This window comes from Jaculus jaculus, chromosome 1, assembly GCF_020740685.1.
Source record: "Jaculus jaculus isolate mJacJac1 chromosome 1, mJacJac1.mat.Y.cur, whole genome shotgun sequence".
NCBI classification, from domain to species: Eukaryota; Metazoa; Chordata; class Mammalia; order Rodentia; family Dipodidae; genus Jaculus; species Jaculus jaculus.
In genome coordinates, this window is record NC_059102.1 from 213,073,198 (window position 1) to 213,145,286 (window position 72,089).

General features: G+C 37.4%; 1 pseudogene; it reads left to right on the forward strand.

Annotated features, from left to right (window-relative positions):
- Window positions 1-27,652: 27,652 nt before the first annotated feature.
- LOC101598215 lies at window positions 27,653-28,553 on the forward strand (annotated as a pseudogene).
- The last annotated feature ends 43,536 nt before the right edge of the window (window positions 28,554-72,089 follow it).

Genomic DNA, 72,089 nt, shown 5'->3' on the forward strand with positions numbered 1-72,089 from the left:
TGCTGATATGTGAATCCTAGTTAAAAATTATTGGACTTCCCAGTTTTTATATGCTTGCATGTGAGATACATAAAGGACCCTAAAGACTCTACTAGCAAGCCGTTAGAGCTGATCAAAACCTACAGCAATGTAGCGGGATACAAAATAAATACACAGAAATCAGTAACCTTCATATATGCTAACAACAAACACACAGAGAATGAAATCAGAGAATCATTCCCATTCACAATTGCATCAAAAAAAAAAAAATACCTTGGAATAAACCTAACCAAGGAAGTAAAGAATCTATACAATGAGAACTTTAAAACACTCAAGTGAGAAATTGCAGAAGACACTAGAAATTGGAGAAACATCCCTTGTTCCTGGATTGGAAGAATCAATATCGTGAAAATGGCAATATTACCTAAAGCAATCTACACACTTAATGCAATACCTATCAAAATTCCAAAGGCTTTCTTCATGGAAATAGAAAAAACAATCCAAAAATTCATTTGGAATCACAAAAAACCTGGAATATCTAAAATAATACTGAGCAACAAAAAAGAGGCTGGTGGTATCACCATACCTGATTTTAACCTATACTACAGAGCCATAGTAACAAAAACAGCATGGTACTGGCACAAAAACAGACTTGTAGATCAGTGGAACAGAATAGAGGACCCAGATGTAAGCCCAAGTAGCTATAGCCACCTGATATTCAATAAAAATGCCAAAAATACTCATTGGAGAAGAGACAGCCTCTTCAGCAAATGGTGTTTTGAAAACTGGATAAATATCTGCAGAAGGATGAAAATAGATTTTTCTCTCTCGCCATGCACAAGAATTAAGTACAAATGGATTAAAGACCTTAACATCAGACCAGAAACTTTGAAACTGCTAGAGGAAAAAGTAGGGGAAACCCTTCAACATATTGGTCTTGGCAAAGACTTTCTGAATACAACCCCAATTGCTCTGGCAATAAAACCACAGATTAACCACTGGGACCTAATGAAATTACAAAGATTTTGCACTGCAAAGGACACAGTGAAAAAAGCAAAGAGGCAACCTACAGAATGGGAAAAAATCTTCGCCAGCTATATATCTGATAGAGGATTAATATCTAGGATATACAAAGAACTCAAAAAGTTAAATAATAAGGAATCAAAGAAGCCAATCAAAAAATGGGCTATGGAACTAAATAGAGAGTTCTCAAAGGAAGAAATATGAATGGCATATAAGCATCTAAAAAAATGTTCTACGTCACTAGTCATCAGGGAAATGCAGATTAAAACTACATTGAGATTCCATCTCACTCCTGTCAGATTGGCCACCATCATGAAAACAAATGATCATAAATGTTGGCGGGGATGTGGAAAAAAAGGAACCCTTCTGCACTGCTGGTGGGAATGCAATCTGGTCCAGCCATTGTGGAAAACAGTGTGGAGGTTCCTAAAGCAGCTAGAGATTGATCTACCATATGACCCAGCTATAGCGCTCCTAGGCATATATCCAAAGGACTCATCTCATTTCCTTAGAAGTACATGCTCAACCATGTTTATTGCTGCTCAATTTATAATAGCTGGGAAATGGAACCAGCCTAGATGTCCCTCAACAGATGAGTGGATAATGAAGATGTACATTTATACAATGGAGTTCTACTCAGCGGTAAAGAAAAATGAAGTTATGAAATTTGCAGAAAAATGGATGGACCTGGAAAGGATTATACTAAGTGAGGTAACCCAGGCCCAGAAAGCCAAGCGCCACATGTTCCCTCTCATATGTGGATCCTAGCTACAGATGACTGGGCTTCTGCATGAGAATGAAAATACTTAGTAGCAGAGGCCAGTAAGTTGAAAAGGAGACATAAAGGGTGGAGAAAGGAAGGGAGGAGGCTACTTAATAAGTTGATATTGTATATATGTAATTACAATGATTGTAATGGGGAGGTAATATGATGGAGAATGGAATTTTAAATGGGAAAGTGTGGGGGTGGGGAGGGAGGGAATTACCATGGGATATCTTTTATAATCATGGAAAATGTTAATAAAAATTAAAAAAAAAAGTTTTACAGAAACTGGGAATAGAAGGAACATATATCAACATAATAACAGCTATTTATGACCAACCTAAAACCAACTTAATACTAAGCAGAGAAAAACTTGAAGGTTTTCTACTAAATTCAGGAACAGAACAAGGGTTTTCACTGTCCCCACTTTTATTTAATGTAGCACTGGAAGTCTTAGCTATAGCAATAAGGCTAGAGACACTCATAAAAGGGATACAAATTAGAAAGGAAGAGATCAAATTACCACTATTTGCAGATGATATGATTCTATACATAAAAGACCCTAAAAAATCTACCTTAGCATAAACCTAACCAAGGAAGAAAATGATCTTTACAATGAGAACTTCAAAACACTCAAGCAAGAAGTTGCAGAAGAAACAAGGAAATGGAAAGACATCCCATGTTCTTGGATTGGAAGAAGCAATATTGTGAAAATATCAACTTTACCAAATGGAATCTACATATTTAATTCAATCTCATATGTGGATCCTAGCTACAGATGACTGGGCTTCTGTGTGAGAATGAAAATACTTAGTAGCAGAGGCCAGTAAGTTGAAAAGGAGACATAAAGGGTGGAGAAAGGAAGGGAGGAGGCTACTTAATAAGTTGATATTGTATATATGTAATTACAATGATTGTATTGGGGAGGTAATATGATGGAAAATGGAATTTCAAATGGGAAAGTGTGGGGGTGGAGAGGGAGGGAATTACCATAGGATATATTTTATAATCATGGAAAATGTTAATAAAAATTAAAAAAAAATTATTGGACTTCTATGTGAGTTGAAATAAAATCAGTAGCAGAGGCCAGTAAGCTAGAAAGTGGATATAAAGGAAATTGAAAGGGAGGGAGGGGAGACTTAATAGGATGGTATTGTATATATGTAAGTAGAAGAACAGATTAATGGGGGTGGAAAGGCCTAAGTGAGGTCAGGGGAACTGATTGAGTAAAGGAAATGTGGAGGTACAGCTAATAAAAATCTAAGAGGATATAATGGACTGGAGAGATGGCTTAGCGGTTAAGCGCTTGCCTGTGAAGCCTAAGGACCCCAGTTCGAGGCTCGGTTCCCCAGGTCCCACGTTAGCCAGATGCACAAGGGGGCGCACGCATCTGGAGTTCGTTTGCAGAGGCTGGAAGCCCTGGCACGCCCATTCTCTCTCTCTCCCTTTATCTGTCTTTCTCTCTGTGTCTGTCACTCTCAAATAAATAAATAAAAATTAAAAAAAAATCTAAGAGGATATAAATAAGTCATATGGAAACCTATTTTTTTGAACAATGGAACACCCAGAAGCCATAGATTGTTACCAGCAAATTTTCAGTGTCATGGCTGGGATACCTTCTAGAGAGTTGTTGTCCAGGAAGGTCCCTGATGCCCCCAAAATATTACAGGGCATTGCTAAGACTCTTAGTGTCCCACCAGGAATAGGTGGTAAGACCCTATTGGTGAAGACTTCACATAATTGGGGTACAAGGTTACAAAAAAAAAAATTATGCTGGAGCTGAGCTGAAAACCTCCTCCATGTAGACCAGTTAATAGAATGCTGGAAAAAGCTATGCTGTGTGAGGTTTAATGAGAGAACGAGAAATCACCAGCGGAGATATCCAACAGTAGAAAATGCAAACCTTATATTTGTCCAACCAGGAATAAAGAGACAATGGCATGTCTTTTATGGGGGAAACCAACCACTCTCTAATTGGACTGGAGGCCTGCTCCATGGGAGGGAATACATGCCAGATACTGAAAATCTATGACAGGGGTAGTCATGAGCCTTAGGGTTGTAATATCTTCTGGCATTTGTTTAAATGTATATACTATGATCACCATATTGGCCTGTAAGCCCTTCTCTTACCCATATATTAATGCTTCTCTCACTTTTCATTAGAGGTTTTTTTTCTTCTTTTCAGAACGTCACGACCTTGGGATGGCTCAAAAGTACTCAGCACCTACATATCTCTATTGCACCATCCAAGAATCAGGATCCATTTTGGAAAAGGCGGAAAAAAAAAAATGTAAGAGCCAAAGTAAAGGTAGGGCTCCTTACAGTGTGCTCTTCTACACAGAAAATGGTCTGGATATCCATGACCTTGTACTGTCTGATACTACCTACACAAGACCATCATAACAGGAGGAAATGATGATAACATCAAAATAAAAGAGAGAGTGATTGAGAGGGGGAAAGGGTATGATGGATAGTGGAGTTTCAAGGGGAAAGTGTGGGGAAGAGAGGTAGGGAATTACCATGGGTTATTGTCTATAATTATGGAAGTTGTCAATAAAAAGTAAATTACAAAATACAAAAAAAAACAGCAATAAAAAATCAATTCTAAAAATAGGCAGAAAACTTAAAAAGGAATTATCAATAAGAGAATGTTCTACATCCTTAAACATGAGGAAAATGCAAATTAAAGTAACTATGACATTCTATCTTACTTCTGTCAGGTTGTCAATCATTTAAAAAACCACAGAGTGAAATGGAATGTCCAGAGGCATTTCTCCCCCCCCCCCACACACCCTGACATTTACTTGCTGATGCTCTTACATCTCATAAGGAACAACTCCATGGTGAATCCCAGCAATTCTACTGATGAGGGCCCTCAGCAGAATTAGGGCAGGGAGGAGGGAAGTGATGGTACTAGGAGATGATGTGTTAATACAAAGTTTCTACTTAAAAAAAAAAAAAAAAAAAATATATATATATATATATATATATATATATATATATATATATATATATATATCAAAAAAGAGAAAAGGATAACTCACTTTTCCTAAATACTTCTATTGAAAAGTAGTATTAGCTAAGCCTAATTCTTCTTGTCAGTTTAGTCAGATTTCAACTCTTATTGTGTAGAGTGGGATTGTCTAAAAATACCAATGGGACAATCCATTTACTTCTATAATTAGCAAAAGCCATAAATATTGCTGCTGAAAAGTGGGTACCCACAGGAATTCACATAATTCTGTGGCATGCAATTGACTTTAAATGGCCTCAAACACTTTCTTAAAAGGCTCTGATGTAAACTATATTTGTGGTAACCTTGTACTCAAGTGTTGGTATGGAGAGAAATATAAATATATATTTCATGGCAACCGCCTATCTGTGCTGCAAATACCGGGGAAAGAAAGGCAAGAAGTTAAGGGTTATCAGGGTCTCTTGCTAGTAGGAGGGCACAAAGTGGGGAAAAGCAGGATATCACAGATCCCCTCTCGGGTGGATAGTCTACCCACCCATACAGCTGGCGCGCCCCAAGCGGCTGTGCTCCGATCACATGCCTCCCAGCCCAACAAGTACCTGCCAGCCTGCTGCACTGACAATGTGGAGACCTCCGCCATTGTGCTTGGTTCACACACCCACAGGGGCCACATCCACTGTGATTAGGCAGCTGCCAGACCCACAGCTGCTGTGCTCCGATCGCACACCCGCCAGCCAGCCTCTGCTGTGTCCTGATCCCGTGCCCACATCAGAGCCTCTGCACTACAATTGCACGTACAGAGGGCCCAGTCCTACAGCAAGGGCCACACAAGCCCACACTGAGACACTAGCTCCAGCTCAGGTGCCATCCCTTACCTGTCCATCACCGCCCAACCCCACTCTACTGAGGCAGGAGAGTGCAGACTGTTTGCAGGCCCCAGTGTTCCCAGCCAGAGTTTGGGCAGCTTCAGGGCTTGCTACCTCAGTCCCCTTTCAAGCTTGAAGGCAGGAAACTTTGGTGCATTACTGGGTGAGAATTGAGGCAACAATGGTACCAAACTGCCTGTATTTGCTGAAAAGAAAACTAATAAATTAAATTTTAAAAATGTTATAATTGTATTATGATTCTCAATTAAAAGAGTAAATATAAGCCAGCAAGAATGTTACTCGAAAAACATTGTCATCAAGTTGGTATTAGTTTCCAAAAGATGTAATTCATATTGGATTTTTAGAGATCCTTGTTTATTTTTAACTCTACAACAATAGTTCCCTCCATCTAGTTCTCAGAATTAAACATTCATAAGTGCAATATATTTATATCCCATGGTAATTCCCTCATCCCCCCCCACTTTCCCCTTTGAAATTCCATTGTTTCCTTCTATTTTAAGGGCTTAAAACTTATATGCTGTTATTTTAATTAGAAAAACACTTGAAAGGACACTCTGGGAAAGTTATTCCCATACCTCAAAAGAATGAACAAAAATATTTACTTCAAAATCAGCTAAGCTGTGATTTCTTTAAGTCATTTCAATTATGTCTGCTTATGTAATAACATTCACCCATAACACCTCCAAGAAATTGCCATAAAGATAATTTCAGTCTTTTATAATATATCAGATAGGTTGGTACTACCTTCTAAAGGCAAAGATATTCTTCAATCTTCAAAACTAATTAGGAAAATGCACATTTTCTGGTTTAATACATTCATAAAATAAACATTTACTTACTCAAAAAAAAACAAGGTAGAATAAAAATACTGTGAATATTCAATTAAATTATGTTTTCATAATTAAACATATTGGCCACATTATAAGCACTTTCATTTAATGGAAATTACCATAATTTTTAAAACTATGTATACATTTATCATTTAATAATGTCGAATCATCTTACTTACTGACTGATTTTGTATATTTTAGTTACGTTATGTTATGTTATGACAACTGGAAATGTTACTATGCCCCTTGAAGGAAGTGAGTAACTATAATACATACTTTACTATTTTCATGGGATGCAGTCATCTAAGGAAGATACTCATTTCAAAGACTTTTGAATGCCTACCATACATGAATACTACTTAAATCCTGATAACTTGTATGAAGAGCAATGTTGTATTGAACATCACTCATCTAGAGTATACTTTGACTAAGAATTAATAAAGTATAATTAAAACCTAGGATTATTCAAACATTTCATATTAGTTCAGTTATTATACACAATATAGTTTCACAAGATCTTTGAATAAATCTGAAGGGAAATGAAGAATTCCTTTATATGGACTAACTTACTACTGTATATTAATTTTTAGTAGTTGTATAGAGATATGGTTCACATACCATACAATTGCCCCACATGGAGTTCATAATTATAATTTACCTACCATACAGTTGTCTTGCATGAAAAGCATAATTTCTTCACATGTAGTATATTCAGAGTTATCCAACAACAACAAAAAAATCACAGTTGATTTCTGAATGCTTTTATTACCCTTAAAGAAAACCATTATTCATCCCTTCTTAACTTCTACCTCACCAATTCATATGCAGCCATTTATTAAGTTCCTTTTCTTATATGTTTTGCCACTCTGAACACTTTGGATAAGTGAAATCATATACCACATAGTCTCTGTGACTGCCTCATTTTCCTAAGAAGAATCTCAGAGTTTTATTTTTTAATATTTTATCATTTATTAAAATTTCATTTCCTTTTCTTGCTGAGTGAACTTCCATTATATTCATCACTTCATTGACTTGTCCACTTGTCAGATAGACATTGGTGTCATTGGTGCATTTGGCTATCAGTCTCAATGCTCTTGTGGATATTTGTTTCCATTTGCCTTGGGCATGTACTGATGAGTGACAGTGTTTGTCCCTACATCCGCCTTTTCATGGTATAAAGGAATGCTCCACTTATTTCCACTTTAGATACCATGAGTAGGGTTTGAGGTAGACACTTGTCAAAAATTACTGTCAGGATGGAGAGATGGCTTAGTGGTTAAGTGCTTGCCTGTGAAGCCTAAGGTCCCCAGTTCAAGGCTCAATTCCTCAGGACCCACATAAAGCAGATGCACAAGGGGATACATGCATCTGGAATTTGTTTGCAGTGGCTGTAGGTCCTGGCATGCCCATTCTCTCTCTCTCTCTCTCTCTCTCTCTCTCTCTCTCTCTCTCTCTCCCTCTTTCTCTCTCTGTTGCTCTTAAATAAATAAATAAAAATAAGCAAAAATAAATTTACAAAACATTGCTGTCTACTTCCGGTTAAGATGGCAGTGTAAAAACAATGTCAAAGCAGCCTAAGGGAGAAAAAGCAAAGGCACAAATAAACAAATAAAATGAAATATACAAGAAATTATTAACTTCTACAGAGAAGTAGGAGATATCCAGAGCATCTAGAGCCTGCAGAAGCAGGCAAAAGTGGCTCCACCAGCAGAGGAACCAGGGCTACATGACTGCAGCTGCAAGGCCTATCCTGAGCAACAGGAAAAGCCAGGCCAGGTGATTTTCCACTCAAACAGGCCTTCTTGAAAACTCATGAAATGTTAATAGAGGACTGCAGGGACCATCAGAATGGTTCATGAGGAAGAGGATTATAAGGACTAGCAAGAGAACTTCAGCCACCATCCACAGCCTCTCCTACCCCCACTGCCAGCTCAAGAACCAGCAAATAGCAGAGACCTGGGAAAGGGAGTTCACCTACACAGCACCCAGAACAGGAGATCAGAGCAGAGACCATGGAACTTTCTATAAAATAGATCATATACTGGGTCATAAAGCCTGCCTGCATATATTTAGGTAGATTAACATAAATTCCTGCATAATATCAGATCACATTGCTGTATTCTTAGAAACTAACAACAAAAGATGCACCAAGAACACAACCAACTCATGAAAAGCGAAAAACACACTCTTAAACAATAAGTGGGTAGTGGAAGAAATGAAAAATGAAAACTGTGGATGGTTAAGTGCTTGCCTGTGAAGCCTAAGGACACAGGTTTGAGGCTTGATTCCCCAGGACCCACATTAGCCAGATGCACAAGGGGGCACATGTGTCTGGAGTTCATTTGCAGTGGCTGGAAGCCCTGACATGCCCATTCTTTCCCTATCTACCTCTTTCTCTCTCTGTTTGTTGCTCTCAAATAAATAAAAAAAAGTGAAATTGAAAAATTTATAGAAATAAATGTCAATGAGAACACAACATACTGAATCTTATGGGAAACAATGAAGCTGGTCCTGAGGGGAAAATTTATTGTGCTAAATGCAAAGACAGAGATCCCTAATCAATAACCTAAGCATCCACCTAAAGGCATTGGAAAAACAAGAAGTATCCAACCCAGAAAGCTTCAGACAAAACAAATAATTAAGAACAGAGGAGAAACTAATGAATTAGAAGCTAAGAAAACAAGAAAATTGATATAACTAAGAGCTGATTCATTGAAAAAATAAACAAGTTTCATAAACCCCTGGCCAACTTAATCAAACAAATAACAAAAAAAGAAGAAATGCTTCAAATTAACAAAATTAGAAATGAAGAGGGAGAAATAACAACAAACATAAATGAAATTGGGAGAATCATCAGAACTTTCTTCAAAAACCTCTACTCCACCAAAATTGGATAATATGGAGGAAATCAATTAATTCCTGGACACATACCACCTACCAAAGATAAACACAGAGCAGATTAATCTCCCAAACAAAACTATCACAAACACTGAGGTTAAAAAGGTAATCAGTAACCTCACTAAAAAGAAGAGTCCAGAACCAGATGGCTTCTCAGTTGAATTCTATCAAACCTTAATGGAAAAGCAGAAACCAAATTTTCTTAAATTGTACCATAAAATCAGAGAACAGGAAAAACTCCCCAATTCTAGTATTACCCTAATTAAAAAAAAAAAAAAAAAGCAGGCAGAGGGGCTGGAGAGATGGCTTAGTGGTTAAGCACATGCCTGTGAAGCCTAAGGACCTTGGTTTGAGGCTTGATTCCCCAGGACTCACATTAGCCAGATGCACAAGGGGCACATGCATCTGGAGTTCGTTTGCAGTGGCTGGAGGCCTTGGCTTGCCCTTTCTCATTCTCTCTCTCTCTCTCTCTCTCTCTCTCTCTATCTCTCTCCCTCTCCGTCACTCCCAAATAAAAAATAAAAATAAAAATATTTTTAAAAAATAAAAAAAAACAAAACAAGTAGAGATGCAACAAGAAAAGAAAACTACAGGCCTATTTCACTGATGAACTAAGATGCAAAGATCCTGAACAAAATCCTTGCAAGCTGAATTCAATAGAACCTCAAAAGCATTATCCACCTGGATCTAGTAGGCTTTATCCCAGGAATGCAGGGATGGTTCAACACACCAAAATATGTCAATGTAATACACCACATAAGTAAGCTTAAACATAAAAACCACATTATCATCTCAATAGATGCAGAAAGGCCTTAACAAAATACAACATCACTTCATGTTGAAAACAATTGTGAGAATCAGCATGGATACTGTATAACTCAACATAATAAAGGGCGTATATAAAGATCCTAAAGCCCAAATAATATTTAATGGGGAGAGACTGAAGGATTTCCCATTGAGATCAGGAGCAAGACAGGGGTGTACACTGACACCTCTGCTCTTCAGCATAGTACTGGAAGTACTAACTCAAGTGATAAGACAGGAGAAAGAAATAAAAGAGATACAAATTGGAAAGGAAGAAGTTAAGTTAGTGCTGTTTGAAAATGACATTATTCTTTACATAAGTGACCCAATAACCTCCATTTCAAAACATTTGAAAAAGAATAACTCCTTCAGTAAAGTAGTAGGATACAAAATCAATGCACAGAAATCAGTAGCCTTTCTATATGCAAAAGACAAAGATACAGAGAAAGAGATAATTGACAGTGCCCATTTTAAATAGCACCAAAAATATAAAATAAAATAAAATACTTTGGAATAACATTAACCAAGGAGGTGAAAGACCTTTACAATGAAAACATAAAAACAATTTGAGGAGGACTTAAGAAAATGAAAAGACTTCCCATGCTCCTGGATAGGCATAATTAACATTGTGAAAATGGCAACCTTACCAAAAGCAATATATAGATTTAATGAAATGCCAATAAAAATCCCAGCATCTTTTTTCACAGATATAGAAAAATGATCTCAAAATTCATATGGAATGACAGAAGGCCTTGGATATTCAAGCATATCCTCAGCAAAAGAAACATCTCTGGATGAATCACCATACCTGATCTAAAGCTATGCCACAAAGCCATAGTAATAAAAACAACATGGTACTGGCATATAAACAGGAATATAGACCAATTGAACAGAATTGAGGACCTGGACTTTGGGTCAAGTAACTACAGCTACTTGATATTTAACAAATACTCTAACAATGTAGACTGGACAAAAAGACAGCATCTTCAACAAATGGTGCTAGACATACTGGATAACCATATGTAGAAAAATGAAACTCCATCCACAAAAATCAAGTCCAAATGGATCAAAGACCTCAATATAAGACTGAAAACTCTGCTACTACTGGACAAAAAAAAAAAAAAAAAAAGGAAGAACTTTCCATGGTACAGGAGTGGGAAAAGACTTCCTGAACAAAACCCCAGTAGCTCAGGAACTTCACTCAACCATCAAACAACCATTCAACCATTGGGATTTCAGGATCCTGAAAAGCTTTTTCACAGACAAACATACAATAAGCAGAGCCAATAGATTACCCACAGAAAAGGAGAAAATTTTTGCGAGACACATATCGGATACATGCTCAATTCATAATAGCTAAGAGTTGGAATCAACCCAGATGTCCATAATTATATGAATGGATAACTAAGATGTGGTGTATCTACATGATGGAATTCTACACAGCAGTAAGGAAAAATGACATAATGAAATTTGAAGATAATGGCAAAATTTGGAACACGTCATTGTCAGCAAACTCACCCAATCACAGAAAGATAATCATTGCATAGTCTCACTCATCCATGGCTCCTACCCTGAATCTGCCCATTATGCTGACATCTAAAGGACTGGAAAATAGAGATGGTGGGGCAGGAGAGGGGAGACAAAAAACTTGACCCAAATGGACATGGTACCTCAAATCCTACATCCTCAAAGACATACAAAAAGTTCAAACCTTCATCAGATGCTTAGAGAGAATACCTGATTCACAGGGGCCTGGATAAAGACAATACTCAATCTTCTCCTGTTTCTCTCTTTTCTCTCTTTCTTTTTTGTATTACTTATATTTTTCTTTCTTCCTCTTCCTTGGTGCTGACCTATAACTCCCAGTACTAGCATGTGGGTAACATCCACAATGAGCTATTGATTAGAAAGAACTACAAGGTTTCGTAAAAGAACACAGAAATCTGTCAGAGTACTTGATTACCCACCAAAGGTTAATGGTAAGACCCTACTGCCAAAGACATATGCTGTTGGCATGGAAAATATAGCAATCTGGCTATAAACTGGAAGAGAGTCAATCACCAGACAGTTAGCTTGTCTAGTGACAGAAGGTATTACATGAGTGGCTGGGGGAAAATTACCAACATCTGTCTAAGCTACTGTGGTCTAAGCTACATAGCAGCAATTAACCTGTTGTGATGCTCACACAAGTGCAATAGTGGCACACATCCATGATGTGTTACCAACCGATCTTGATTTGGCTAATGGATCCTCTAAGTGGAACGGAACCCATACTCCGAATGGGGAAACAAGTCAGATCCACATCCAAAAATGAGCCCACTCTCCAATATTAAGCTCCCACCAATATTGGGCCACAAATGGGCCTACACCTGTTAAATTATCTTTAAAATGATACTGAGCAACCATGTATCTTACACTTACCTCACTCTCCATTGGAGAATTTGCTTCTCTTTTTCAGATTGATGCAGAATCTGAGGAAAGAATCAGCCCATTGCACCACACCAGGTCACCAGCTAAAACCATAGAGTATGTGGGATAATGTACAAGAGTGCTGCTTTCTTGGTGAACTTGGTATCAACTTGGGTGAAGGAGGTAAACACAGAGAACACTCAACTCCTACAAAACCAGATATCCAGAGACACAGAAACTCCCAAGATCTTATCATTGAAGTATACCTAAAATGAACCCAATATGGCTCATGGGAATTCATGGAAGAGAGGGCAGAAAGACTGTTAGAGAAATAAGTTGGGTCATTATGCACAGAGACATTTCCTCCCCCCCATAACTGATGGCCACCACTGCAATGCAACACCCACAATCCTCATGTGGCAACAACACAGAGAAGGTTAACAATGGTGCAATCATGGCTGTATATACACTGTATACTTAACTAACTTAAAAAATGTCAGGACAACTATAAATCATAAAACAATTACAAATATAATAGCAGTAATAACTCTACTTACTAAAATGATTTGATGAGGACATTGAAAAATCTTTTCTTGTAAGGATTTGATGTTATAAAATATGGTACTATGAACTACCTTTACCCTTTGAGTGACAAAAGACCAAGACAGCTGTGTCCTTGTGTCTAGTAACCAATCTCACCTCCAAACCTTTCTCACCCTTACTCTCTCCAGCCATCAGTAAACCATGGTTCTATTCCCAAAAAATGATAAATGTTTGAGATAATGGCTTATCTAAATCTACCAAGTTGATCAATATTTAGTGTATACAGATACCTAAACTGTGTTCATAGGTATGATAATTACTATCTTTCAAGTAAAAATAAAAGATAAATGCTATTAAAAAAAAACATGTTTCAAGATAGTACTGGGCTGCATATATAGTGATTAAAGCAATTGTCTGCAAAGCCTGATTCTCCAGCATGCTCATAAAGACAGATGCATAAAGTGACACATGTACCTAGAGTTTGTTTGCAGTGGCTAGAGGCTCTGATGTTCTCTTTCTCTCTCTCTCTTTTTCTACCATTACAAATAAGTAGAAAGCTTTATTCAGAGAAAAATACATGGGTTTTAGTTTAGGGAAGCAAGCACAAACCCAAACCCAAAAAGGATGAGGAAAAACTAATACCAGAAATAACTTAAAATTCACAAAGCATATCTTTGCTTAATTCCATAAAATACACTTTGAAAGGTTGGAGGAAATGAGAATTTCCTACGAAAATACGGTTTGTCAAAACCGACCCTAGATAAAGCAGAAAATTTATCAGAGAAAGAAAAGAGAGATCACTATAAAAGAAACTATAAGGTCTGTGAAGGATTACTCAGCCTTCAGAAAACAGTGATTAGTTGTTTAGCTAGCTTAAAGCTGGCAATTCCACAGCTATGTAGCATAAACTGATGAAAAAAAAAATAAATGTTTGGGTTAGGGAGATTGGTTGTGGTTAAAGATACTTGCTTTCAAATCCTTCTGGCCCGAATGCACAAAGAGGCACATGTTTCTTGAGTTTCTCTTGAGTTTCTTTCAAGTGGCAAAAGTCCCTGGTACACCCAGGTTATATTTCTCTCTTAACTTAAAAACAAATTTTAAAAATAAATAAATAGGACTGTAATTTAGTTGATAGATGCTTAGCTCTGGGTTCAGTCCCCAGGACCACATGCACATAGACTTGGTTTGATCTTCAGCACCCCCATAAAACTGGACACAATTCCAGTGCTCAGGATATGGAGGGAGAAGAATCAGAAATTCAAGGTCATCATCAGCTACATGTCTAGTTTAAAGACAGATTGAAAAAAAAAAGGCTATCTTCTGGCAGTGACCACTGGAATCACCCAAAAGGTAACATAGTGATGAGATGTGATGGAGGAGTTCTCAGCACTGAAGCATCTCTATCACACCCTCCAAGGCTTAGGGCCCATTGAGGAAGAGGTGGTCAAAAGATTGTAAGAGCCAAAGGAAGGGTTTCACACTTTACAATGCAACTGCCCAGACAGAAATTGGTCTTGATATCCATGACTTCACCACGCCTAGCAATGCTTTCACAAGATCCGTGTAATAGGAGAAAAAGATGATGACATCAAAATAAGAGAGAGAATAGTGGAGAGAAGGATGGGATATGCTAGTAGATAGTGGAGTTGTGAAGGGGAAACTAGGTAGGGGAGGGAAATATCAGTTTATTTCCTGTAAGTATAGAAGTTCTCAATAAAAAAATTAAAAAGAAAAATTAAAGACAGGCAAACAAATAAACAAACAAACAATTGTTTCTTTCAAAATATGTTGAAGAAACAACCATGATACTGATACTCAAATGTGAAAAGGTTTGTGTGGTATACATTTTAAATCACAGGCTCATTTTACACATAGATGCTAGTTCAAAAACAAAGTAAGTGATAGTCAACAGACCAAGAGTCTTTCAGAAAGCACATATTTGGGGTGACTTCAGGAGTGCAGCAATTCAATGTTAGCAAAAAGAAACGTTATGTTACAAGCAAATTTCCACTCTTATTAAAATATATATATATATATATATATATGTATATATATATATATATATATATATATATATATATATATATCTCCAGGGTATAGTAGAAGGAAAAATAATTTCATTCCAAAGGAATAGTAGATTTTTTGTCAACAAAATCATAAAAGAAAACTTCCCCCAAATTGGAAAAGAGATGCCAATGCAGATACAAGAAACCTTTAGAACACCAAACAGACAAAATCTGGAAAGAGTCTCTACTTGTCATATTATAATTAAACTACCAAACACACAAACCAAAGAAAATGTATTAAAAGCAATTATAAAGAAAAATCAAGTCACATACAAAAGCAAGCCCATCAGAATCACAGCAGATTACTCAACACAGACTTTAAAAAGCCAGAAGGCCTTGGAATGATGCATTCTAACTTCTGAAAGATAACAACTGTCAACCAAGGTTACTTTATCCTGCAAATCTGTCCATTCAAATAGATGGAGAAATAAGGACATTCCACAACAAAAGCAGGATAAAGGAGTATTTGAAGACAAAACCAGCACTACAGAAAAATAATTAAAAGGATACACCATGCTGAAGAGAAAGAAAAGCACATATATAATAAATCTGGAAAAAAAAAAAAAAAAAAACAATACTAAGATACTAATTAATACAAGAGAGAAAAGGTAAAACTGGAAGAACTACAAAATAAGAAAAATGGCAAAAATAAAAACACACCTTTCAATAATAGCTCTTAATATCAATAGCCTCAATGCCTCAACCAATAGACACAGGTTTGCAGACTGGGTTAAAAAGCAAGATCTGAGCTGGAAGGATAGTATGACAGTTGTTGTTTTCTTGCAAAGCCAAGCCATCTAGGTTCGATTCCCCAAGACCCATGTTAGCCAAATTAACAAGGGGCACAAGCATCTGGAGTTAATTTTCAGTGGCTGAGGCCCTGGTACACCCATTCTTTCTCTCCCCCTCTCCCTCTCTCTCTCTTTATCAAATAAACAAATAAATAAAAATTTCAAAAGCAACATCCTTCAGTTTGTTGCCTCTAAGAAACTCACCTTTCTACAACAGATGGACATGATCTAAGGATGAAAGGTTGGACAATAGTGTTTCAAGAAAATGGGCCTAGAAAACAAACAGTGGGCAATATTCTAATATCTGACAGGGTAGAATTCAGACCAACATAAGCTTGGAAAGATAAGGAAGGTCACTATATATTGAATAAAAGAACACTCCAACAGGATGACATTACAATTGTAAACATCTATGCACCTAGCACAGAGGCTCCAAATTTAATCAAATTCTATTAAAACTAAGGTCACAGAAAACACCAAACACAGTTGTCGTGTGTGAATTCAATACCCCATTCTTATCAAGTGACATGTCATCTTGGAAATAAATAAAGATGAATCTGGATTAAATGAGGTCATATAACAAATGGACCTGACAGATACATACAGGACATTTTATCCAAATGCTTCTGAATACAAATTCTTTTTGGCAGCACATGGAAATTTCTCTAAAACAGACAATATATTTGGACACAAAGAAAATCTCAACAAATACAGGAAAATCAAAATAGTTCCCTGCATTCTATCTGATCAAAATGAGATCAAACTACAAATCAATAGGAAGAAAAGCTATTGAGTATATACAAAATCATGGAAACTAAACAACACACTACTAAATGATGAATGGATTAATGAAGAAAAACAGAAGGAAATTAAAAAAAAAAATGATAGAATTAACTGATAATGAGAACACATTGTACCAAAACCTTTGGGTCAGAAGGAAGGTAGTCCTAAGAGGAAAATTTATAGCTTTATGGGCATATCTTAAGAAATTAGAAAGGTCATAGTAAACAAATTAATGCTTCATTTTATGGCCTTGAATAAAGAAGAACAAAGCAAAATGAATATCAGTAGATAGGAAGAAATAATAAAGATTAGGGAAGAAATAAATGAAAAAATGAATAAAAAAATTCAAAGAATCAATGAAACAAGGAGTTGGTACTTTGAAAGGATAAACAGTATTGATAAACCTTTAGCAAATCTGACCAAAAGAAAAAGAGAAGAGACACAAAGTAAAATTATAGATGTAAAAGTCAACATCACAACAGATACCAGAGAAATGCAAAAAATTATATTGACATACTATAAGAACATATACTCCACTAAGCTTGAAAATCTGAAAGAAATAGTTGATTTCCTTGATTCATATGTCCTACCTAAATTAAATCAAGATAAGATTAAACACTTAAATAGACCTACAACAAGTATGGAGATCTAAGTAGTTGTTTTTTAAAAAAAAATGTTCTCTCGACTAAAAATTGATCAGGCCTGGATGGATTCACTGGTGAATTTTATAAGACCTTCATGGACAAACTCACACCAACGCTTCTCAAACTTTCCCATAAAATAGAAAAGGAAGGAATGCTACCAAACTCCTACTATGAAGGCAGCATAACCCTGATACCAAAACCAGACAAAGAGAGCAAAAAAAGAAAATTATAGACCAATCTCCCTCATGAACATAGATGCAAAAATTCTCAGCAAAATATTGGCAAACAGAATACATGAATATATCAAAAAGTTCATTCACTGAGACCAAGTAAGTTTTATCCAAGAGATGCACGGATGGTTCAACATGTGCAAATCAATATATGTTATACATTATATAAATGGATTGAAGGACAAAAATCAAATTATCATCTCATTAATGCCAAAATGCATTTGACAAAGTCCAACATCCCTTCATGATAAAAGTCTTACAGAGACTGGGAATACAAGGAACATATCTCAACGTAATAAAGGTTATTCATGACAAACTTATAGCTAACATAGTACTAAATGGAGAAAATCTAGAAGCTCTTTCACTAAAATCAGGAACAAGACAACTGTGTCCATTGTTCCCACTTTTATTTCATACAATACTATAAATCTTAGCCACAGCCACCAGGCAAGAGACACACAAAGAAAAGATAACTATTAGAAAGGAAGAGATCAAGTTATCATTATATGCAGATGATATACTTATGTATATATAAAGGACCCTAAAAACTATCAGCAAATGGTTAGAGCTGATAAACACCTATATCTATGTATCAGGATACAAAATAAACACACAGAAATCAGTAGCCTTCTTATATGCTAACAACAAACACACAGAGAATGAAATCAGAGAATCACTGCATTCACAATTGCATCAAAAATCAAAAAAAAAAAAAAAAAAGTACCTTGGAATATACCTAACCAAGGAAGTGAAGGATATCTTCAAAGAAAACTTTAAAATTCTCAAGTGAGAAATTGCAGAAGACACAGGAAATGGGAAGACATCCCTTGTTGTTAGATTGGAAGAATCGATATAGTGAAAATTGCAATCTTACCAAAAGCAATCTGTACAGTTAATGCAATTTCCATAAAAAGTCCAGGGCATTCTTCATGGAAATAGGAAAAAAAAAAAGTCCAAAAATTCATTTTGAAGCACAAAACACCTCGAATATATAAAAGAATTTTGAGCAACAAAAATAATGCTGGTTATATCACCATGCCTGATTTTAACCTATATTACAGAGCTATAATTACAAAAACAGCAAACAGCATTGCACTGGCATAAAAACAATATCAGACCTGAAACTCTAAAACTGCTGGAGGAAAATGTATGGAAAATCCTTCAACATATTGTTCTTGGCAAAGACTTGCTGAATATAATTCCAGTTGCTCAGGAGATAAAATCATAGACCAAGTGCTGGGACCTCATGAAATTACAAACCTTTTGTACAGCAAAGGGCACTGCGAATAGAGCAAAGAGGCAACCTAAAGAAAGGGAGAAAATCTTTGCCAGCTATACATCTGACAGAGGATTAATATGTAGAATATACCAAGAACTCAAAAACTAAATAATAAGAAATCTAACAACTGAGTTGAAAAATGGGTTGTGGAACTAAATAGAGAGCTTTCAAAAAAAGAAATATAGATAGTGAATAAGCATCTAAAAAAAATGTTGTACATCCTTAGCCATCAGGGAAATGAAGATTAAAACTACTTTATGATTTCATCTCATTCCTGTCAGATTGGCTGCCATCTTGAAAACAAATGTCCATAAATGCTGGCAAGTATGCAGAAAAAGAGGAACTCTTCTACACTGTTGGTGGGAATGCAATCTGGCCCAGCCATTGTGAAAATTCGTGTGGAGTTTCCTGAGACAGCTAAAAATAGGTTTACCATATGATCCAGCTAAACCACTGCTAGGCATATATCCTAAGGATTCATCTTATTTCCTTAGAGATACTTACTTAACCATGTTTATTGCCACTCTATTCACAATAGCTGGGAAATGGAACCTGTCTAGATGTCCCTCAACTGATGAGTGTATAATGGAGATGTGGAACATTGACATAGTGGAGTTCTATTCTGTGGTAAAGACAAAAGACATTATGAAATTTGCAAGAGAGTGGTTGGGCTGGGAAAGGGTTAAAGTTAGTGAGGTAACCCAGACCCAGAAAGCCAAATGTCACATGCTCTGTATCATATGTGGATCCTAGCTACAAATGATTGGACTTCTATGCAAGAAGAAGCAAAACTCAGTAGCAAAGGCCAATAAGCTAAAAATGGGATAAACAGGGAATAGAAAGGGAGGGAGGGGAGACTTAATAATATGGTATTATATACATGTAAGTTAAAAAAAACAAAACAAAACAACAGACTAATGAGGGTGAAAAGGCCTAAGTGAGGTCAGGGGAAGAGATTGAAAAAAAGAAAGTTAGAGGGAGGGCTAATCAAAATCTAAAAGGATATAAATAAGTCATATGGAAACCTACTTTTTTGGACAATGGAACACTCAGAAGCCACAGATAGTTAGTATAAAATTTTCAGTGCCAGTTATGGGATACCTTCCATTGAGTTGCTGGCCAGGGAGGTCACTGATACCCACAAAACATTACAGATCTTTGCTGAGGCTCTTGGTTTCCTACCAGGAATTGATGGCAAGATCCTATTAGTGAATACTCCACATACTCGGGCTGCAAGGTTACTGAGAAATCCTGATAGAGCTGAGCTAAAAACCTCCTCCATGTAGACGAGCTGACAGAAAACTGGAAAAAATCTATGCTAGATACAGTTCAATGAGAGAGAGAAATCAGTGGAGTTAATAAACAGTGTACAATGTAAGCCTTAAATTTGGGCAGCCAGGCCAAATGAGCCAATGGGTACAATAGTAGAATCTCTGGTATGTGAGAAACCAACCACTATTTGTATTTGGGGCCCAGTACTGATTCTGAAAACTTACAACAGGAGTAGACATGAGCCCTAGGGGTGTAATTTCTGCTGATGTCTGGCTAAGTGTACATGCTATGCTCACCAAACTGCCCAGTGAGTACTTCTCTTAATGACCACACCCATATATTAATGCTACTCTCACTTTTGGTTAGAAAAACTTCTCTTTTTAGATGGCAGTAAACTTGGGATGCCTCAGAAGGCACTGAGAAGTGACAGAGGAGTGCTTAGCACTGAAACATCTCTATCACATCTTCCAAAGCTCAGGGTCCATTGCAAGAAAAAGTGGCAAAATGAATGTAAGAGCCAAAGGAAGGGTAGGACTCCTTAAAAAGTGCTCATCCAGACATAAAATGGCCTGTATATCCATGACCTCACAGTGGCTGACACTACCTACTCAAGACCATCATAATATAAAGAAAAGATCATGACATCAAAATAAAAGAGAAACTGATTGAGAGGGGGAGGGGATATGATGGAAAGTGGAGTTTCATAGGCAAAAGTGGAGAGAGGGAGGGAATTACCATGGGTTATTATCTGCAATTATGGTAGTTGTCAATAAAAATAAATTAATAAATAAAAGACAGAAAAATGTATTTTCATTACTTATTTATTTATTTAGAGAAAGTGAGGAAGAGGCAGAGAGAGAGAGAAAGAGAGAGAGAGAGAGAGAGAGAGAGAGAGAGAGAGAGACGCCATGGCCTCCAGCCTCTGCAAATGTGCATCTGGCTTACGTGGATCCTTGGGAATGGAACCTAGATCCTTAGGCTTTGTAGACAAATGCCATAACCACTAAGCCATCTCTCCAGCTCTAATTGTCTTCTTAATTACAGCCACCTTATTGTTACCACCTTGTTAGTAACATTTTATGTTGTTTTAGATCTGTATCTCCCTGGTGTTTAACCTAACTTCTATATCTTATTCTATCTTTACTTTTTTTCTTTTTGAAACTATCATCCCTTAACAACAAACCTAAAATATTTAAAATATATTAATTCTTATATTAAAAATTGAGTTGACTTTTTGAAAACAATGAACTATTTCATTTAAAAAGATAATAGAAAATATTCTGAATATGAATATATTATAAAACAGTAAAATGTGAAGACTGGGAAGATTCAATTAATTTTGACATTGTACAACATATACATGTATCAAAATATCACATGAAAATATCTTACTTGTCCATGTAACTTTAATGTTTTTATTTACACCTTATTTTTTTTTAATTGATATAAAATAATTCAAAGTAATCCATGGACTGTGAATTGCTGAGGCTTAAAAATATCCTAAATGATGTAAATTAGCATTTTGCTTTCCCATGTGTGCAGATATTATCTGTATTTAGTTTTCAGGGATTTTAATTTTACTAAGAACCATTGCTAACCTTTAGTCATTTACTGCAAATGAAGAGTTATAATGCTATATTTAAGTTTGGAAAACTGATGACATCTTCCTTTAGAAAACAAATTTCATTTATTTATTTGTAAGCGGACAGAGATTGTGAGAAGAGAGAGAGGGAAAATGGATATACCAGGGCATGAAGTCACTGCAAAGAAACTCCAGATGCATATGTATTTACATGGGGACTGGGAAATTGAACCTGGGTCATTAAGCTTTGCAGGCAAGTGCTTTAACCATTGTGCAATCTCTCCAGCCCAAAATTTTAGAATCCTAGAAAAAAAATATTATAGTTTTCTGAATTAGTGAACATGAATATTTATTGAAAAGCTGGATTTTTACTATTAATATTTAACTAAGCTCAAAGGATAACTTCCAATGTGAAACAATATGGATGTAATATTACAAAGATGATTTGGCAAGCCATCTAATTGAATTTTGAATGTTAAAGCTAATTGCAGTGAAAATAATTCTATGAGGATTATTTGAAAACTTCATGAGAAGAAATGCAGCTTTATTTTGTGATATAAACATGGCATTCAACCCCTGAGCTAACACACTTCAGAAGTCTTGAGACTGAGGAAAGACCAAAGGGCAGAGTGGTAAATGTGCTTTCAATATGACATCCCCTGTATATATTGTAGACCTCTAGTGGATTGGCCAAAAATCTTGCTTTCAAATGTGCCTTGGCCAGCAGGGAGTCAAACAAAGATGCAAGGTGAAAATCAACCTGAATGAAACAAGGCAAACAGACACAAGAAGGAGACCATGCTAGATGTTTGTCACAGCCTTGAGAGTTTATTCTTACATGTAGGTTTATATAGGGTTGTAGGGGGAAGAGGATGTGGCCAGGGCAAGGACTTGTCAGAAAACTTAGAGGGGATGTAATTAGGTGTTCGTCTAATCTTGCCTCACTGGCTTAACATCCTGACTGCACCAGGCTTCACATCCTGACCATAAACTGGCCTTTTGCAAAAGATAAGGTTCTGTAAGTAGTCTGCTGACCGATTCCAGAAGTACCTAACAGAAAGCTGGTTGAACCAGCTTTTGAGTAATGAGTCAGTTTATGAGCAGGCCCAGGCAAAATGGAGAGACTTTTGCTCTATGGCTCCCGACATCTCTTCCCTTCTTCTATTCAGGGGTAGGCTGCAATGCCTTTGTTTCTTCATCAGCTACTGGCAGGATGAAGGAGTATTCAGCCAAGCGTACAATCCCCTTGTAGTTGAATATTAGGTGAGGAAGTAGAAACTTAACTTGTTATATGGTGGTTTCTATTAACATGGCTGAGGTTTGATTCATAGCTCCCAACATCTCCTTGGGGGAGGCCTGCTTTGCAGCGGTGGGCATTAAGCAACTGGGGGAGTAGGGACCCGATTCCTCCCATGGGATGTCTTTTTCCCACAATCTTTGGCCCTTAGTACCTTTTGGGGAGGGGAGGCAGGGTCTATGTGGCCGGAGAGCGAGGCACAGCCTTAGTGATAACAGTTATGGTACCAACCTCCATGCAAGCCAGGTATACCTCTCAGGGAATCCAGAAGTGGTCAGATAAGGACCTTCCCCTGCAGTGCTTTGCCTTACACCCACGTTGATGCTCATATCATACTCACTTTATTGTGAGCCGATATGTATAGGTCTGAATCCTAAGCAGTTCCTAAAGGAGGGTTAGCTATTTGGCCAAGAAAGGTAGATTGCAGTGATAGCAGAGGTGTAGAAGACAGCAGTATAGTAAATAAGTACAGAATGTAAGATAAAGGGAGAGTGACAGCTGCAGGTGGTAGGTCTTCAGTGGCAATGCCTCGCCTCGATCCGCCAGCTCCAGTCTGTGATAATGGACCTGTAAAGGCTGCACCTTAATGGCTTTAATCTGTTGACATATAAAAGACACGATCTTAATTATAATAACAGGTCCGATTATGAGTGAGAGGATTAATATAAGTAGAGGTCCTTCTAGCTTTGTCCTGTTAGGGAAAAAATGGGAGATCCTCTCAGAGAAGTGTTTCTTCCCAGGATATGTGAGATGTCACTAGAGGATCATCAGCTTGTTTTACAAGTCTCTCTGGTCAGACAAGCATACTGATCCTCGGCCCCAAATGAGGACTGGGTCTGGGCCATTTATACATTTAAGGTATTTTTTCTTTTTAATCTTTGGTTACAGATTTCTCTCTGAGTGTTTAAGACCATGCAGATAGCCAAAAGTTAACTAAGGGTTAATTTTGGAGGTCATTAATGGCTCTCCAAAGAGACTTAAGGGACACAGGAGTAGCCCCATAGTTTACTGCTGTCTTGCCTGTGAGGATGAGTCAGGGCCATGCTGGCCAAGTAATTTTCCCTTCTTTGGGAAGTCAGGAGGGCCGATTGTTGCTCAAGTGTGACTCTCCTGTTTTAGATTGTACACCAATTTTGTTTGGGTTTCCATATCCTCCCTGCTTAAGAAGACAGGTGACTTACCAGGCGGCCAGTGTAGAAGTGCCCCATCATCTCCAGTGGCCTCACGACATGGGAGTGTAGGCCAAAATATTGACACTTTTTACTCTAATGATTCCAGTTGGCTTTGGCTTACACATAGGTGATTAACACAATCAGAAAGGAAGTTATATCAGCTTGGATGTATGTACATATAGAGCACATTTGATTACTGAAATAGACTTAGCTAAAGAATGGCACAATGGCTTCTAAAATCATTTTGTCCTATCTTTAAAATTTTTGTTGTACTGTGGCAGCATAAGCCATATATCTGAGGCATAGGAAGTAGGCACATCCCACATTTTAAATATCTAACATTTATAAATATAGGCAGAACCTGTTACCAGTCTTGAAAATAGTACCAATTGATTTATAAACTTAACCACGTTAACCTAGAAATTATCAGAAAAGAACAAGTAAGACAGTATAAGCTCTTAGTACCTGTGTGAAAACATCTTTGATTAGTTCAGATACCTGTGTGGGTACAAATTACCCAGAAAACATTGGAAACAGAACCATGGAGCTTGAATTATACATATATATTTATATATATACATATATATTATATATACATATCTAATATTATATATAATACACATACATATATTATTATATATAGAATATACATTATATATATATAATATATTATACATATTATATATAATATACAATATATATATAAATTTTAGATGAGAACCATTGTTTGAGCATGAGGCTGTACCCTAAAGTAGGGAATATGTCTTAAGAGTTAAGTTTGCTATAAGCACAGAACTTAAGATGCAAAAATTGAGACAGTTACTTTACATACAATAGAGTAGAATTTGTTTTTTCCTGAGCCAAAATAGTTAGCTAAATATTAATATAACCCTTGATAAATTTTTTGAAAGAAAAAACATTATTTGACAACCAATGATTTTGGCTTAAACTTGATAGCTATTGATTTTATGTAACACAGAAATTTTTATTAACATAAAACAATTTTATGTTTTACCCTTGACTTAAATTTGATAAAGTTTAAGTAAGCTATCCCAACAAATCCCAGGAAGATGAAAAGTTATTATTACTGAAATTAAATCACTTAAACCTAAGTGATTAAACCTAGTTATGACCATTCAATAAAATTAGCATAAATAAGACAGAAGTTAACTGTAAAGTTACAATGTCTTTAGGTATGAGTACTTTACCTTTGGAAATTAACCATTTCTATGTGAGCCTTTATGTTTAGAATAGTTAAAACCTTGATGAAAAGAGGAACCTAATTTACTTTACTGAGAGAGTCTTAAAGCCAGTTTTATAACCCTTAAATCATAACAAATTAGCATCAGTGACCTGTTAATGAGGCCTTATCATAAGACTCAGTTTATCTATTTAACATTTTGTCTAGTGAGAGACTTTATCTAACAGATGTGACTTTAGGTGTTCATAAGAGATGAACTAAAGAGAACCACAGTTATATGCTGTATTCCTTTTTCCTTGTCAGAGACAATTGGCCATTTTTGTCCCTAGTCAGAGTCTGGGGGATACATGGCTTAAATTTGCATGGGGTTTGAGATAGAGGGGGTCCCATCTGTTTTTTTTTTTTTTTCAGAGTCCAGCTTTCCATGAATTTAAGTAGCATATGTTGGAAAGCAAGAGCAAAATGAAATTACAGAGCAGAGAGATAAGCATCCTGACATTTCTTTTCTATTCTGAAGTTGTTTGTTTTTACATAGTAAATTTACCCATTTGTGAAACACAAGGTGATAGACTCTTGTCTATGTTTAACCTGGTTAAACCTCCAATTACATCTGTACTTATGACTTTGTGACCCACCTAACATAGGCATCACCTGTGTCTAATGTAAGATGAATTTAAATTAAGACTATGTCCCTAAATACAACTTTTACAGTATCCTTAAGAGTGTGTAAACAGTTGAGGAATCTCTAACTTTAGGCATGGCATTTAGGTTTAGTCTGAAAATTCTTTCCTACATACGCACATCTTTATCCACATACTTTAACATTCTCTGTACCACTCAAAAAGCATTTTTAACGAGCATTCTATCTCCCAACACTGAAAAATTCTTTTCCAGTTCCTTCAATCAATTCATCTCACCCCATCATTAATTATCTTTTTATTTTTCTTTTTTTTCCCTTTTTTTTATTCCCCTGAGGGGGTGCACCATTCTGGGAAGTACTGCAATACCAGGTCGATGCGTGAAGTGGATGTAGTAAGGTTATTAAAAAATTACACCAAATTGATTAATCCTATTACTAAAAAGAAAGCAGTCTTAATATAATTTTATATCATTAATACTAATAACACATATGGGAATGATTTTATTAGGAGTAGCTAAGGCAAATTGTGTTATTATCTTGAGGCAGGCTGGCTCAGAAGTCAGATCAGTTCCCTCCTTCTGTTAAGTAACAGGACATTACAATTTTTTTTTAAATATCTGACAAATTATGAGTTACCTCTTTAGAGGAAGTTTTGCTGGTTTTAATGATCCTCTATGTAAGGTAAAGTTGACGTAGAACAAATATCTGGCAAATTCACTCCTGTAAAAGACATTTAACTTTTCCTTTTTAATTTCTATGTTTAGGTCTTTGATTTCCTTGCAATTGTTCTCTAGAAGAGAAAGGAATGTCACCTGCATCCGCCTCATCTCTTTAGTTACAAACAGTCACAAACATGACATGACTAGCAAGCACAATGAACACACATAAACACATATACACACACATATAAAAAGAAGAAATCCTCCTGATAAAATCAAAAAGAACTTGAAGCAATCTCAATTCCTTGTGTTTTAAAAATATCTTTTACTATGGCAATTAGCTCCTTTTTACTCTTTGCTAAATCTTTTTTTTTTTCCTTTAACCCGTGTTCCTTATGACTTGAGAGAAGTTTTAAGCCTTTCAACAATTTATGGGGTCTGTCCCATGATAGAAAAGGAAAGAGGCGAAATGGCAAGACCAGAGGGCAATATTCCCAGTTGGAGAACTGGCACAGGGGGTTCCCCGGTGGGCCTGACGTGAGCCTGACCATAATTCTAAGAGCTGGCAGCCGCTCTAAGAGCATTTACTGGCTGTTGCGTACCCAGTTTTGTTGATAGGAAGAGAGGCTAGATAGGTGGTCTTTGCCAACACCTGAATGGGCTGTCAGGATTTGCACAGGGAGCTAGGGGCCTTCAGCCAATGCCAGAGGGTAGCCCTGGCCAAGAGGCTTCAGTTGTCCTGTCACTATGTTGCAATTCCATGCGATGGCACCAATCGAAAGTAAAAGGAGGAAGAGAAGTGCAAAAAAGAAGTCCCGCAGTTCTTGTGTCTTGAAAAAAATGGCTCAGTAGTCTTTACTTTAGCTGCCTAAAATTCGTCGCTTACCTCAAATGGAGCAGTTTCACAGGTGGGCTTTTCTGCGTCGATGGCAGTGCAGGTCTGTTTTACAGGTGTATTGCCTGTAGTGACCTCTGTGCAGACCTTCACTCACCCGTCTGGTGGGGTGGCTGTCTAATGGCTGGGACGGCCATCCACTTTGAGCAATGTTCAGGTCACACTTCATACCTTGGGCCTCACATTCGGGCTCCATTAGCCCTGGCCAGTGGGGAGTTGAACAAAGAAGCGAGGTATAAATCAACCTGAATGAAACAAGGCAAACAGACACAAGAAGGACACCATGCTAGATGTTTGTCACGGCCTCAAGAGTTTATTCTTACTCACAGGTTTATATAGAGTTGTCAGGGGGAGGGGACGTGGTCAGGGCAAGGAGTTGTAGGGGGAAGAGGATGTGGCCAGGGCAAGGAGTTGTCAGGAAACCTAGAGGGGATATAATTAGGTGTTCGTCTAATCTTGCTTCACTGGCTTAATATCCTGACTGCACCAGGCTTCACATCCTGACCATAAACTGGCCTTTTGCAAAAGATAAGATTCTGTCCAATTAAAGTAACACTGGCAACTTTGAAAATGTCTGTACAACCAACGGTTTCTCTTGGGGGCTTTGAAATTACACCACCTGTGGTCTTAAGGTTGAAGTGTGGTTCAGGGCCTGTGCATATTAGTGGACAACTACTAAGTTGTGGAGGAAGATGCAGAATCAGAAGATGAAGAGGAGGAGGATGTAAAACTCTTAAGTATGTCTGGAAAGCAATCTGCACCTGGAGGTGGTAACAAAGTTCCACAGGAAAAAAGTAAAACTTGCTGCTGATGAAGATGATGATGAGGATGAAGATGATGAAGATGATGATTTTGATGATGATGAAGCTGAAGAAAAAGCTCCAGTGAAGAAATCTATACGAGATATTCCAGCCAAAAATGCACAAAAATAAAATATATATATATAAACATACACATATACATACACACACACTAAATGGATAAGTATGCTTCCTGAAGTTTGCCTGTTAAGTTTTCATATCATTGGTGTGTGAAGACCATATCTGAGTGAGAAAAAAGAGGTGAAATGCACAAACTAGTGGAGGGGGATTGCCTTATGAAAAGCATTGTGTCATAAACAGGAGAAACTCGCTTCACCAACAGGCAATGCCAAGAGTCTATGACAGCTGAGTACAGAGAGCAGTGTCTCCCTTCTGCAGCTCAGGAAATTTGTGCTCCAGTATTAAATGTAGTCCTAGGCAGAGAGCAGCAATAATTGTAGAATAAAAAAAAAAAACAAAACTAAGGATATGAACTGCATTGCACTGCAGTTTGAAAATCTCTATATGAAGGTCAATATGGCATCCACTATATGGTAATTTCAGAAGTTGAAGAATATTTACCACCTGAAAAATCATATCTATCTCTACTTTATCATTTTTCCTTGATATAATTTAAATATGTTTTTGGTTCTTTCTGAATGTGTAAGATAGAATGATTGTATGTACCAAGTTTTGGGGAAAAGAATCATAAAGGAATGTGATCAAGAGCTGGAGAAGTCAAGGGGGTCACAGCTGGGTTACAGACTCAGTGGATAATTGAAACTGAATCATTATAGTAGTGTGAAATGTCTCAGGGCATTGCATATGTGTGCAGACCTGAGATGATGCTATAACATCTCATAGATAGAGCTATGAAATTGTTCTGTCTTTTGAGTTAGTTTTTAGTTATTTCTGCCTTCAAGCAGCTAAATAATTCTGCAACAGTCTGAATGCATTATTGCCACTACAAAATCTTTTAATTAACTTCCTGTGAGAAATTTATGGCTTGCTTTTATCTGAGTCTGGCACAGATAACATAAAAACAAAGATTCCATTCAAGAGTTGTTTAGTGAACCAGTGAGTTTCTTGGGTGAGAGGAGAGTTACAGGAGCATGGATGACTCAAAGGAAGCCTTGTCACTAAAGAGTTCACCCAATGTGGGTGACAACTAATGGAAGCTGCACTTCTGGAGCTCACCAGCAAATGACACGTGTTGCAAACACTAGACAGTAAGGAAAAAGTGTCCAGCTCAGTCCTACCCTGATTTATTCATGTTCTGCAACCAAAGTGTGTGGAGTCCCCAGGATTGGGTATCACCATTTAGTTCTTGTAGACAACTAACAGTAGTGGCAGTAGCTTTTATCATTTGGGAGATCTCTGGGGCCATTCTGGCCCATAAATCTTTTAGAGAAGTGGTCCACAAATGGCACTGGGATTGTAATGGAACAACCTTATACCTTTGTGTATCTTTCCATCAGTGTAGAATGTCTTCTTTCCAATTCTTAACTGTCTTTTCAAATCTGTAAAGAACTCAGAGGTCATCACTACACCAGTTATGTAATGAGACCTTTTGCAGAGATGAGTGCAATCTCTAGAGGTCCATTACCACCTATTCCAAGCAAGAGCCAATTGGTCTTAGGAGTCGGCAGCTAAGTACATTAGTGAGATCCAGTATAACATGACGATCCTATTACTCATATAACTGTTTCATCAAAAGAGTGATGTTGGGGACAGTGGCATGTGTGAGAGACATAATGTTATTTAGCTGTTTATAATCCACAGGACTTTTTTCCATGAGCCATCTGTCCTCCTCATCCTGACATACTGTTTTTGCCATGGGGCTTCTTGCATCTCCTCACCCATGATGATCTCTGTGAGGCTGCCTTGTGCTGCTCAGTCAGGATCAACCCAAGGGCTTGCTCCTGTCTGCTATGCCTGCTACTGGAGATTGTGTGTAAATTCTGACAGACTCTGGGGCCAGTACAGTGGCCCCTGTCTTTCCATCAGCCATTTCTGGCTACTGAAATGGTCCCAGCCTGTGACACCAATCTCCATTGTCAGTATGTTTTCTTACTGTGGATAACCATTCACTGAATATTATTGAAGGACAACTGCCCATGCCTACATCAAGCTTAATCCCTTTTATTTACATTCTTTTTTTGAATCAACTTTGTCTTTTGTAAACTCCTGCTTTAAAGTCTGTGGAGAAGCATATGGACTTCTGTATTTCTTTTTCCATAGGAACTCTCGCTTAACAGAAACTTGGACATATTTGCCTTTGAATAATGTATATACACTCTTTTGTCTGTTTTGCTTTCCCCTAATCTCCTCTTGAATGTTCATGAACCCATTTTTTACATTGGCCTAAGTCATTCAGACTTGCTTAACTCATTCCTACTATCATCATGATCATGTCCCACCATGAAACTCAAAAATCTACTAAATTCCTATACCAGTCCCCAAGTCACTGTTGAACTAATCTCTTTAACTACTGTGAACACTGTTATATCTGACCCAGTGAAGTAGGCATCAAGCATAGCCTTTCTCACACCCTTTTCCCTCAGTAATGTCTGTCCTTCTCCTGTCATGTTCCAGTTCCTGAGATTCGTGGGGATCTCAGCTTGTGATAACCATGTGTCCCTAATGCCTTATACAGTCGAGTGTGGGGACTGATTTTCTTTATATTGCTTCAGATTATCCAATCTTTGTTTCAAAAAGGGATAAGTACTTATAGTTCTGAACTTCCATGGCACTCAGACTAATCACATGTGATCTCACTTCCTCTTTGCTCATAATCTCAGAGGCCAGGCTGTGATCTGTGTTTTACTTCACACTTGATATTCCTTCCCAACTGAAGCATGTCAGAAGAACACTCCTTGACTATCTGTCTCTGAAAGCAGACCATCACTAAGATCCCTTCCTCTCTAAGTTTCCCTTCCTCTCTACTAAAGAGAAGACCTCATGATCATCTTCTATCACTTTTGCTTCATGCTCTTCATCTGTACTGTCTGACTCCTCCCATGGCTTTCAAGTTTTTACACACCAGGAAGGCTCTTTAGCATGGATCAAATGTGAACTCTCTCCCTTCCATAGAGCCAACTGTGAAAAATAACAAGCCAATACTACCTTATCCTCCTTTTCATCCAATTTCCCTACCAAATCAGAGGTTAATATGAATGACTGTAGATATATGCTCTTTCTCATCATAATTTGTTCTTTCCACAACTTCTGGCTGCCTACTCATCAGCCATCAAGGCCTTATTTCATGTGTTATTATTCATAGAGTGCCCACACAAAGGCTACACAGCTTGTCAATGAGCTTATCTCATGTATGCTATTCTCAAGGACCACAGTTTATGCTCTAGTCTTGCAACGTTTATTTTAGGATGTTCCCATACTCATGTGGCAGATTCCACCCATCAAATAGGCATGCCATTCCCACTTCATAAAGAAAGATGGCCACTCTGGATTCCCTCTGAAGGCATTCTACTTGGAAAGTTCAGCCTCAGTTGAATGTCCTATCATTTATCTGAGGGAGCATAAAAGCCTCACTTCAGCAAGGAGGCACATCATCCCATATCATATGGTGAAAGATAGTCATGGAGAGATGGCCCCAGTGGACATTTCATCCACATATACATAGTTCTCAATCTGAGCACACATTGCAGGGGCCCTGCAACCACTTCTCCCTGACTCATCCTCTATGGTCCCCCTTTTGGTATCACTTATGACATGTGATTTTTTTTTTTTCCAGAGGAGACATGACAAACATTTATTGAACCCCTAGACCAAAGAAATGATTCCAGCCCAGTCTTGATCAGTAAATGAGTGGATTTGTTGAGGAGTAAGAGGTCACTTACATGAGCATGGGCAACTAATTTAAAGACAGCTGCATCACTCAAAAGTCCACCCAGCCTAGGAGGTGACTCAGAAGAGTTTTATCTCTGGAGCCCAGTGCAAATGTGAGGCACCTCAGCTGGCCAGAGTCTCTTCTCCTGATTAGTTGTTTTACCTTATATAACTGTGGGAGGGGGCCCTGTGAGTCTTGTAAGCTTCAGGAACATCTAGAGACTCAGGAGCTATTTATTTCCATAGTATCAATAGACCTTTTTTCTGTCGGAATCTTCCTGAGTCATAACAAGCTAAAGTTCCTAGTAGGTATTCTTCCAGGATGGAATGTTTCAATTTGGAGAAAAATGGCATGAAACAGAGCATCAGACAAAATTTATTGTTTCACAAATCAATTGAAAAATTTACCTTATATGCATTTATGTTAATATTCAGTTTTAGTGTTCATTTTTTAAAAGATGATTGTTACTGGAACAACTTTTAACAGAATAGCTTGACAAGCCAGGCTATTGAAATTAAATATTATTTAAATGGAGTCATTAAATTTAATTTTCTTCCAATTTTATTGAAGTATGAATGATAAACAAAATTATGTCAATTTGAGATATATAATGTGATCATACACACACACATATATGTATATATATGATGGGAGGTTAACCAGCATATCCATCAGCTCGCAAGTGTATAGTGAAACCATTCAAGATATATCTATTCTTTCAAATGAGTATTGTCATCAAGCTATACATTTGGTCTCCAGAAATTGTAAATTATAAAAAGTTTAGACTCTTTGACTTTCATTTCATCTTTTCTACAAACTCCTATTTTAGTATCAAACATTCTACTATTTCATTATGAATTTATTATATATCAATAAATGTATTATCTATACATCTTATGTTATCTAAGTGAGATCATGTGACATACACATTTTTTCATTTTCCTTTTCTTTGGTATAACATACACTTCACTCTTCATATTGCAAACATTAGGATTTCTCAATATTTAGAGGTGATAAAGATTAAAGATTCAATATGTTTTCTGTTTTTGAACACAGATTTGTCTACACCATATATTGAAGAGATTTTTATTTCTCACCATATTCTTTTCTTGGTGCACTTGTTGGAAGTTAATTGATCAAAGATACACAGGTTGGTGATGTCTTAGTTCTTTGACGTGCTTCACTGACCTAGGTTTTATTTATTTATTTTTTTAATGCCAGTACCACAGTGCTTTGTTACCACTATTTTGTACTACAGTTTGAAATCAGGAAGTTTAATGCCTGCAATTTTTTTTAAATTTTTTAATATTATTGTATTTTTTTGCCCAAGAGAGTTTTAGCTACTTAGGTTATTATTGTTCCATGTACATTTTTGATTTATCTTTTCTATTTCTGTAAAATGAGTGAATGGATATTTTATAGGGAAGCTATTAAAATATAAATCATTTGGGGTAGTATGGATATTTGTTAACATTAAATTTTGTAATTCATGAGCACCAGCTTTCTTGTTATTTGAACTTTTTTCAATTTCTTTCATAAAACTTTTATAGTTTTGAGTGTAGAGATATTTTATTTCCTTAAATTTATTATCAATATCTAGTTATATTATAAGTGAAATTCTGTCTTTCTTTTTGTTTTGTTTTTTTTATTTTTCAAGGTAGGGTCTCACTCTAGAGTGTATGTATTTGTGTGTGTTTCATACTGTTTGCTCTTAAGTTCATAAACAATTATTTCTGTTTCTGGGCTATTGTGAGTGGTCCTGTTATAAATGTTTGAGTGCACTTGTCTCTTTGATTTACTCATTTTATTTTCCTTGAAAATGTACTAAATCCTAAGAGTTATAAATAACAGACTGGACTGTTCTATATTTAACTTTTTAAATAAATGTTTTATTTATTTCATTGAGGGGGGCAGAGAGAGAGAGGGGAAGAGAGAGAAAGAAGCAGGAGAAAAGGAGAATGGGTCCACCAGAGCCTCTAACCACTATAAACAAATTCCAGACACATGCATTATTTTGTGCATCTGGCTTTATGTGGATACTAGGTAATCAAAAAATAATATCATAACCATTTAATAAAGCTGGTAGGTAAGAAAAAAAATCTTCTAAATTTATTTTAATTAGTAAATAATAAATTGACTTGCTAAAACTCAAGATTAAAAATCCCTGTGTCTTGACTATAATTAACTCACATATAAAGGAGCATAGTTAAAGTAATAAAATTAAGAGTATTTTCTGGGCTAAAGAGATGTCTCAGTGGTTAAGGCACTTGACTGCAAAGCCAAAGAACCCAGGTTCAATTATTACCAGGACCCACATAAGCCAACTGCACAAAGTGGTGCATGTGTCTGGAGTTCTTTTGGAGTGGGGAAAGGTCCTGGATATACCCAGTCTCCCTCTCTATCTTCTTCTCTCTCTCTCCCTGTCTTGAATAAATAAAAAGTTTTAAAGAATTTATAAAATATATTTTCTAAGAAGGAGAAAAGATACCAACTCAGAAGCAGTTAGTCAATTTTAAGTTCGTCATACAAATAGTATGAGAAAGTTCAGTGAGGGTAAAAATGACAGAAGCAGGAGGTCAGCTTGACATACTGTGACTGCTAGTTCAAGGAGTACCATGGAGAAGTTGTTTGCTTTTTGCATAACTACACTAATTTTTCTGCCCTGTATTTTTCTGTCATACTAAAGCACTACATAGATTTTATCCAAGTGTTAAAATTATGTTTGGAATCATTTGACTGAAAATATAAAATATATGGTAAAGAACAAATTTACACATAAGCAGAAAAACCTTGGCCCTTTGCTCCCAGATCCTTGGCACAGATTCATGACTGGGTTGCATCCTGCTGTCCATGTACAACTCTCCGTACTAGAACTAGTTGATTCATCTATTTACTTATTAACCCCCAGTGAACTCCCTGAATGACATAGAGCTGGGCATTGACGACAAGCTATTCTAGTCTAAAATAATTATGTTCTGTGAATAATGCTACAAAAATATTTTGTATACAACTACCTTTGAAGGCATGCCTACTCTGTTTGGGTATCTTCAGAGCTTCACTTTCAGTGTGTTGCTCATTACTGTTCTATAACAGAGCTAAAGAAAGATTTTCCTACAGATTGGCTAAGAATTATTTACATCTAAATCTCATTGACATCTAAATATCATTAAGATCAACTCTACTCTCATTTCTGGTGTCATTTTTCTCCTTAAGGAGCTATTTCACCAAATGATTCATTTACCTGTGTATTTGTCACTTTGTTATTCTCTTAAACAGCTGCATCTCAGCAGACCTAAGCTTTCTTCTTCAGTAGCATCAGGTTAATGTCACACATCTTACAATTGTACCTATTTGTTTATTTGTCTCTTTTTTTCTTTCCCTTTTTCTGAGAAATTGTATTATTATGTTTTATTATTTCTGGAACTGAATAAATAACAGAAATAACTTAAGAGGAAAAAGACTTATCTTTCAGATATATCTATCAGAAATTTCAGTCTATTGTGTCAGGGAGGGTTAGTGAGAAAAAGCTCTAAAGGATACACCCTTGGGGACCTACTTCCTCCAACCATGCCACAATGTCCATAAATGCATCACAACTCAATAATTTATGAAAAATTTGAAAACAAATAAAATTTAAAATTAACAATATTAGCAGCTAGGGAAATTGCTTAGTGGTTAAGGTGCATGCTTATAGGCTAATGACCTGAGTTCAATTCACCAGTACCCATGTAAAGCCAGATGCACCAAGTGGTACATGCATATGGAGTTCATTTGCAGCAACTGGAGGCCCTGGCATGCCCATTCTTTTTGTCTGCTTTCTATCTCCCTCTGCTTACAAAAAAGTAAATACAAATGATTTTAAAACTTTTTTTTTAATCCACCAAGAGGATTAGGTCAGAGCCTTTATGATCTAATTGACTTTGAAAAGGCCATAACAAACACATCCTGAAATGTGTTTCATTAATCTACTAAGCATTTGTTATTCCAATTCAGTTGATAGTTGAGATTAACTGTCACAGAAGCCATTGGTTTTTAAATCATATGTTTCAGAAACACTCCAAAAAGTGAATAAATTAACAACTCACAAAGCTCATGTTTGTCCTAGCACAGAGATGTGCAGCAATTTACACTGGGTTACATTCTAATAAACCCACTGTAAATTGAAAATATCTGCTATCAAAAATGCATGCAGCTTTATGGAACATTATAGCTTAGACTCTGGCTGGAGGACAAGGTCAGGGACATGTTATATTCAACCATCAATCAAGAAAAAGAAGGATGACAATTACAATATCAAAGGACTCTTTGAAATCATCAAGATACCAAAGTAATAATCCACAGGTTAAGTAAAGTTAGCTGAGAATAAGCAAATAAAGACACAGGGAACTATTAAATGAATCTGTATCAGAAAATTTCCTAAATCTTACTAAATATTCCCAAACGACAAGTAGAAATGAACAAAGAAAAGTTTACCTAAGATATAGTATGCCAGGATGTCATAAATACAGAGCAAAGAAACAACATTAATGATTAAGCTATGTAAGGGGAAAATATCAACCTACCTATAAAAGAAAGCATATCAGAATAATAGCAGATCTCTCCTCAACAGCCCTTAAAGGTAAGAAAGCATGGAAAAATATATTTCAATCCCTGAAAGTAAAATCCAGTTAAAAATTACTATTTTCTAGCAAAGCAATCTTTAAAATTGATGGGGAAATAAGGATATTTCAAGATAAGCATAAACTAAAGAAATTTACTCTACTTTGAATATTAGTAGTTTAGAAAATCTTATATATATTTGTGTGTGTGTGTGTGTGTGTGTGTGTGTGTGTGTGTGTGTGTGTGTGTGTTCATGGTAAGTGTGTGCCTGACATGGCACATTTGCAAAGGTCAGAGGTCAACCACAGGGTGTTGGATCTTGCTAACAGAGTTTTTCTTTGTTGTTTGCCACTGTGAACACCAGATTAGCTGGTCAGTGAGTTTAAGGATTCTCTTGTCTCTGTTTCCATTGCTGAAGGCACTTTGGAATTACAAGCACATGTGCTACCATGTCTAGCTTTATGTGGGCTCTAGTGATCTGAGTGCTAGTTGTCAGACATGCACAAGAACTTTTAACCACTGAGCCATTTCCCAAACCACCTACCCCTTGCTTCTTTTTTATAAAAGACCAAATACATCAAATATTTGTTATCAGAAAGACCTCAAAAATTTTAAAATGCCATTGAATAAAGCCAGTGTGGTATTACTAGCTACCATATAATGCCAGAAATGGAGGATTAATGAAATAATGAAAGGGGTTCTTGGTGGTATAGTTAGGAAATATTGTTACATGCCATACACTAAACATTCTCTGCTATGAAAAAGTAAGTTTTATAAAAATCTTCTGGGAGTTACTATATAATATTTCTAATAGGCTAGGAAAGGGGTCTAGTAACTAAGCAATATCTATCACTACAGGAGATCAATAGTAATTTCTTGTTCAGCAGAATCTGCTAATGAAAGATAGATTTAAGCTATATGTAAGCTATCTTTAATAATAATTTAATAGCACATCTCACCATGATATAATATTTGAGGTTTGTCATCCTTTTAAATATGATTACTAATCATGCCACTGGGCAACTAAAAAGTTAAACGTCACATAATATACAGCCTTCTGGTCAAGATGGCGACCACCTAGCTGCACTCCAGATACCAGGGAAAAAAAGGCAAGAAATTAAGGGCTAACAGGGTCTTTTTTGCCAGTGGGAGGGCACAGAGTGGGGAAAAACAGGGAAGCACACATCCCCACACCCAGCGCCCCGTGTGCACCAGCATGCCCCATGCATTCCGGCACCCCCTGTGCCCCCCAAGCGCCCCACCGCACTCCCACGTGCCCCGTCTCTTAAAAGAAAGGCAAGTCAAGATACAAGAAGCAAACAGAACTCCTAACAGACTAGACCCAAGGAGAAAGTCACAAAGACATATTATCATTAAGACATTAAACATTGACACCAAAGAGAAAATCCTAAAAGCAGCTAGGGAAAAACAGCACACCACTTTCAAAGGAAACCCCATCAGAATTAATTCAGATTTCTCAATGGAAACTCTGAAAGCTAGAAGGGCCTGGAATGAAACTCTCCAAACTCTAAGAAACTATGGCTTTCAACCCAAACTACTCTACCTGGCAAAAGTCTCCCTTATAATAGATAGTGAAAGGAAAACTTTCCATGACAAAACTCAGCTTTACAATTATATGAACACAAAACCAAACCTACAGAAAGAATTCCAGGAAATTCTCCACAGAGAAGAAACAAATAACCAAACACAAATGCCTACAACAAGCAGATCACAGCAACCAAACCCAGAGTAGACAGAAAAAATTTCAAATTCCATGGAAATGCCAACACACCTCTACCACCACAACATGGCAGGGATCAAATCAAATCTCACAGTCATCACCCTAAAAATTAATGGTCTTAATTCACCCATCAAGAGACAGAAGCTAACAGGGTGGATCAAAAAATTAGACCCCTCAATCTGCTGCCTTCACAAAACCCACCTTAACACTAAAGACAGAAACCTCTTCAGGGTGAAAGGGTGGAAAACTATATTCCAAGCAAATGGAAATAAGAAACAAGCAGGTGTAGCTATATTACTATCAGATAAAATTGACTGCAACCAAAAACAATAAAAAAAGACAAAGAAGGCTACTTCCTACTTATAAAGGGAACAATCCATCAAGAGGATATTACAATCATAAATCTGTATGCACCAAACACAGGGGCACCACAGTTCATAAAACAAAACCTACTTGACAATAAAACAGAAATAACACCAACACCATTATAGCTGGGGACTTCAACACACCATTATCAGTAATAGACAGATCATCCAAACAGAAGCTCAACAGGGAAGTAAGAGAGCTCAACAAAACCATAGAACACTTAGACCTAACAGACATCTACAGAACTTTCCATCCCAAATCCACAGATTACACATTCTTCTCAGCAGCCCATGGAACATTCTCTAAAATAGACCACATACTGGGTCACAAAGACTGCCTCCACATATTTAGGAAAATTGACATAATTCCCTGCATGATATCAGATCATAATGCTATATTCCTAGAAATCAACAACAACAACAAAAAAAAAAACAACAAGACGCCAATGGCAACTGGAAACTGAATAGCACACTCTTAAACAATAAATGGATAGTGGATGAAATAAAAAATGAAATTGCAAAATTCCTGGAATTGAATGACAATGAGAACACATCATACCAAAAGTTATGGGACACAATGAAGGTATTCCTCAGGGGAAAATTCACACCACTCAATGCCTTCATTAAAAAGACAGAAAGATCCCAAATCAATAGCCTAACCATCCACCTAAAGGCATTGGAAAAACAAGAAAAATCCAACCCAAAGAGCTCAGAAGGAAAGAAATAATTAAAATCAGAGCACAAATGAATTGGAAACCAAGGAAACAACTAAAGCAATTGACAAAACGAAGAGCTGGTTCTTTGAAAAAATAATAAGATTGAAAAACCTCTGGCCAATTTAATCAAGCAAAAAAAGGAGAGACTCCAAATTAACAAAATTCAAAATGAAAAAAGGAGAGATTGCAACAGACATAAGTGAAATTGGGAGAATCATCAGGACTTATTTCAAAAACCTCTACCCCACAAAACTGGAAAATGTGGAGGAGCTGGATAAATACCAGCATGCATATCATCTTCCAAAGCTAAACTCAGAGCAGATTAATCACCTCAATGAACCCATCACACTCATGGAGATTGAAAAAGTAATAAAAAACCTCCCAAAAAAGAAGAGTCCAGGACCAGATGGAATCCCAGCCGAATTTTATCAAACCGTCATGGAAGAACTCAAACCAATCTTTCTAAAACTGTGCCACACCATTGAGAACAGGGAAAGCTACCCAACTCCTTCTATGAAGGTAGTATCACCCTAATCCCAAAACCAGGCAGAGATGCCACAAGAAAAGAAAACCACTGGCCTAGTTCCCTAATGAACATCGATGCAAAGATCCTCAACAAAATACTCCCAAACCGAATCCAACAACACATCAAAAGCATTATGCACCGTGACCAAGTGGGATTTATCCAAGAAACACAAGGGTGGTTCAACATATGAAAATCTGTCAAAGTAATACACCACATAAACAAACTTAAACATAAAAACCACATGATCATTTCGATAGATGCAGAAAAGGCCTTTGACAAGATACAACATCACCTCATGATCAAAACATTGGAGAGACTAGGCATGGCCGGTCCACATCTTAACATAATAAAGGCAATATACAAAGCTCCAAAGTCCCAAATAATACTTAATGGAGAGAGACTGGAGGAATTTCTGATTGAGAACAGGAACATGGCAGGGAAGTCCTCTCTCACCTCTGCTTCTCAATATAGCTCTGGAAGTCCTAGCCCAAGCAATAAGACAGGAGAGGGAAATAAAAGGGATACAATTTGGAAAGGAAGAAGTTAGGGTAGCTCTATTTGCTGATGACATGATTGTATATGTAAGAGACCCGAGAGACTCCTTCCAAAAATTCATGAAGGTGATTAACTCCTATAGCAAAGTAGCAGGATACAAAATCAATGCTCAAAAATCGGTAGCATGTCTGTATGCAAATGACAAAGAAACAGAAAAAGAAATAAAGGACATAGTCCCATTTTCAATAGCAACAAGAACAACAACAGAAAAATACCTTGGAATAATGTTAACCAAGGAAATAAAATATCTATACAACCAAAATGAAAAAACACTCAAAAAAGAAATTGAGGAGGACTTGAGAAGATGGAAAGACCTCCCATGCTCCTGGATAGGCAGAATTAACATTGTGAAGATGACAATCCTATCAAAGGCAATATATAGATTTAACGCAATTCCAATTAAAATCCCTGCAGTGTTCTTCACAGAGATAGAAAAAATGATCTCAAAGTTCATATGGAAAGGCAGAAGGCGTCACATATCCAAACATATCCTCAGCAATAGAAATACCTCTGGTGCCATCACCATACCTGATCTAAAGCTATACTACAAAGCCATAGTAATAAAAACAGCATGGTACTGGCATAAAAACAGGAGTATAGACAAATGGAATAGACTTGAGGACGTGGATTTTGGGTTATGCAACTATAGCTACTTGATATTCGACAAAGGCCCAAAAAATATAGGCTTGAAAAAAGATAGCATCTTCAAGAAATGGTGCTGGACAAACTGGATAACCACATGCAGGAAACTAAAACTTGACCCACACATTTCACCATGCACTACATTCAAATCCAAATGGATCAAAGACCTCAACATAAGACCAGAAACTCGAATACTACTGGAAGAAAATTTAGGAAGTACTTTCCATGATATAGGAATGGAAAAACACTTCCTGAACAAAACCCCAGTGGCTCAAGTTCTTAAATAGCCACTCAACCAATCACATCATATGAAACTGAAGAGTTTATTTATAGACAAGCATATAATAAACAAAGCCAATAGAATACCCACAGATTGGGAGAAAATGTTTGCAGGTTATCCAACTGATAGAGGCCTTCTTTCTAGAAATCACAAAGAACTCAAAAGTCTAAACAATAAGCAGACAAATACCCCACTCACGTAATGGGGTGCAGAGTTGAACAGGCAATTCACAGAGGAAGAAATACAAATGGCAAACACACACTTAAGAAAATGTTCATCATCCCTAATCATCAGAGAAATGCAAATTAAAACAACTCTGAGATTCCACCTTACCCCAATAAGGATAGCCAACATCAAAAAGTCAAATGAAAATAAATGCTGGTGAGGATGTGGAGAACCAGGGACACTCATTCACTGTTGGTGGTAATGCAGGATGGTACAACCACTCTGGAAAGCAATATGGAGACTCCTGAAAAATCTGACTATAGAAATATCAATAGACCCAGTTATACCCTTCCTGTGCATCTACCCTAAATCCTTCAAACCAAAGGCCAGAGAGATTTGCTCAACCATGTTTGTAGCGGCTCAATTCGTAATAGCTAAAAGCTGGAATCAACCCAGATGTACATCATTAGAAGAATGGATAACAAAGATGTGGTATATCTACACAATGGAATTCTATACATCATTAAAAAAAAAATTTAAAACAACACAAAGAAATTTGAGGAAAAATGGTTGAACCTGGAACAGATCATTCTCAGCAAACTTACCCAATCACAGAAAAAAAAATAGACACATAGTCTCACTCATCTACAACACCAAACCTGAATCAACCCAATACACCTTACATACTCAGCAAACACCTTATGGACTAGACAATAGGATGGAAGGGAGGGCGGGGAGGGCATCGAAGGGTGGAAAACAGTAATCTGGACCAAACGGCATTGGTACCATAAAATTCTACTTCCTAAAAGACAGACCAAATGGCTGAACCTTCACTAGAGCCTTACAGGAAACACCTGAACCTCAATACACTGGAGAGTGTCAGATCAAGACTAACCTAAATCTTCTACATCTTCCCTCCCTCCCTCTCCCCCTCTCCCCTCTATCTCTTTCCTCTCTAACTCTTGTATATTAGTTATGTTTTTCCTCAATTTCTTAGTGGACACTGACCTGTAAACCCCACTTCCAGCTTGGGTCTACCATCCACAATGAGCTTTTGATCAGAGAAACCTACAAGGTTTCCCAAAGGAATGACAGACTTCTGTCAGAGTACTTGATGACCCACCAAAGGCCAGTGGTAAGACCCTATTGCTGAAGACTCCTTACGCAGCTGACACATAAAATGGAATGACATGGCTGGAAGCCAGGAGAGAGTCAGTTCCCAGTCAGCACAACTAGTACCAGAAAGTGCTACATGGGCGACTGGGGGAAATGACCAGTATCTGTCCCAGTAACTCATGGTCTAACCTACTTAGCAACAAATAACCTAGTGTGATGCCCACACAAGTGCAATAGTGGCACACAGCCATGGTGAGGAACCAACTACTCTTGATTTGGCTAACTGATCCACTCAGTGGTACTAGACCCATAGCTGGAGCTGGGAAACATGTCAGAACCATACCCAAACACAAGCCCACTCTCCAATATCAAGCTATCATCAATAATGGGGTACAGGAGGGCCAACACCTATCAAACTGTCTATCAAAAAAGTAAGTGTTATCTCAATTTACCAGGTGCTAACTTACTCTCCGTTGGAGAATCTGCTTCTCTTTTTCAGATAGATGCAGATCCTAAGAAGAGAGCTGCCCCAATATATCTCAAAAGGGGCCTGACTGAAACTAAGGACAATTGGTGAAACAAGCAAGGGTGATGTTTTCCTGTGAACCGGATACAAGCACAAAGGGGAAGGAGACCAACGCAGAGAAAAATCAACTCCTACCAAATCAGAGAGCCAGAGCCTCAGAGGCCCCCAACACCTCAGCACTGCAGCAGACCAAAAATGAACCCAACATGGCTCAGGGAAATTTTGCGGAAGAGAGGGCAGAAAGAATGTCAGAGTCACATGTTGGGTCATGATTTGCAGAGACCTTTATCATACCAATAACGGGGGGGCTAACTCCACAATGCACGACCCATTTACATCAACAAGGAGGGTCCAATGGGAGGGGGTAGATCATTGATGAGCCTAAACAATGGTACCAAAGTGCCTGTATTTGCTGAAAAGAAAACTAATAAATAAAATTTAAAAAAATTTACTTAAATTGTATTATCATAGAGACAAAGATACTGTCTGATCAAGATAACCAAGTTTCCTTTGAATAATTTCTCTTGTAAGTATCAATGCTTGGAATACTTTAAAAAATCATTGTCTTTGAAGCTGAAAATTTATTAACAGAAATATCAATCAAGTTCTTAGTATTGCTATTATTTTTTCTTTATATGTTTAATAATTTCACATTTCTATATGTAATAAATGATAAGAAATAATTAAAATATTAAATTCCTCCAATTCACATATATTGTTTTTAAGTAACATACTATCTATCTTTATTTATCAGAGTTGTAGGCTTTTGAAAATACATGTAAATAATTAATATGCAGTTTATTTAAATAAGTTGTTATTTTAATAAAACAGACTTCAAATTAGTTTTCTATGAAAATTCAACTTTAAATAAGTATTTTGGATAGCATAGTAATAAATTTCATCATCCTTAATGAAGAAACATAAATGGAAATTAAGAAATTTATGTCAGGGCTGGAGAGATGGCTTAGTGGTTAAGTGCTTGCCTGTGAAGCCTAAGGACCCCGGTTCGAGGCTCGGTTCCCCAGGTCCCATGTTAGCCAGATGCACAAGGGGGCGCATGCGTCTGGAGTCTGTTTGCAGAGGCTGGAAGCCCTGGCGTGCCCATTCTCTCTCTCTCCCTCTATCTGTCTTTCTCTCTGTGTCTGTTGCTCTCAAATAAATAAATAAATAAATTGAAAAAAAAAAGATTAAAAAAAAAGAAATTTATGTCAACAAATTTAGAAATTTTGTTGACTTTTTGGCTAAGGAATATTTTAGACTGAATTTTATTTGGGTTCATATGAACAGGTTACCAGAGTAGATCAATATCCAAAAACGAGATCCTTGGGGCAGAAGGAGCCACACTTAAGTTTGAGTAATTATACTAATTGATATAAATATGAATATGAAGTTTATTTGAGGTCATTAAATCTGTTTTCCATCTGCAGAATTAAGATAGGCCTCAGAGATGATTAGGTCCTAAAACACACAAAATTAGAAATTCTAAAGCATTTAAGACACCATAAAACCCTTAGATTTAGACAGAAAACAGAAGTCCAGGGATTCTAATAAACTTGTCCGCATGACTTATCTGTTCTAAGGAAAAAATGCCATTTCAACATCTATCACAGTTCCACATTGAGAAGAGTGGACTCAAATAAATTTTTAGACTTTGTCATTGAAGTCAGTGCTACAATTTTTTCTCATTTATTACATTCTAAGAAACATGCCTCTTGATGTTGCTCACTTGTGTATCCAGAAGCCCTTGCCAGTTCAGTCTCTTAAACTCTCAGTTTCTAGGAACACTTGTACCTCTGCAAGCAATTGTGTGGTTTGCAATGTCAGTCTTGTTTGCAGCTCAGCTCAGCATCCCTCAGTTTATCACAGAGATGAGATTAGATAAAACAAAACTGTGTCAAGTCTTGAATACACAAATGTTAGCTTAGAATGTGGTTTCAGCTGAAGCTTCAAGATAGAAGCCCTTCTTCCAATACTAGTTATTTGTTTTGTTTTTGCTTTGAGCTATTATTTTCTATGAAGGAAATATATCTGGCATAACCTTTTGTGTATGTATGTGTGTGTGTGTATATATATATATATATTGGTTTTTCAAGATAGGGTCTCATTCTAGCCCAGGATGACCTAGAATTCATTCAGTAGTCTCAGAGTGGCCTTTGAAATCATGGCGATCCTCCTACCTCTGCCTCCTAAACATAAAGGCAAGCGCCACCACACCCAACCTGGCATAACCTCTTTACAGAAAGCTAGTGTCTAAACACTAGTAGTGTGGGGCTGAGAAGGCAGGCAATGTCCTGAGGTGACTGAAAGAGGTGGCATAGCTGCCTGGAGTGATGGTGACTATATTTACAAAAGTGATGTGCTGAGCTCAATTTGAGGCCCATGATCATTTTTGTTTCTACATGAATATCTTCTCAGTCACAGGTAAGTAGTTTGACACAGGTTGAATAATCTGTGACTCACAACTCAGCAGATTACAGAGGATGTAATTTTCTAGTCTTCATTATTGAGATCAATAAGCAAATTACCAAGGAGTCCATGAATGGTGGAAATAATGAAGCAAAGGTGCCAGAACCTGCTTTATTTTTTCCTTCTCCTTCCTTCACAATGGACTTAAAGAAAGCTGGAATTTAAAATTAAAAAAAAAAAAAAACAATAGTTACTTATTTTTGTTGAAGTATACTGTGTACAACTTCAGGTGCATGAGAGAAAAGTGGGAGATAAGAAGCCACTGCTTGGTCTGGAGAGATGGCTTAGCGGTTAAACGCTTGCCTGTGAAGCCTAAGGACCCCGTTCGAGGCTCGGTTCCCCGGGTCCCACGTTAGCCAGATGCACAAGGGGGCGCACGCGTCTGGAGTTCGTTTGCAGAGGCTGGAAGTCCTGGCGCGCCCATTCTGTCTCTCTCCCTCTATCTGTCCTTCTCTCTGTGTCTGTCACTCTCAAATAAATGAATAAAAAATTAAAAAAAAAAAAAAGAAGCCACTGCTTTTCAAAGGTTGAAACAACGAACAATGGAAGCTGTGAAGAAAGTGCATGAGATCGAAGTGTCTGTGAACTGGCTGGATGCCAGGGATAGGAATGGGCAGAGGGAAGACAATACTTCATTCAAATATGAACAAACTAACAGCTGAATTATGCTAACCCCTTTCTTCCAAATTAAGTCATCATGTGCTGACTATATTCCTTTTTGCTTCATAAATTATCCAGCACAAATATTTTTCATAAAAATCATCTTTTTCTCTCAGCTTTGAGTGGGAACATGTTACTTAATTTAAGTCCACTCTGAACTGTTTCTTTTTCCTCAGCATAAATTCTATTAGTATCTATCTCTAAGACTTTTAATTTCATTTCGGCATTTCTAATTACCTAAAAACAAAACGAAGAGAGGGGGAGGGGGAGGGAGAGAATGGGCATGCCAGGGCCCCCAGCCACTGTAAACAATCTCCAGATACATGCGCCCCCACATGGGTCCTGGGGAATCAAACCTGGATCCTTTGGCTTTGCAGGCAAATGCCTTAACTGCTAAGCTATCCCTCCAGCCCTATTTTATGTTATTTTTTATTAAATGAAAGTTGTATGGATAAAAAAAAAATCACTGCTCAAATTAAATGAGCAAACATTTTGAAAATAGATTTTAACCCCTTTTTTGAGAGTTTGTAGATATGGACTATAAAGAGATTATTAATACAATTTATTTTAATCTCAATTTTTGTCTAACATTACAATATTTATTCACATAATAAAAGGTAACTTGGCCTAAATATTCATGTATGGAGTCCATGATAAAGTCCTCAGATGAGTGTAGTATAGCACTTGTAAAGAAAGTGACTTTTATACACCTTTTAAGAGAAGAGCAAATCCCTGAAGCCCAAATAGCATGAGATTTACACCTAAATGTTTATTTTTAGTTTTTACTTTTAATGGCTCTAGCAATAAGGCCAAACTAGCTTACTGTGAACACAGCATGTCAATATTATCTATACTTGGAAATGTTTAACTTGATAGCCTGGCCACACTCACATATTGTCAAAGAAACAAACATCTAGAGAAGAAGAAACAATTGATTCCAGGTCACAAAGGTATTCCAGAAGTTATGTTTCCCTAGACCCCTTTGTTGTTTTTTTTTTTTTTTTCTAACTTTAGAGGGAGAGAGAGAAAAAAAAAAAAATGGCCTGCCAGGGTCTCAGCCACTGAGATTGAATTCCAGACACTTGGCCCACCTAGTGGGCATGTGGGACCTTGCCTTTGCTTCACCTTTGGGGTTCTGATTAAGGTGGGATCTGGAGAGTCAAATATGGGTGGTTAGGCTTTGCAGGCAAGTGCTTTAACCACTAAGCCATCTCTCTACTCACCCCCTGCCACCCCAATACTTTCTTTTAATGGAAATAGCAAAGCAGGAGGATTCAGACCAGCTGTCTTTGAATGTAACTGGTAACTGGTGTGATGTGAGATATAAGTTGCCTGGAACATTCTTTTCTCAACATGACAAAAACAACTTTGGGGATAGAAATGGCTCTCATTCAGGGATGAGATAAAGGATAAGAAATGTGCATACAATGTCCAACACAAGGCTCAGTGTGTGGTTGTTGGACCAGTGATAACCAAGGCAGCACAGAGGCTATAGAATGTCAATTTATTAGTGGATAAGAAGTTCCTGCACATCAGTCTGCTTTGGTTAGCCATGTATTTTCATGTATGTGAAATTGCTACAGAGGTCCATTATCCAGCCTCTCTTTACAAATAGGTATGATGAATGAATAAGTAAAATAACAATTTACTTAATATTTGTGCTTGTGCCTCTTACTTAACTTAAAGGATTTTTTTTTTTTTTTTTGGCCAGATTATACTGAGCTAGACAGGAAATTGAGATAGGGGCATTCAGTAATAAGAAACCCATTCTTGGAATAAGATTATTACTAAACTATTTACAATTAGCAAAGGAATGAATGAAAACCTAATTCTAAAATCTGTGTTTTGAGGGATCAGGACCTAATCATGTGTCACTTGGACACACATGAAGTTCCTTGCCTTTGAGCCATAGAATTGAAGCAGTTAACACTTATCAGAAAAATATCTATTATTTGAGGGACAGTGCAATAATAGACAATGAAAATGAAGCATTATAGATTCTAGCAGAGCTGGTGTTATAGGCACAGTGGTCTGTTCTAAGAGGGTGGAAACAGAAAACTTGCCAGTAGATATTTGTTAAACCACAAGTTCTGTCTAGCAGATCTTTAAGGCAGAAAAGTAGCCAAGCAACTAGCATAACAAAAATATCCTAAATGTCCAAATTATCAAGTCAGCTAGGTCTTGAGGGCATTTGGAACCAAGAATCTGATTGATTTCCACAAAAATTCTTTCAGGACTACATTTTAGTATTCAAAATTGGCTGATCTTAATGTCTACATAAGTATTAGAAACAACATTCTCAGGTGGAAAACTTGTAGTATTTTTTTTTCTTATTCCTTTATATTACTGTTAAATTGCCTAATTTCACTTTCTACAATGATATTTCCCCTCAGACTTCCATTGCATATTATATTTATGCTAATAAAATCTTTCATAAATTTATGGCAATGAAAATATAAAAATGAGAGTTAGATGAATGAATCACATATTTGATAACATTACAAAATGTCAAGGCTTTTTCTTGTCAATCATTGAGTACTATTTGTTCCCTATGTAGATGTCATTCATTTTAATGTTTATTGGTTCTTATTTGTTGCACATCCATGGGACTAGTTTAGGTGGTCTACAATTTTGCCAACATCTCTATAAGTAATTACCATTGTCCAGCTACAATCCTTTAAAAAGGTATCATGATGCAGGCCTATAAGCCCAGAACATGGTAAGCTGAGGCACAAGTATTGTGAGTTTAAGACCAGCCAGAATCCTATTTCAATATATATGTTAGGGACTTCCAGGTAAGATGGCAGTGCAGCAAAAAAAAAAAAAGAAAAGAAAATCAAAATATACTCTTCAACTAAAAATTGAGGTGTTTAAGAAATTATCAATAGCAATAGAGAAGTAGAAGAGATCCAGAGTATTTAGAGCTCACAGAAGCAAGCAGAAGTGGCTCCAGTGGCATATAGGAACCAGGTACGTGTGGCCATAGCCATAACACTTGGCCTGAGCCACAGGAAAAGCCAGGTAAGGGGATTCTCCACTCATACATGAAGGGAGGATGGCAGGGAAGAATGGAGAAACAGCTCATGAAGAAGAGGATCATGAGGACCATCAGAAGAACTTTAGCCACCATCCATAGCCTACCATTCCCCATCACCAGTGCAAGCACTAGCAAGCACCAGAGACCTGGGGATGGGAGCTCACCTACACAACACCTGGAACAGGTGATCAGAGCAGTGATTCAGTGACTGAGCCAGCCTATCTCAGCCAACAGTGCAACAAAGATGTATCCAAGCGGGAGTGCAGCATAATTAAGACTAAAACCATCCAAAAGGTAACTGGGATTACACCAGGTCAGTACTACCAAACAAGCCTGGTATAGAGGGTTGAATCATAAGTGCTAATTGCACCTTCCATGTCAGGATAAGTCATATGTTGAATCTGATGGATGGTTGGATTTGCAATTCTTTTTTTTAATTTTTTTTGTCCATTTTTTATTTATTTATTTGAGAGCGACAGACACAGGGAGAAAGACAGATAGAGAGAGAGAGAGAGAGAGAGAGAGAGAGAGAGAATGGGTGCGCCAGGGCTTCCAGCCTCTACAAACGAACTCCAGACGCGTGCGCCTCCTTGTGCATCTGGCTAACGTGGGACCTGGGGAACCGAGCCTCGAACCGGGATCCATAGGCTTCATAGGCGAGCGCTTAACCGCTAAGCCATCTCTCCAGCCCGGATTTGCAATTCTTAAATAAGTTATATTTTGGGTTTGTAATTTGTTGCTTCCTGATTTATAGTGTCGTTGATTCCTCTTCTGTTGTTCACTAAGGAAGGGTCTCACTTCATCACAAGCTGACTTGGAACCCTCAAAAGACCAGAAATCTTAGCCTCCTAGTTGACAGGATTAGGGATGTGGGGCAACACACATCCTAAGGGACTGTGACTTTGTTAGAGGATCTGGTTGTCATAATACCTACTCTTGCATAAATAGTCTGTGCTATTTTTAATTGAATGTGTACATTGTTTAGTTAAATTTTAGAATTTGCCTGTATTTTGTGTTGAATACTGTCATAGCACAAAACCCCAACATGTAGGGTCAATTTTAAAACTACTCTGAGAGTCCAAAGAGCCACAGCTAGTGCCTTAAGCACCTACCCTGAAGATATATAACATCAGATTGATTGAAACACCTAATAGTATTGCAGATAAATAGAAAATACAAGCATTACATTAATCCAAGATGCAAAACTATGTACAGTACAACACAGGAAACACAAAAAAATCAAGACAACATAAATCCACCAAAAAGTATTAATGCATCACAAATGACCAACAGTGAGACTGATTTAGAGGAAATGTCTGAGAAAGATTTTGGAGAATTATTATAAATATGTTCAAAGAAATCAAAGAGGGGAAAAAATAAAATATTAAATCAAAGACACAGGAAACCAATTTAATAAAATAAGGAGGTCAATACAGGACATAAATAAGAAAATAGAAATAATAAAGAAAAAACAGTTAGAATTAGTAACAATGAGAACACAGTACATGAATAAGAAACTCTGGAGAAAATTTCACCAGAAGAATGGATGAAGGAGAGGACAGAATATCTAAACTGGAAGACCAGGTGGCAGATCTAATACTCTCCAACAAAGAGAAAGGCAAACTAATAGCAAAGTATAAATGGGAACTTCAAGATATTCAGGACACTATGGAAATATCAAACATAAGAACTCAGGTCAGAGTAGAAGGAGAAGAATTTCACTCCAAAGGCATAGTGAACTTTTCAATAAAATAGAAATAGAAGGAATCCTACTAAACCCCTTCTATGAAGCCAGCATCACCCTAATACCAAAACCAGACAAAGATAGAAGTAAAAAATAAAAAAAGAAAAAAGAAAAAAAATAAATCTACAGACCAATCTCCCTCATGAACATAGATGTAAAAATTCACAACAAAATACTGGCAAATAGAATACAAGAATATATCAGAAAGGTCATTCACCATAACAAAGTAGGCTTTATCCCAGAGATGCAGGGATGGTTCAACATATGTAAATCAATAAATGTAACACATTATATAAATGAACTGAAGGACAAAAATCACAGGATCTTCTCATTAGATGCAGAAAAAGCATTGGACAAAATCCAATATCCCTTCATGATAAAAACCTACAGAGACTGGGAGTAGAAGGAACATATCTCAACATAAGAATGGCTATTTATGACAAGACTACAGCCCACATAATAATAAATGGAGAAAAACTTGAAGCTCTTTCACTAAAATCGGGTAACTAGGAAATGGAATGGCAGCCCTTGCTTTTCGATCAGAAGAATCAGTATTGTGAAATGTGGATCTTACCAAAAGTGCTCTGCACAGTTAATGCAATCCCCATCAACATTCTAATGGCATTGTTCGTGAAAAAAGAAGAAACAATCCAAAAATTCATTTCGAAGCACAAAAAACCTCAAATATCTAAAACAATTTTGAGCAACAAAAAAAGGCTGGTGGTATCACCATAGCTAATTTTTTTTTTAATTTTTATTAACATTTTTCATGATTATAAAATATATCCCATGGTAATTCCCTCCCTCCCCACCCCCACACTTTCCCATATGAAATTCCATTCTCCATCATATTACCTCCCCATTACAATCATTGTAATTACATATATACAATATCAACCTATTAAGTATCCTTGTCCCTTCCTTTCTCCACCCTTTATGTCTCCTTTTCAACTTACTGGCCTCTGCTACTAAGTATTTTCATTCTCACGCAGAAGCCCAGTCATCTGTAGCTAGGATCCACATATGAGAAAGAACATGTGGCGCTTGGCTTTCTGGGCCTGGGTTACCTGACTTAGTATAATACTTTCCAGGTCCATCCATTTTTCTGCAAATTTCATAACTTCATTTTTCTTTACCGCTGAGTAGAACTCCATTGTATAAATGTACCACATCTTCATTATCCACTCATCTGTTGAGGGACATCTAGGCTGGTTCCATTTCCCAGCTATTATAAATTGAGCAGCAATAAACATGGTTGAGCATGTACTTCTAAGGAAATGAGATGAGTCCTTTGGATATATGCCTAGGAGCGCTATAGCTGGGTCATATGGTAAATCAATCTCTAGCTGTTTTAGGAACCTCCACACTGTTTTCCACAATAGCTGGACCAGATTGCATTCCCACCAGCAGTGAAGAAGGGTTCCTTTTTTTCCACATCCCCGCCAACATTTATGATCATTTGTTTTCATGATGGTGGCCAATCTGACAGGAGTGAGATGGAATCTCAATGTAGTTTTAATCTGCATTTCCCTGATGACTAGTGACGTAGAACATTTTTTTAGATGCTTATATGCCATTCGTATTTCTTCCTTTGAGAACTCTCTATTTAGCTCCATAGCCCATTTTTTGATTGGCTTGTTTGATTCCTTATTATTTAACTTTTTGAGTTCTTTGTATATCCTAGATATTAATCCTCTATCAGATATATAGCTGGCGAAGATTTTTTCCCATTCTGTAGGTTGCCTCTTTGCTTTTTTCACTGTGTCCTTTGCGGTGCAAAATCTTTGTAATTTCATTAGGTCCCAGTGGTTAATCTGTGGTTTTATTGCTTGAGCAATTGGGGTTGTATTCAGAAAGTCTTTGCCAAGACCAATATGTTGAAGGGTTTCCCCTACTTTTTCCTCTAGCAGTTTCAATGTTTCCGGTCTGATGTTAAGGTCTTTAATCCATTTGGACTTAATTCTTGTGCATGGCGAGAGAGAAGAATCTATTTTCATCCTTCTGCAGATATTTATCCAGTTTTCAAAACACCATTTGCTGAAGAGGCTGTCTCTTCTCCAATGAGTATTTTTGGCATTTTTATCGAATATCAGGTGGCTATAGCTACTTGGGCTTACATCTGGGTCCTCTATTCTGTTCCACTGATCTACATGTCTGTTTTTGTGCCAGTACCATGTTGTGTTTGTTACTATGGCTCTGTAGTATAGGTTAAAAACAGGTATGGTGATACCACCAGCCTCTTTTTTGTTGCTCAGTATTATTTTAGATATTCGAGGTTTTTTGTGATTCCAAATGAATTTTTGGATTATTTTTTCTATTTCCATGAAGAAAGCCTTTGCAATTTTGACAGGGATTGCATTAAATGTGTAGATTGCTTTAGGTAAGATTGCCATTTTCACGATATTGATTCTTCCAATCCAGGAACAAGGGATGTTTCTCCACTTTCTAGTGTCTTCTGCAATTTCTCGCTTGAGTATTTTAAAGTTCTCATTGTATAGATTCTTTACTTCCTTGGTTAGGTTTATTCCAAGGTACTTTATTTTTTTTTGATGCAATTTTGAATGGGAGTGATTCTCTGATTTCATCCTCTGTGTGTTTGTTGTTAGCATATATGAAGGCTACTGATTTCTGTGTATTTATTTTGTATCCTGCTACATTGATGTAGGTTTTGATCAGCTCTAACAGCTTGCTAGTAGAGTCTCTAGGGTCCTTTATGTATAGAATCATGTCATCTGCAAATAATGATAACTTGATTTCTTCCTTTCCAATTTGTATCCGTTTTATGTGTGTCTCTTGCCTTATTGCTATGGCTAAGACTTCCAAAACTATATTAAATAGAAGTGGGGACAGTGGACACCCTTGACTTGTTCTTGATTTTAGCGGAAAAGCTTCCAGTTTTTCCCCATTTGGTAATATGTTGGCTGTAGGCTTGTCATAAATAGCCTTTATTATATTGAGATATGTTCCTTCTATTCCCATTCTCTGTAGGACTTTTATCATGAAGGGATGTTGGATTTTGTCAAATGCTTTCTCTGCATCTAATGAGATGATCATGTGATTTTTGTCCTTCAACCCGTTTATGTAATGTATTACATTTATAGATTTGCGTATGTTGAACCATCCCTGCATCTCTGGGATAAAGCCTACTTGGTCAGGGTGAATGATCTTTTTGATATACTCTTGTATTCTGTTTGCCAATATTTTGTTGAGAATTTTTGCATCTATGTTCATGAGGGAGATTGGTCTGTAATTTTCTTTTTTTGTTCTATCTTTGCCTGGTTTTGGTAACAGGGTGATGCTAGCCTCATATAAGGAGTTTGGCAGAATTCCTTCTTTTTCTATTTCCTGGAAAAGCTTAAGAAGCAATGGTGTTAGCTCTTCCTTAAAAGTCTGGTAAAATTCAGCAGTGAATCCATCCGGGCCTGGGCTTTTTTTAGTTGGGAGATTATTGATAACTGTTCGGATCTCCATGTTTGTTATAGGTCTATTTAAGTGATTAATCTCATTTTGATTTAATTTAGGTAGGTCATATAGATCAAGGAAATCATCCATTTCTTTCAGATTTTCATACTTTGTGGAGTATATGTTTTTGTAGTATGTCCCTATGATTTTTTGAATTTCTCTGGAATCTGTTGTGATGTTGCCTTGTTCATCTCTGATTTTATTAATTTGTGTCTCTTCTCTCTTTCTTTTGCTCAGATTTGCTAAGGGTTTATCAATCTTGTTTATCCTTTCAAAGAACCAACTCTTTGTTTCATTAATTCTTTGGATTGTTCTTTTTGTTTCTATTTCATTAATTTCTGCCCTAATCTTTATTATTTCTTCCCGTCTACTACTTTTTGGTTTGCCTTGTTCTTCTTTTTCCAAGGCTTTAAGGCGAAGCATTAGGTCGTTTACTTGCGACCTTTCTAATTTCTTAATATAGGCACTTAAGGCTATAAATTTACCTCTTAGAACTGCCTTCATTTTGTCCCAGAGATTTTGGTATGTTGTGTTCTCATTATCATTTGACTCTATAAAGTTTTTGATTTCCTTTTTGATTTCTTCATTGACCCACTCATCATTTAGTAGTGTATTGTTTAGTGTCCATGATTTTGTGTATGCTCTATAGGCTTTCTTGCTACTGATTTGTAGTTTAATTCCATTGTGGTCAGATAGAATGCAAGGAATTATTACAATTTTCCTGAATTTGTTAAGATTTGCTTTATGTCCTAATATATGGTCTATTTCAGAGAATGTTCCATGTGCTGCTGAAAAGAATGTATATTCTGCAGCCTTTGGATGAAATGTCCTGTATATATCTGTTAGGTCCATTCCTTCTATGACCTCATTTAGTCCAGATGCCTCTCTGTTTATTCTTTCCCTGGATGACCTGTCAATTGATGAGAGTGGGGTGTTAAAGTCACCCACCACCACTGTGTTTGGTGTTATCTGTGACCTTAGTTCTAATAGTGTTTTTTTGACGAATTTGGGAGCCCCCATGTTAGGTGCATATATGTTTAGGATTGTAATGTCCTCCTGTTGGAGTGTGCCCTTAATCAATATAAAGTGACCTTCCTTATCTTTCTTGACTAACGTCGGACTAATGTCTACCCTGTCTGATATTAGGATAGCAACCCCTGCTTGTTTTCTAGGCCCATTTGCTTGAAACACTGTCTTCCAACCTTTCACCCTAAGATAATGTCTATCCTTTGTAGAAAGGTGAGTTTCTTGGAGACAACAAATTGTAGGATCCTGCTTTTTAACCCAGTCTGCAAATCTATGTCTTTTCATTGGGGCATTGAGACCGTTGATATTAAGAGATATTATTGAAAGGTGTGTATTTATGTTTGCCATTTTTGTGTGTGTGTGTGTGTGTGTTACTGGTTCTACCTGTGCTCTCTTCTGTTAACTGGTATTTGAGTATAGCTTGTTTTTTCTAGGTTCCTTATATGTGTGCTTTTCCTTTTGTTCAGCATGGAGGATTCTATCAAGTATTTTCTGTAGAGCTGGTTTTGTCTTCAAATACTCCTTTAACCTGCTTTTGTCATGGAATGTCCTTATTTCTCCATCTATTTGAATGGATTACTTTGCAGGATAAAGTAACCTTGGTTGACAGTTGTTATCTTTCAGAACTTGGAATATATCACTCCAAGCCCTTCTGGCTTTAAAAGTTTGTGTTGAATAATCTGCTGTAATCCTGATGGGCTTGCTTTTGTAGGTAACTTGATTTTTCTCTCTAACTGCTTTCAATATGTTTTCTTTGGTTTGTGTGTTTGGAAGTTTGATTATAATATGGCGAGGAGAGGTTCTTTCTGGGTTTTGTCTGGCTGGGGTTCTAAAGGCTTCCTGTATCTGTATTGGCACCTCTTTCCCAATTTGGGGGAAATTTTCCTCTATGATTTTGTTGAAGATGCCTACTATGCCTCTGGAGTGGAGTTCTTCTCCTTCTACTATGCCCTGAATTCTTATATTGGATCTTTTCATAGTGTCCCGAATATCTTGAAATTCCCACTCATACTTTTCTATAAGTTTGTCTTTCTCTTTGTTGGACTGCATTAGGTCTGCCACCTGGTCTTCTAGCTTAGATATTCTGTCCTCTCCCTCATCCATCCTACTGGTGAGATTTTCTACAGAGTTTTTTATTTCATTAACTGTGTTCTTCATTGCTAGTAATTCTGACTGGTTTTTCTTTATTATTTCTATTTCCCTATTTATGTCTTGTATTGCCTTCTTTATTTCATTAAATTGGTGTCCTGCCTCTTCTTTGATTCCTTTGATTTCCTCTTTGATTTCTTCCTTGATTGTTTTCATGTGTTCTTTGACCTCTTTGAACATATTTATAATTATTCTTTTGAAATCTTTCTCAGGCATTTCCTCTAACTCTTTCTCTCTGGAGGACATTTCTGATGCATTAATACTTTTAGGTGGATTTATATCATCTTTCTTTTTAGTGTTTCTTGTGTTATAATGTATATATTTTTGCATCTTGGATTAAGTTTATGCTTGGATTTTCTAGCTAGCTGTGTATTCTTAGCTGTATCAATTGATTTGATGTAATATATTTTCAGGGTAGGACCTTAAGGTATTAGGTGTGGCTCTTAAGACTCTCAGACTATCTACAAAGATGTTCTTAGGGGTTGAGATTCCCTGCTATAGGAGTATTCATGCAGGCTGAGTGGAATAAAATACAGGTAGATTCTAAAATTTAACTAAACACTGTACACATTCAATCAAAAACAGCCCCCAGTATGTATGCAAGAGTAGTTATTATAATGACCAGATCTTCTATCAACAAAGAGGTTTAGATTTCTGGTCTGTTGAGGGATCCAAGTCAGCTTGTGACCAAGTGAGACCCTTCCCTGGTGCAATCCCAGTTACCTTGGGTGATTTTGGTCTCAGTCAAGTTGCTGCCTGGGTCGTCGGGCTGCTGTTCTGATTTCTGGAGCTGGGCACTTGCTTTTCCTACGGGGCAAACCGAGCCGCTGCTGCTGCCTCTGCTGCTCCTATAGCTGCCACCACCGGAGCCACCACCGCTGCTGAAGCTGCCGCTGCCGTGACCACCGCCGCTGCTCCCCCCAAAGCCGCTGCTGCGGGATCTGCCGCCACTGCCGCTCCTGGGTCCGCAGCTGCTGGGGCCGCTGGTACCGGTGCTGGAGCCGCTGAAGTTGCTGCCGAACTCTGCTCCTGCTTGGGTCCCGCTGTCAGCCCAAGTTGGCGTGGCCGGGTCCCGGGCCGCTGCTGTGTTCGCTGGAGCTGGGCTCAGGCGGTGGGGGAGGGGAGGGAGCCGCGGCTGCTCTGGTTGTCTCGCTGCTCCACGTGTTCTACTTCGCGGTCTTCTCCTCCCCTGCTCGCTGCTGCTCTCCCCTCATGTTTCCCGAGTTGCAGAGAGTGCGCTGTGAGGGGAAAATCCCGCACCTGGCTTTTCCTGCGGCTCGAGCTGGTCTGGCGGTTTTCTGCTGCGCCGCGGCTGCGGCGTTTGGCCGAGCAGCCTGAGCCGCTGGAGCCGCTTATCCCGCCTGTGCGGGCTCTGGATGCTCTATAACTCTTCTACTTCTCCGCTGCCGCCTCAATTTCCTATACACCTCACTTTTTAGTAAAAGCGTATATTTTGCTGAGTTTTTTTGGTCTTTATCCCCCCTAGGCTGCTTTGGCGTGGTACCTACGCCGCCATCTTAACCGGAAGTCCCACCATAGCTAATTTTAACCTACACTACAGAGCTATAGTAACAAAATAGCACGGTAGTGGCACAAAAACAGATATGTAGATCAATGGAACAGAATAGATGACCCAAATGTTAGTCCAAGTAGCTATAGCCACCTGATATTCAACAAAAATGTGAAAAATACTCATTGAAGCAAAGACAGCCTGTTCAGCAAATGGTGCTGGGAAAACTGGATATGTATCTGTAGATAAATGAAAATAGATCCTTATCTCTCTCCATGACAAGAATTAAGTTCAAATGGATCAAAGACCTTAATATCAGGCCTGAAATTCTGAAATTGCTAGAGGAAAAAGTAGGGTAAACCCTTCAGCATATTGGTATTGGAAAAGACTTTCTGAATATAACCCCAATTGCTCAGGCAATAAAACCACAGATTAACTGCTGGGACCTCAGGAAATAACAAAGCTTTTGTACTTCAAAAGATACTGTGAATAGAGCAAAGAGGCAACCTACCCTGATTTATCATACCTACTTTGCTAAACATTTATAAACCAGGACAAGTTGGTCCATAATTTGGGGAGTGTAAGTACAAACAAGCTGAGAGAGTTGCGATTTCATTTTCTGCAAGATTTAGAAAGGTCATAAGATTAAAGTGCACTGTGGCTGACTGGGACAGCAGAATGTCATACAAGTATGAACAGATCATTTAATAGATTGAATGAAATTGAAAGTGGAGACTAAGTAATTGGTGGAAAATTTCCAAAGGAAAAATTTTAAATATTTTTTATTGAAAACTTCCATAAGTATAAACAATAGTAATTCCCTCCCCCAACCTTCCCCTTTGAAACTCCATTCTCCATCATATCCCCTCCATCTCTCAATCAGTCTCTCTTTTATTTTTATGTCATTATCTTTTCTTCCTATTATGATGGTCTTATGTAGGTAGTGTCAAGCACTGTAAGGTCATGGATATCCAGGCCATTTTGTGTCTAGAGGAGCACGTTGTACGGAGTCTTACTTTTCCTTTGTGCCTTACATTCTTCCTGCTACCTCTTCTGTAAAGGACCCTGAACTGTGGAAGGTGGAATTGAGATATTTCCGTGCTGAGCACTCCTCTAACACTTCTTCTTATCACCATTGTGACTTCTGAGTCACTGCCAATATTGAAGGTTCTCTAGCCAAAAGTGAGAGTATCATTAATATATGGGTATGAACATTAACAGAAGTACTTACTGGGCAGTTTGGTGAGCATTGTATGTACTTTTAGCCAGACATCAGCAGACATTACATTCCTAGGGCTCATGACTACCCCTGTTTTATGTTTTCAGTATCAGGGATATATTCCATACCATGCAGCAGGCCTCTAGTCAAATTAGAGGGCAGTTGGTTTCCCCTATAATAGACATGCAATTATTGCATCTCTTGGCTCATTTGGCCTGGCTGGCCATATATAAGGCTTGCAGTGTCCACTGTTGGGTAACTTCACTGATGATTTCTCTCTCTCCCATTGAACTGCATGCAGCATGGCTTTTTCCAGCTTTTTGTCAGTTGGTCTATATGGAGGATGTTTTCAGCTCAGCTTCACCAGGATTTCTCAGTGATCTTGTAGCCCAAGTATGTGGAGCCTTCAGCAATAGGGTCTTACCATCTATTCCTGGTGGGAAACGAAGAGCCACAACAATGGCCTATAATGTTTGGAGGGCATCAGGGACCTCCCTGGCCAACAACTCACTGGAAGGTATCACATCCCTGGCACTGACAATTTTCTAGTAACATTGTATAGAACCTGTGATTCCATTGTCCAAAATAGTAGATTTCCATATGACTTATTTATAGCCTCTTAGAATTTTATTAGCTCTCCCTCCACCTTTCCTCACTCAATCTCTTCTGCTGACCTCACTTAGGTCTTTTCACCCCCATTAATCTGTCTTCTACTTACATATATAAAATACCATACTATTAGGTCTTCCCTTCCCTCCCTACCTACTCCCTTTATATCTCCTTTCTAGCTTACTGACATATGCTACCGAGTTTCCTTTCTACTCACACAGAAGTTCAATCATTTGTAGCTAGGATCTACATATGAGAGATAACATGTGGCATTTGGTTTTCTGGGCCTGGGTTACCTCACTTAGTATAATCCTTTCCAGTGCTTTGTGTAGCTATCAAAACTACGTTTGATTTCCTTGTCTCATTCTTGAGATCCAGTCCACCTGCTCTCATTTTCTTTTGATTTGTTAATGAAACTCTCTGCTATTTGTTATGCTCCGCATCAAAGTCACAGCCTGAATATTTGTACATACCTCTGTTTTGTGAACTTTTTTACTTTGTAAGTTCTTTCAAAGAGCTCACAGTGAAAATGACTCTCTTCCTCTAGGACCAATCAAATTTTTATATTAATTAAGAAATTTGACAGTAGCTTTACTAGATTTTTTAAATTATGAACATAAGTACTTCATTTAAACAACTTTGTGCTTCCTCTAACACTTTAGACTATCTTATTCAAGGTTTTATCACATAGAAACATGAGCAAGTCCTCCAGAAAGAGTTCAAGTGCTTCAGACCTTATACCATATGAGGACTTTTTTAAAAAAAATGAGTAAAATTAAAAACTCAAGGTAAATAACTTATGTTTACATTCCAATCAACAGACATACAATAATCAAAGAAAACTTTTACATAAGATATAAGACAGCAGAAACATTTGGAAAGGATATTGTGGTAGTTTGATTCAAGTATCTCCCATCTACTCAGGTGTTATGAATGCTAGGTTTCCAGCTGATGGGGATTTGGGAATTAACACCTCCTGGGAGCAGTGTGTTGTTGGGGGCAGCCTTATGAGTATTATAGCCAGTGCTCCCTTGCCAGTGTTTTGCATACTCTCCTGTTGCTGTTGTCTACTTTATGTTAGCCAGGGGGTGATGTCCACCCTCTGCTCATGCCATCATTTTCCCCTGCCATCATGGAGCTTCCTATCAAGTCTGTAAGCCATAAAAAACTCTTTTTTTCTCAAAGCTGCTCTTAGATGGATGATTTCTGCCAGCAATGTGAACCTGACCCTAACAGTAAAGCTGGTACTGAGAGTGGGGTTGCTGCTAGACACTCACTGTGTGGCTCAGGCCTTTTGGAGCTGATTTTCAAGAGGAATGTAGAAGGATTTGAAACCTTGGCCTACGAAACACCTTGCAGTGCTGGAAGTACAGCTTGATAAATCATTTTGGTCAGAGTTGAAAGACCTGAATGCAATAAGAATAGACTGTGAGGTTTGGCTTGTGAGGGTGAGAAAGAGCTCTGCCTGGACTACATTAGAAGCCATTTGTGTGAGAGGCTTGCTGTTATGCCCCTGTCCTGAGAATTTGTGAAGGGTTGCACGGAATAGAAATAGACATGTGTAAGCAGAGGGATATTTCACAGAAATGAAATCTTTAGGCTGAAACTTCTGCCTTTCAACTGCAATTGAGATATTACAACCATTGAGATTGGTCCAGCTCTCCTACAGTGGGACAACAGAAAGAATGCAGTCTTTTGAAGGGGCCTGAATGCTCAAAGAGTGTCCCGTTCTTCAAAGTCTGCTTCCCTCCCCCCCCAGATTAACAAGTTGGCACTCCACCTGGTATTATAGAGTATAAGAAATACAGGAAAAAGAGGGTCATTGAATTTGCAACACAGTCTTGTGTTTTGTAAATGGCTACAGGCAGTGTGAAGTAGCTTTAATGGATGACTGTGTGAAGACCCAGTGGAGCCATTTAGTACACTCCCCTGTTGCTATTGTCCACCTTACGTTGGTCAGGGTGTGATGTTCATCCTCTGCTCATGCCATCATTTTCCCCTGCCATCATGGAGCTTCCCCTCAAGTTTGGAAGCCATAATATACCTCCTTATCCCAAAAATCTACTCTTGTTCAGGTGATTTCTGCCAACAATGTGAACCTGACTGCAACAGATATAAAAAAAATTTTATTTACAGAAGTTACCTCCATATAGTGATTAGTAAGTTTTTATGTATTTTAGCCTACAAAAAATTAACCCTCTTTCAGCTGAAAGAAATATCACATTGCCCCTTAATCTGTGAAAACCTACTTTAAAGACTTTAAGTAAAGTCAAAGCTCATATATTAATTTTTCAAGCATAGCAAAAGAAACACAAATCTAATTTCTATAGTTTTTATCTACTATATGTTTGTAACAGAAATAGGAAGTGTTGGGGCTGGAAGGATGGCTTAGTTGTTAAGGCACTTGCTTGTAAAGCCAAAAGACCAATGTAAGCCAGATGCACAAGATGGCACATGCATTTGGAGTTCATTTTCAGTGGCTGGAGCCCTTGGCATGCCTATGCTTTCTCTCTCCCTCTCTCTCTTTCTGTCCATCTTTTACCATCAAATAAAAATAAAACATATTTAAAACAAATAGCATTGATTCTTCACATATAACATTTTTATATTTTATATTAAATTTTGATCATAAATGCATGATTTAAAATTACATACCTTGTTGAAAGGGAACTAAAACTAAAAGATAGTTTTGATTATCAAATATTTTAGAATATGTTTGAACAACATATGAAAATTTCAGAAAAATAAAATTTTCAGGAACCACCACTTCTTTCCTGGACAATTTAGGATTTTTAAACATAGAGAATACAGTGTGAGCTTTGCACAGTGGCAGTATCATAGCCAATGAGGTTTATCTGTTGGGAAATTATTGCTAACTTAGAATGCAGTGCAGTTATTTTAGTATAGTAGCTAAATGAAAAAGAAAAAATAAACATAAGATGCACACTCTCAAAATTTACCTATATTCACACATTTCCTTTGAGATTAACTTTCCATCCCTTCTAAATCTTACCAGTTGAAAGGTACTGCCAAGTTTTTCTAATTCTCACCATTGTCCCTGGCCCAACCTGCAATCATTTGATATTGACCCTTTTTCTAAGCTGTTTGGCAAGGGGTGGGGGAGAAAGAGAGCTACCGTCTTTTCTGCCAAAGGGTTAAAAAGATGGAGGAACTTGGGGCTGGAGAAATGACTTAGCAGTCAAGGCACTTGCTTGCAAAGCCAAAGAACCCAGGTTCAGTTCTCTAGGACCTACATAAGCCAGATGCACAAAGTGACACATGTGCCTGGAGACCCTGATGTGCCCATTCTCTCTCTATTTGCCCTTCTTTCTCTCTCTGCTTTTTTTTTCTTCAAATAAATAAATAATAAAATATTAAAAGGTTGGAAGAACTCAATTCTGCTGGAAGGATGCCATTCTGTGTGTGCACCACCTACTTGAGTTAGTTGTCCTTAGAGTAGAAGGGTCCACAACCTTGTAACAAAGGTATCTAATTCTACATTTGATTAAAGATCCCTCATATTTCTTTAGGTCTCCCCTAGAAACTGTATCATTTTTATAGTTTACTCAGTTGCATGAGATGTTGAATTCAAACTCTGACTCAGAGTGAAACACAGACTCCTGTTTGCATTTGGAAATAAAAACCCCAGCAGACTTGCTTGCTAGTGATTTTTGACCCTCTTGCAAAAGTAAACACTGCCTTGCCAATATACTTTGGATTTTGTGATCCCTATTGGACCTCAGACTCATTTCTTTCATAGCTAAAAAGAAAGTAGGCAGTTGCTTTTGTAGAACCCACTGCTGTGTCAACAGAAATGGTATAGTCAAAAGTAAAAGCCAGCCAGGCATGGTGGCACATGCCTTTTATCCCAGCACTTGGGAGGCAGAGGTAGGAGGATCACCGTGAGTTCGAGGCCACCCTGAAACTACATAGTGAATTCCAGGTCAGCCTGGGCTACAGTGAGACACTACCTCAGAGAACAAAAAAAAAAAAAAAAAAACCTAAAAATACTAAAAAAAAAAACTAAAAGCCATTTTTCTCCACCACCTATCATCTTGCTTTCCCCTGCAATAGATCTCTCTCACTGCTTACACAGAGGAAATCCAGCTATCTTCCAACATTCACAATCACACGTAGCAACTAGCCACTCTCAATCACTAATAGACCAACTGCTAACAGAATGCTTTCCTTCTTTCACACTCATGTTGAATCACTATTGATATTTACATACTATGAAAGATTCCAAAGGTGTATGTAATATCAGATTGTCACCCTTTTCTTTTCACTTCAATGTTAAAGTAGAAATATTGCAATACTATGTTTTCCTATGAGGAAGCAGGGTTCCTTGTAAGTTTTCTTGCAGTGGAGAAACCAGTTTTGCTAGAATTTTTTTCTGCTTCGCTAAAACAATTTGCCAGATATCCTTGGACAAACCATTTAAATATTCCCCTCAAGATTCCTCATTTGACAGCTGGGGAGATGGCTCAGCAGTTAAAGGCTCTTGCTTATAAGGGCTGCTATCCCAGGTTTGATTCCTCAGTGCCCACGTAAAGCCAGATGTACAAAGTGGCACATGCACCTGGAATTTGTTTGCAGCAGCAAAAGGCCCTGGTTTGTCCATTCTCACTCTCTCTCTCTCTTCTTGCAAGTAAATAAATGGATAAATTATTGTTTTTTTTTAATTAAAAAGATTCCTAATTTGAAGGGTTGAAATTCTAAAGTAAACTTAAAGTACACCCACCAAAATGCATGCTTTAAAGCACAGCCTTACCCCTCTGCACATGAGTATTTACCATAATAACACTTTTCTTTCAATGCCTGGAAACCTTAATTCATAACACTTTGGAACCTTCAAACTATGCTAATGAATTCTCTCTTTTATTTAGAAGTTCTAATTTCTATCCTTTCTATTTAATTTCCATAATGTTTCTAATGTGAGTACATCTCTTCCCTTATGAGACAGTCACTATTAATTGTTTCAAATAGTTTATGTTCTGGTTAAATTAAGATTTGTTCAAATGAGAAAGAATGAGCTTCTTTAGTAAGAGAGAAAACTAAGTGCATAAACAGCATTTGACATAAAGCCAAAACTCTAGGAGCAAGAACTTTAATGTGTTTAATTAAAATTGCCCTTGAAAAGGAGGTATATGTGATGTGTGGCATCACAGGCTCATATCAGACACAGTGGCTGCAGGGCTGTATCTGGGATCTACATTCCTAACAAGGACTACAGGGATTGGTATTCAATGCCCTCTGTTTTAGAATGCCGGTGTAAATGAATAAAGTTTATTAGTGTTGATTCTTGAATGATTGATTATCTGATGTCAGTTTGACCCATCACATATCTTAGAAAAATATGTCACTGGACTAGAACAATATCATCCACCTTGAAGTGTGAAGAGGTATTCTTAGGAGGCCCCAAGAGTCAGTTTTCTGTTTACTGCTCAAATCCCAATAGAGTGAGGAGGTTATGGGGTTTGCTAAGGGAGGGAGCAATAAGCTCTTAACTTTTGTATTTAGAAACTAAACATAAACTAAACCTAAACATAACTGCTGTTAGCTGATCTCTGTCCAGTGATTGTCAGTGGTGGCAGGAAAAGTCACAGAAAGCTCCACACTAGTGCCTATAGCAGTTTGTCCTTTCTTTTCCTTAAAAAAAAAAAAAATTAAAAACTTTGTATGGACACATCATCTGTTGGTTTAATCATTTCCCTCCTCCTGCTCCCACTCTACTGGAGGCCCTCTTTGGTGCGATTGCTCCTATTAGCCAAGTAGTTGTAGGTTATGAGTTATGAGAGCAGAAGTCTGCCATGGTGGGGAGGACTATGTCTCTGGATTTTCCTTCCCACCCTATGTCTCTTACATTCTCTCTGCTCCCTCTTCTATAAACTTCCCTGAGCCTTGGAGGGTGTGCTTTAAGTCAACTTTAGTGTTCGTTCTCAGGAGCTTCTGGATTTCTGCTTTGGTGCATTTTGAGTATCCTCAGTGTCTGTCTCCATCAATCTGGACCAGGTTGTTAGGCTTGCTGTGGAAGCAGCACCCTTGTTCATTTTACCAGTTCTGTGTTTTCACCTGGGCCCTGCCTGCCCTGTGAGGAGTGATTTCTCTTATTGGTAGATTATGGTTGTCCTTGGTTCTCACTGCTTTCTGGGAAACAAGAACAGATTGTCCAAGGGAGAATGAAATCAGGATAGGTCAAAAAGTTTAAGCATTGTTAATTTAGAGAGATTTTGATGAGTGTAGCCTTGCTTTTGGACTAAAGCTAGATGAGAGAGTCCTTTCTTTAAATAGGCCTCTTCTCAGGTGAAGGTAGGAAATTTGATTTGCCACAAAAAAAGAATTTCAGAGTAAGTTGTTATAAAATAGAGTTGGAAATTATTAAGAGGAAATTTTATCATAGACTTAAACATGAAACTTGGCAGAAAGACAGACGCTGGGGGAAAGGGCAGTACACATCTAAGTACAGTTGCAAATTTCTACAAAGTGAGTTTGCTTTCAGTACTATATATATCTTTACATATAGCATGTATGATTTTGGTGAATTCTTATCTCACAGGGTTGCTAATGAACCTTCCCTAGCTCCCTCTGTTCCTCCTGCCCTCTATTCATCCCTCCTTCATTTCTTCCTCCTTCCCTTACTCACTAACTTACTTTTTCCCTCCTTCTTTTCCCTCATTATTATTATGATTTTATAAATGACATCATTCAGCTGATAAGGTAAAAACATTGGTCATAAGGGTTGCAGAAGGGAGTTAAGGCAGGCTTTTATTGTAAATAAAGCTTAGAATTTTGCCTGTGAGATTCCTAGAAAACTGTATATTTACAAGTATTCCTACTTAGGAATCCCTACTTAGGCCACATATGCTCAGGCTTTAAGAATAGGTCCGTTTGGCAGGGCATGGTGGTGCACACCTTTAATCCCAGCACTTTGGAGGCTGAGATAGGAGGATTTCATTGAGTTCAAGGCCACCCTGAGACTACATAGTGAATTCCAGGATATCCTGGGCTAAAGCATAAACCTCAAAAACAAACAAACAAACAAAAAACAAAGGGTAGGTGCTATTTTAATATCCTCATTTGAAATATCTCTATATAAAAGGAACTTATATATATATATATATATATATATTTATATATTTATAGTGCTATATATAACATATTATATATATAACCATATATATAATATTTATATATCACTATAAGTATATATTTATATTTATATCTATATCTATATCTATATCTATATCTATATATATATATACATATATATATATATAAAGTCTAGTTAGACAAACAGAAGATAGATAGATAGATAGATAGATAGATAGATAGATAGATAGATAGGTAACTTTCCAGAAAATGCTGCTAATTGTGCTGGAATGCTTCATGTTTGGCTTGATGAGGCTTCAATCTCACTCTGGGTGTATAAACATACTTTTCCTTCTTATGTACCCGTAATGTCTCTGTCTTTCTGTCATGCTTCTTTGATGAAAATTTTAAAAGATTACTTCAAGTTTTTGAAAACTTGGATATCTGTGATCTAAGTATTAAAATCTAAGACTATAATGCAAAAGTAAAATAAATAAAATTTAAAAGCAGTTAAAATTCATACTAATAAATGCTAAGAAAAGAAAACACTATAAACTAGATTTTTTTTCCTTTTAGTATTGTCTTTTTTATTTCTAAGAATAATATAAATAATATGTATATTTATAATACTTTATTGACTTTATCCATGCATAAAATGTATTCTGATCATAATCCCTCCCATTTCCTTCCCTTGAAGGAAGCCTTTGTTTGCAGTTGGCAGTCACCTTTGGAGACTCAAAACTTGTAGAAGAGCTGAGAATAAGTGATCAAGGACACTGTTCTTCACCCCTCTTTCATTGAACACTTCTTTTCAGTTAGTCCCTCTACTACTTAGATGGCTTGTTCTTCTTGAACATTTGTGTGAATTTATCAATTTAATTAGGGTTGTCTGCATGAGCATGACTGGGGAATTATTCACCAGAGAATGTGTAAATTACTACTGTCTATACCACTACATAAAATGTTTCCCACTCCCTCAGCAACTCATAACTGCCAATAACTTCAGGGTGATATGGTGTCTTATGACCTTGTTCATAATTCCTGAAAGAATGTTGATTAATCAAATATTGTGAAGGTCTTGTTCAGATAACAACTATTGCTGGGAGATCATGAAGGCAATAATCATGCCATGTTATTCCAGAAGACAGCATTCTATAGCATTCCTCCCCATCCTTTGGCTCTTCCATTCTTTCTGATCTCTCTCCTGAAGTGTTCCCTAAACTTTTTAGGGGGTTAACATAGGCATTCTCTTTAGCATTTACTACTTATGTTTATACATACCCATAAATTAGAGCTGCTCTCATCTTTGGTTACAGAAGCCTTTGTTTGCAGTTGGCAGTCACCTTTGGAGACTCAAAACTTGTAGAAGAGCTGAGAATAAGTGACTGAGGACACTGTTCTTTAATCGTGCTGACGTGGTTGACTCTTTTCCTTTGTGTTGACAAGTAAGGTGTTTGTCCATGTGGCTGAGGTCTTTGTAATCCATGGCATATAGCCTTGGATTTTTCAAACAGGTCCACTATGTTGACAGCACTACTACCTTCTGGTATTTATCTCAAATTACATTTTACTTTATTACAGAGCTATTATTTATTGTCTAGCTGTTAAGTAGCTAGTTGGGTATTAGCAGGATTTGTAACCAGGTTTGGGGGTTCAAGTAAGGTTCTTTAACTCCAAACCCTGAGCTCATATATGTTTTACCAAAGTATTCAAATAAAGCAAAGCCGAGAAGGATAATTATTAAATTATTACATTTATTCGGACATCAGGAGGGGTGAAAGGAGAGTCTGTGGTCCAAGGAAGAGGGAATGGATGCACCTATGTAGCCTGAGAGCCCACATAGGAAGTGAGCATGAACCTAAAACATGAAAAGGGATCTAGAGAGAAGAAAGTACAGAAAGCTTCTGCCATGTGGAGGGCAGGAGGGAGTAGAGAGCCCATGTGGGAGTAGGGATCCCCTCATCTCAGCCTGGATGGGCTCAGATGAGGGGAGGCTTACCAGGACAGGAACCTGAAAGTTAAGGAGAGATGAACAGCCAACACAAAGAAGGTCTGCCCGCATGGTAAGAATCTATTTATAACATTATTGTGGTGGGTATTACCTTGAGGATCAGGTGAGCCTCAGAGAGCTGATTGGTTTGGACTCAGTGGGCTGGCTGAGAAAGAAGCCAGCCCTGACTCCAAGTCTTAGGGTAGAACTAAACCAACCACAATGCTAAGATCAAACTTAAATTCTAGGAAAGGAGAACTGCTTCCTGGGAAGAGGTTCAGGTTGTTTATGGAAAAATAGATCTAGGTAACTTTTAGTCAAGAGACGAGAGGAGAAATCTTTCTCTGATCTCTAGTAAATAAAGATTGCAAGGAAAGATTTAAGGACATTTCTGCTTTTTACTTTTGGGGTGTAATCACCCTAAACTGCCTAACAAAGCTTCCTGACTCCCTCTCAGATTGAAGGGCATTAGAACTGGTCTTCTTCCTCATAGTCAGGAGTATGTAAAACCAAGAAATAAAAGAACAAGGTTCCAGTTACTGGTCAGAAAAACAAGACCCACTCTTCCAGAGTCTTATCTCTGGAAGATCATTTAATTGGTAACTATCTAAATCTGGTTCCAAAACTCCTAAACTTTATACAATTACTATGTGTCAGAGTCAATTCAAATACACCTGTAATCACATATATAGGAAAACATGCCTCAAGACAGCTATCTGTTCCAGAGATCTTATATATAGTATATGTAAGAGTTCCAGAGCTCTTTCCTCCTCTCCCTTTCTTACTCCTCCCATGTGGCTGGTACAGACTAATTCTGTATTCTAGAACTATCTTGTTATGGTAATTAAATATGTCTCAGCTGAGAAAAGATAAGTGCCACCTTAATCACAGCATGTAAACCCCTCTCTTACCTGGCAGGTTCCCTCTTCTTCTACCTGTAACCATTAAAAACCACTCTGTCTTCTCACTGTTCTGCAGCTTGTCCACTTGTCCTTCCCTCTATTTCTGTCTCATTTTTGAACCTGCCTCAGTCTTTCCTGGAATTAAAATGAAAGCCTTGGGTCCAACAAATGGCTTGTCTCAGTTCAACTATTTTGAATCCAATAGTATAAATCTTGCCTATAAAGTAAACCAGCACAATGATCTCTTTGGACAATGTCCCCTCTCTCCACTTGAGAGTGCTTAGCTCTGCAGTGGTCTCTTTGGCCACTGTCCTCTGCCACTCCTTGACTCTGTAACAAACTCTGCCTTCTAATCTATACTTTGTGTGTCTCATTTGAATTCTTTTAACTGATAAGGAAGAGAGTCAAAGCGAAGCTAGGACATGAACCTGGTGATATAAAGATGACTTCAGTTGTCAAATTTCATAATTGGTAAACAGGTTGGACAGAGTCTTATTTTGGTGACATACATATTTTCAAAAATAAGTAAAGCTAGACAATATTATAGTAGTCACAACAGATTTTAGTCAGTAAAATATTATTATTATAGAATAAATAGCCAGTGGTAATTGAGCTTGACTTTGATTTTTATAGAGGCAACTATATATACTGTTCTAAAACAACAGTAAGCAAATCAGTGTCCAGGACTTTGTGGCATCAGGGAATGAAAAGTTACTAACATCAGGAAGAAGGTTTTAGTTCACATGTGACCCATCTGGATTTGTTAATGTGTGAATATTGAAGTTCTGCTCCTACCTTCCCAATGGGGTTGGGTGAGAGGTGCTAGCTGGAATAAGTAGTAAACAACATTTACAGACAGTAAATTGTTTTAGCAGCCTTGAGTTGGGTTAGCACTCAAGAAGTGATAAAGATAAGGTAGGGGTGAAGCAAGGCCTTGTGCTGTTAAATGCTATGTTAGCTTTTCCAGGCTTTATAGATAGATCAAGGTTGGAACACAGTATGTACTCAGAGGAGGCTAGATATAATTTTATCAAGAAGAAAATCTTTATTAACTATTGTGGTGGTTTGAATTAGATGTTCCCCATAATCTCCTGTGTTTTGAATGTTTGCTCTCAAGATGAGGGTAATTTGGGAAGTGGAGGTTTACTGGAGGAGGTGAGTTGTTTGGGCAGGCTTAGAAGTGTTGTAGTTAGCTTTTCTTTCTTTGAGCTTAAGGTATTCTCCTGCTTCTGTTGTCTACCTGATTTTGGAAAGAAAGTGATGTCCAGTCTCTGCTGTGCCATCTTTCTCCTGCCATCATGGATATTTTCCTTGAGACTATAACCCAAAAGGTAATAATAATAAATAAATAAATATAATAAAAATGCTTTCCTCCACTTACAACTTTCAGTGTGGCTCTTTATTCCAGCAATGTAATTACAATTTTTCAAGTAAACTTGTGCATCTTACCCAGAAATAGATGATTTATTTGTATTCCTAGTAATAAGCTTTGTACTATATAAGAACTATAAAAATGTTTAGATCTTGATCTCTAACTGCTTGTCATTAGAGAAAAAAAAGACTCAGGCAGACAGGCTGGATAGTGTGATATGTACATGAATATGTATACACAAACACACACACACACACACACACACACACACACACACACATATATATATATATACACACACATATGTATATATATGTATGTATATGTATATATATATACATATATACATACA